General features: G+C 42.2%; 2 protein-coding genes and 1 non-coding gene across 3 annotated transcripts; 2 read left to right on the top strand and 1 right to left on the bottom strand.

Annotated features, from left to right (window-relative positions):
- Positions 1-5,381: 5,381 nt before the first annotated feature.
- On the bottom strand, positions 5,382-5,570 carry LOC144700345 (small nucleolar RNA U3). The gene has a single exon (XR_013580719.1). It is a non-coding gene; the product is annotated as a small nucleolar RNA U3 (small nucleolar RNA).
- A 9,812-nt stretch (positions 5,571-15,382) lies between these two features.
- LOC144716395 (2-Cys peroxiredoxin BAS1, chloroplastic-like) lies at positions 15,383-16,310 on the top strand (the record flags this gene model as incomplete). The annotated part of the gene is made up of 4 exons (XM_078591505.1): positions 15,383-15,470; positions 15,553-15,632; positions 15,744-15,869; positions 16,245-16,310. Coding segments are annotated over 4 exons (360 nt in total), but the record flags the coding sequence as incomplete, so codon positions are not given.
- Positions 16,311-37,922: 21,612 nt separating this feature from the next.
- Positions 37,923-58,480, top strand: PARC6 (plastid division protein). The gene is made up of 12 exons (XM_078592426.1): positions 37,923-38,328; positions 39,621-39,734; positions 39,836-39,973; positions 55,035-55,139; positions 55,238-55,360; positions 55,431-55,799; positions 55,881-55,976; positions 56,048-56,176; positions 56,947-57,012; positions 57,088-57,822; positions 57,899-58,089; positions 58,188-58,480. The coding sequence occupies exons 1-12, from the start codon at positions 38,047-38,049 to the stop codon at positions 58,279-58,281; spliced, it is 2,442 nt and encodes an 813-aa protein (XP_078448552.1). The 5' UTR covers positions 37,923-38,046; the 3' UTR covers positions 58,282-58,480.
- The last annotated feature ends 13,609 nt before the right edge of the window (positions 58,481-72,089 follow it).

Below are 72,089 nucleotides of genomic sequence, written 5' to 3'. Positions count from 1 at the left end.
TTTAAGAATGAAATGATGAATTCATGATTTATTCTCCTAATATGTATTTTACATTTTTTATTTATTTTTGATACTAACCCCACTTGACTCTTTAGCGTCAAGTGGATTTCTCACATCTTTTTTGAGTTTTATTTGATAAACAGGACTTAGGTAAATACAACAGTGAATTTGAGATACAAATGATATGAAAGTAGAAATCTAATAGATAATGAGGGGAAGGCATAATACACTAGAAATGCACTTGAGAAGCTCATTCAAATCTCCTTAAAGATTGGGCCAACTAAAGGCAAGGATTAAGGAACTAACCCACCATTTGAATTTAAAAGGTTTAGTTTCAAATCTGAGGAGGAGGGCACATGGGTCCTCGTTGGAAAACAAAAAATTGAAGCCGTCCCATCCCATGGAATTCAAACCAATGGCTGGGAGAGTTAGGGTACTTCTATTTATTCTCTTCTTCCCTGTCTTTGTATACCATTTTGGATTTCTGCTCCCAGCTTGTTTGTGGAGGCCTAGTGCATCATATTTGTTTTATCCATTCTTGTTCGACAAGAGTGTGTGAGAGATATTCCAGCAGTGATCATGACTCATGGAGGAAGATCACCACTTGGGCCTTCAATGACGTGATCAGAAGGTCCATGTTATTTCGTGAATGTTTGATTTAAACGTTTTCAGATTTTTCAAGTAAATATTCTAAAGGATATCCTACACTTAAAGCTTTCTACTGCATCAAACAGCACTAAAAAATTCCTCTACGGCAAAAGTTACAATGTTTTCAGATGCTACCTGCCCAGTAGAGTGTCACCGCCAAAAAGTCGCTGCCGAAGGTTTCTTCAATGTTAAATCTTATTTATTGCCTAAAAATTGACCAAAATCACGTTTTATTAGTAAAACATATCGAAAATAAAATAAATATGTGTTCCATTTATGTAAAACAGTTTTCACTAGTTTTCATTGATTTTTCTATTCACAAAATGCTTTAAAATCCATTAAAATATAAATCACGTAGAATATTTATTATAAAATATGTTTGAAATTCAGTATAGTTTATATTGAATGAAATCTTACTCTAAAGAGCACCATGTCTTCCTTTGGTATATCCACACAAACGGCCGTGAGGCTAGTCATACATATCATAAAAGTATGATCAGGTATAGTCATATGTATGATCAGGATAATTTGACTTTCATCTATTCTATAGTCATAATCCATGTTTAACTCCTAGTGATCTCTATAAGATGATCTTTTCATAATTCATTGGGTCATTTCACATACTCATGAACTCCTTTAAAAACATCACATGGATATAATATTTCCATGAACCCAAACAAAATATGTTGTGATTTTCTTGAGGGCCACACAGTATTTATTACCCTCTTCATCAAAGCATTTATCATCTATTCATTCTTTCATATCATGCTTTGTGGATTCTTATAGTCTTGCATCCATAGCACCATGACTGGTAGCTTGCTTCTTTCTTTCACAAACTGTGACTACCATCACCCCACTGTTGGTATAATCATAAAATTTAATATATACTAACGGTTTCATAAAAAGGTTTCTGTATTTTATCTTTATTATAAAAACAAATAAATAATATTCCATGCAGTATGAACATTGCACATGCATTATGATGAACACTATTATGAGTAGTAACCCATTCTCTCTCTTTGACTCTATTGCATTCAATATAGTATATAGTGCATGAATGATCATTAAGTGAAATAAGAAATTTTTTATTCGCTTTCCAGCCACATATTTGCATCGACAGCATGATCAATATATTCATAATTTCATGCATTCGATATGACTATAATATACCAAATAAAGTACATTATTTGAGTACTTATTAATTTTCTAAGAATATATTATGCTTCTTTCTCGCTTATCCACTAATATTGCTTGACTTCAATCTAAAGCATTTTTATTACCAATGAATGTTTTAAATTTTCATGCGTCAAGGTATTTATAGGAATTCAAATTAAATGATTATGAATGGCATAGACCATTGCATATAATCATTGGAGCTTTATGTTTCGACCCATGGGGAAAATTCAAGAATTTTAGTTTTAAACCTCAAACAATAACTTTGCAGTCCGGCGTGCCTGATCAGCGGCCCGCCCGAATCGTCGCGGCTCACAGGCGAGTAAGCAGCTTAGCAGCACGCAACCAGGAGGAGCGTCGAGTTGCCAACGGTGGTGTAGCCCTCGCTGGCGAGCAGGGGAACAGTACAGTAGCCTCGTGGCATGGTGACTCAACCGGCGACCTAGGGCAAGATGGTGCACTAGGTCTCAGTTGGCAACAGGTGGGTGCGGGGAGTCGATTGCATGGTCGTTAGTGTCTTTGCACGGTCAAACTAATGCGTGAGGGGTCCCTCGGGCGCCACGCGGTGCCATCGTTGAAGTTCGTCTTGTTGGTGATGCGAGAACCCACTCGTGCGAGAGAGCGTTGGCCGCAGAAACATGTGCCCAAAAGAGAGGTCCGCGGGAACGGGTCTTGCTATGCAACGTCGCATGACGTCGTCCACGGCGAGAAGCACCTAACTTCTGCAATGGAACCGCGTTCAGCTCTCCAAATGCCAAACGGTGGCTCTGCGGTTGAAAGCAACCGTGTCTGCTAGTGGCGTCAATTAGGCGACCAGTGGTCTGTGCGTCACGAAGGACCCGGGCTCGTTCTTGGGGTGCCTTTGACCCCCGCAAATCAGAGAACATCGAGTGAGTTTCAACGGTGCCTACGTATCACGCCCAGGCATGCGGCTCAGCCCACGGACAAGACGATATCGGGGCAAGAAAGGCGGCAGCCGGCGCGTTACTCGGATTCGTCCATCGGCGCGTCAGATTTCAAGCATGCGTTGCCTACTCAAGTGATGCACTTTCACGGGCAGTGACGCGAGGTGTTCAAGCAGCGATCAGCAGGAAAGTTGACAGGACGTCTGCCAAGGTGGAAGGCAGTGGCGAAGTGTTATCTTCCTCCTTCCTGGCTTCTTTCGCTTCCTCCCTCTTCTCCTTCTCCTTTCTTCTTCTTCTCAGTGAGACCTGGACAATGATAACTGCCAAAACGAAAATTCCAAATCTGAATCTATTGGATGTCCATCATGGCCTTATATAGGGACATGACGGGCCCTTACAAGAGGGTCTATTATCCCTTTCGAAAGGGGTCCAACATGGGGGGCCAATTAACACAAGGACCCTCCTTAGAACAACAATAAAAGAAAATGATTCAAACGATAGATTAATGGCGATGACGAAAACGAAAATGACAAAGGCAATGACGAAGATGTAAACGACAAAGATGATGACAAAGACAAAAGGTGAGATGAAATCGAAATGCGGGGAAAGATACGGGCGGGCTTATCACTCGGGGTACTTGAACCCGGGTGCCTTCACTTGCACCTTGGCATGCCGGTCAGGTGGGACACGAGCCAGCAGGGGTCGACGATGCTGATGACTTCAAAGACGTATCTGATGGAGCGGGCTGGCGCGCTCCATCAAAGACTAACCTTGGTCCAAATTTTGGTTCACGCTTCCACCATTTCATTGAATACATTGCTATCAGCACCAATCCATGCCTCAATGAAGAGGTTTTACATTTCGAAAACTGCAATTAGATGCCCATTATTCACTCCCTTGCGATGAAATTGCCAAGGGAAATCCACGAAAACACAATTTTTAATCAAAAAGAAGAAATGTGTTTCACTTATTAGAAGAACATAAAAAGGGAGACCATCCCACACCCTGGCCGTTTGATTGCTCCTCAAATGGAAAGATAACCAGGATAAGGCCAGGTAACCGCTTAAAGAGAGAGAAATATAATAGTTAACCAACAATCACTGATCATCCAATCAGTCGTGATCACCCAATAGATGGTCTGGATGGACCATGAAGAGAGAAAGAACGAAAACAATGCTGGATACCCTCTTCTGTGCCCGGTTTGTGTTGTCTGCATATCACTGCCCATGCACATGGTCCACAACGGTTTGCCACCATCAGATAATTTCTGATAACTTCAAATCGCGCGCCGATCATCACATGACACAATCCTCTCCCTACATGCATCGCAGTGATAAACTCAATTAATGGGTAAAACTTTGACACTGTTAATATTTCTAAACCTGTACTTGTAAATGATTAAGTTAAATAATGATCAATAAGGGTCATCTCCACATGGATTGGATGTTAGATACGGAATGCTCTCAATTAGGTGAAGTCACAAAGATCAGAAGAGTTAACTTATATCATCTGAGTTAGTGAATGGGTAATGATAGTGCTTACAATCATGATAGTAATAATGCCACAAAAGGTACGTATCATAGTAGTACTAGTAGTAAAAATAGAGGGATGAAGGCGAACATGAGTGGTAACGTGAAATGAGGTTGTTAGACGAGATGGCAATATACAGTAAGATAAGAGATGGATCAAGCGGGTTTTACTAGTTAGGGTTTAAGATATATGAGGATGGGGAGACAAATGGGATCGTGACGGCGGCAATGGTAGTGATGTGGACGGTCCTGGATGCAGAAATGGATGTGGTGAGACTGATGGTAGAAATGAATAGATAGTGATATATCTATTCTTAAAAGTGAAGGAGAGAGAGGTATGAGACAAGATCATCACGGTACAAGGAACATGTGAAATGAATGGTAAATGAGGATGAATAGGTAAGATTATGGGTGAGAGGATGGAGGTGGATAAGAGATAGTGATGGGTGCTGAAGATAGATGATGATCATGGATAATCTACCTAGATCCCTAAACTCCACTGTGGTCAAGGCATCTTCCTGATGCAGATGAAACTTTCCACTTTTTGTTGAACCTCCCCATGCGCCACAAACACCAAGAAACACTTGATGCACCTTCAAAACTTCACTTTCCTTTAATCTGCTTTTCTATAAGAAAGTGAGATTATAGATGCTTTTTTACCCATATTCCAGGCTCAAATTAGAAATCTGTAGATGGATGGATAGAGGACATAGGGACGAAGCTACCTTTAAAATTTCAGCTGAATCTGATTTCTGGATTGTTAGATATCAAGCCTGGAAGTTGGATGATTCCTAGATGTTAATAGAATTCAAATATTTGTACCTCCTCATCCTCATCAGTGTCATCACATCATTTGTCTAGAATTTTGTATTGTTTGAGTGTTGAATGCTATAACTGGCTGAGATTATTGTTTGTTATCTGCAATCAATAGCTCTTGTCATGCCATGTGTCACCTTGGAAAAAGGAAACATAGAGGAATAATGACTTATTATTAAAGTAGATTGTTTAAATATATAGATCACAAACGACATGGCGACACGTCAGTGTGTGCCATTTCAGCCATTTTACCTTTTATCCATTGAAAATACCACTTGTGTGTGCCACGTGTACACATTTTTTTATTTTTTTTCCGTCGGTGTGGGCAGGCAGAGGAACGATCATCTGCATCGCTGTGGCCATGGGCCACAGGGCAACGCTACTCACGCTCTGACCGTGAGATCACACCTCATCAACCAGACTTGGTGGTCTGTCTCCTTTGTGCTAAAGGATACAGTTGTACGAGCCTATAGAACAGATCCTGTTCAAGTAAGGTCATCCACGTGTACACATGGCACCATGTGTCCCTCACACATCTCGTGGCCCTCATTGTTGATCAGACAAAAGAAGAAATAAGTCATTAATTTAAACAAAATCAAGCCTCAGTCCAAGTTATTGCAAAAAAGGCATCCTTTTTCATGATTTTCCATGTCATCTGAGCTTGAAAAAAATACAAATTAAATTCATTAGCCTTAAATGTCATTATGGCATCCCTAATTCTTTTTCTTCTTCTCTTAAATTCAGTTAAATTCATTATGCGCTAGACAAATTAAAAAAGACAAATTTAATTAAATTCTTCTTCTTCTTCTCCTTCTTCTACTACTCTTGTTCTTCTTCACCTTCTTCTTCTTCTTTTTCTTCTCTTCTTCTTTTTCTCTTCTACTTCTTCTTCTTCTTTTTCTTCTTCTTCTTCTTCTTCTTCTTCTTCTCTTCTTCTTTTTCTTTTTCTCTTCTTCTTCTTCTTCTTTTTCTTTTTCTTCTCTTCTTCTTCTTCTTCTTTTTCTTCTCCTCTTCTTCTTCTCCTGCTTCTTCTCTTATTCTTTTTCTTTTTCTCTTCTTCTTCATCTTCTTCTTCTTCCATTCTTCTTCCATTCTTCTTCTTTTCTTCTTCTTCTTCTCCTTCTTTTTCTTCTCTTCTTCTTATTTTTCTTGTCTTCTTCTTCTCTTCTTCTTCTTTTTCTTCTCCTCTTCTTCTTCTTCTTCTCTTCTTCTTCATCTTCTTCTTCTTCTATTCTTCTTCTTCTTTTCTTCTTCTTCTTCTCCTTCTCCTTCTTCTTCTCTTTCTCCTTCTTCTTCTCTTCTTCTTATTTTTCTTGTCTTATTCTTCTCTTCTTCTTCTTTTTCTTCTCCTCTTCTTATTCTTCTTCTCTTCTTCTTCTTCTTCTTCTCTTTCTTCTCTTCTTCTTCTCTTCTTTTCTTTTTCTTCTCCTCTTCTTCTCTTCTTCTTCTACTTTTCTTCTTCTTCTTCTCTTCTTCTTCTTTTTCTTGTCTTCTTCTTCTCTTCCTCTCCTGCTTCTCTTATTCTTTTTTTTTTCTCTTCTTCTTCATCTTCTTCTTTTTCTTCTCTTCTTCTTCTACTCTTCTTCTTCATCTTCTCGTTCTTCTTCTTCTTCTTCTTCTTCTCTTCTTCTTCTTCTTCTTCTTCTCCTCTTCTTCTTCTTCTCTTCTCTTCTTCTTCTTCTTTTCTTCTTCTTCTTCTTCTTCTTCTTCTTCTCTTTATTCTCTTCTTCTTCTCTTCTTCTTCATCTTTTCTTCTTCTTCTTCTTTTCTTCTTCTTCTTATTTTTCTTGTCTTCTTCTTCTGTTCTTCTTCTTCTTCTCTTCTTCTTCTTCTTATTCTCTTCTTCTCTTCTTCTTCTTCTTCTTCTCTTCTTCCTCTTCTTTTTCTCTTCTTCTTCTTCTTCTTCTTCTCCTACTTCTCTTATTCTTTTTCTTTTTCTCTTCTTCTTCTTCTTCTCCTTCTTTTTCTTCTCTTCTGCTTCTCTTCTGCTTCTCTTCTTCTTCTTCTTATTCTTCTTCTTCTCTTCTTCTAATCTTTCTTCTCTTCTTCTTCTCTTCTTTTCTTTTTCTTCTCCTCTTCTTCCTCGTCTTCTTCTTCTTCTTCTTCTTCTTCTTCTTCTTCTTCTTCTTCTTCTCTTCTCTTCTCTTCTCTTCTTCTTCTTTTTCTTTTCTTGTTCTTCTCTTCTTCTTCTTTTCCTCGTCTTCTTCTTCTCTTCTTCTTCTTTTTCTTCTCCTCTTCTTTCAACATAATATAGTTTTGAACTTATTTTCCAAGCGGTCGATGTTGAATCGGATCACTAGAACATCAAACACGGAACTGTAGGATGGAAGACGATACATCCCCGCAACAGCTGACTGCTGAGGAAATGTCTGCGGAAGAAGACGCTCCCAATAGCCCCATGCCGCTCAAAATCTCCAACAGCGAATGAAGCAATTGTCATTATCAAAGCAGTGATGAGACACCTCAACGGTGTAATGTTAGGAATTAGAGAGGGAAATATTTTACGAGTGAACAGTGTTATGTCCACCGAGCAACGGACATCAGTGTACAAGGCTTGCGAGGCGATGAAAAGTAAGATGAGTAAGTATGCATCAGCTCTCACTCGCAACACAGCCTTCACTGTTGCTGCCCTCGTTGATCCGTCCATGAAGTTGCGTTTGCTAGACCGCGACCAACGGGATAAAACTATCATGTGCGTGCAACGCTTACTGGAGTCCCCCGATATCACCGACGACATCAATGCCATTCGTTCAGATTCCTCAGCCTGCTTTCGACCAAAATGGACGTCTAGCGCGTTCTTCAGTGAAGCATTTTCTCACTACTCTGGTAACAACTCGTCCAGCACTTCACTGAAGAATGCGCTAGACGTCCATTCTGGTCGAAAGCAGGCCGAGGAATCTGAACGAATGGCATTGATGTCGTCGGTGATATCTAGGGACTCCAGTAAGCGTTTCACGTACATGACAGTTTCATCCCGTTGGTCGCGGTCTAGCAAACGCAACTTCATGGACGGATCAACGAGGGCAGCAACAGTGAAGGCGGTGTTGCTAGTGAGAGCTGATGGATACTTACTCATCTTACTTTTCATCGCTTCGCAAGCCTTGTACACTAATGTCTGTTGCTCGGTGGACATAACACTGTTCACTCGTAAAATATTTCCCTCTCTAATTCCTAACATTACACCGTTGAGGTGTCTCATCACTGCTTTGATAATGACAATTGCTTCATTCGCTGTGGGAGATTTTGAGCGGCATGCTACCGAGTAGTGAGAAAATGCCAGCCATTTCCCCAGGACACGAGCTAGAGGTGTACATGAGCTCGCCTCCTCTCAAGGGTACCGAACCACTGCATTGGTGGAAAGTCACAGGTGAACATTCATACCCAAGGTTGGCAACGATTGCAAAGGAATTCTTATCGGTCTGCGCAACGAGTGCTCCATCGAAAAGATTCTTTTCCACTGGTCATGCAGTCATCACCTAGAAACGTTCAAGGTTGACAGCCGAAAGTGTTGAATTATTGATGACACTGAAGTGCTGGTGGCAAGCGGAAGAGGGAGAAGACACCGACGTGAAGCAAGGAGATGAAGACAGCGACGAAGATCCCACGGTATGCTTCACTGCTTTTTATTTAATTTTATTCTTTTAGTCGAGAAAGCTATTAAGTGGCTAATCTCATTTGATCTCATTTTTAGGTGACCTAAAACGAGGCGAAGTCGTTTTGAAGAGGAGGAGCATGATTCTGCGAGCTTCTTGGTAACCGCCTCTTCATTTTCATATTTATGAAGATGGAGTCCTTTCGCTCAATATGCAGGGGTTATGGCCATGAGAGCCATTAAATGAATTCTTTTTGATGTTTTATTACAGATGAGCAATGAAGCGGAGCGCGGAGGTGCCATCGATGTAGGGATGGAATGCTTTGACCGCTGTCTTCTCCCACGCCTCTAATGAAAGAGCCAATCCTGATTTTGGGTCATCGCTTGTCTGTGGATATTTTGGAATTGCAATCAAGGATTTTTTAAAGCAAATTTTCTAGAAGTTTAAAAGCTGTTGTTGTGAATTCAATCTTTAAAATTACTTTTCTCCTTGCTTTTGAATTAAAGCAGGATATCAGAAAAGAAGAAGGAGAAGGAGAAGGAGGAGGAGGAGAAGAAGAAGAAGAAGAAGAAGAAGAAGATTTAGAATTACATATTTAATAATGTTTAATATGAATTAAATATTTCAAAATTTAATACTATGATTTAATAATGTTTAATAAAATTCCTTAAAAAAACAGCGAATGAAATATTTAAAAATTTAATACTATGATTTAATAATGTTTAATTTAGAATTAAATATTTAATAATATTTACAACATATATTATGAATTAATTATTTAATAATATTTTATAAAATCGCTTAAAAACAGCAAAAATGTGCAATTTGGTGCGGTGTGCGGTGCGTTTATGCGCACAAAACTGCACCGCCCACCGCCCATGCCCATTTGTGCATGCGGAAATTCGCACACCCAGTGCGAATTTCCGCACCGCACCGCACACGCATGTCTACTTAGGAGTGGCAATGGGTCCACCATCAGTGGTGATTGCACTCCTGCCTTTGGGCTTTCCTGTCAGCCGACCAACTTCTCATTTGAAGAAGAAGCCAGGGGTTGTAATCCGAAGTTAAAGATGGGACACACAGGATCAACTCGGTGTTCCACACCATGCCACCAGCTTAGCTGTCCGAGCCGTTGATGCCGCTTGCCCTCACTCTCTTCCCCTCGACTGCTCCTGCGCCAACGCTAGTTGAGCCACCGTCACTCTCCAGCGTCTTTCCACTCCACCTGCTCCGAATCACCACCGACGTCGACGAAGTCCTGCAGCGCGAGCGACGCCGATGAGGTACACTATCACCTCCCGAAGCTCGTTTATTTACCTTTCGCAGTATACTTTCGTCTCGACTCCACCGCGCTCGGTCTAGGTAGGTGAGAGAGGTATTGACAGAAAACTAAGAACTATACTTGAGTGTCTTATCAGTACGGGCGTGACCGTCCGTTACGTGTGAGCCCTACGGATAGATTCCGTTCGGTCGTAAATGCCTTGTCGCTCCGATGAGGTTCGAGAGACAACCGTTGCTGCCATCCGGCGGCCCCGTCCAAGCTTGGAGCTCGGCACCTCCCTCGAGTCGGGCCGTTGACGTTCGATACCACTATCCTTTATCGGCACCAATCCATCATACTCGGTGCTGACGGGACGACGTCTAACATCAATATATTTACAAATTTTATGTCAAAAAGATCCAAAAAAATTATATTTTAATTCAAAAGGTTATATTCTTTAAAATGTTAATGTCAGAAAAATAACCAAAAATATACAAAATGCAGAACATTGAGATTATCATTATAAATTAATTTAATGATTTTAAGATTAATAACATGCATATATAACTATTTTAATGCAAATAATCATACAAAAATTGTCAAATTAAGACACTAAACTCATGTTATTGTTCGGTCGCTTGAGTGATTGGGTGGATTGGGTCCACCCAAACCAATATTCTTTGCTTATGCTGCCATGTTGCCTGAAAAATATAAAGGGAACTCATTAGTTCCACATGGATAATAAATAGGAAATAATGGTATATATAAGATAAGAGTGTTAAGCTCTTTTTAAAACCTCTTGCACACACGCTACATGTCACACGTACACACCCTACATGCCACGCGCACACTACGTGGGTGCATTACAAGCGCCCACATGGGTGCCACCTGTGCATCACTGATAACACCGTAATTTTTGTCTTTATTTCATGTTATTAGCATGATTTTATGCATTTAGAGAGCTTAAAATGGGGTTGTTATCATATATTTACATGAAAATAGTGTTTTCTAGTGATTTCTGATTTTTCCCTAATTTTCTGTTAATTCTATGAATTTTAAAGGATTTATTGAAGCTCGAAATAATTATTTTTGAATGAAAATGGCATATTTAATATTTTATTTCGACATTTATCAGCATGGGAATGAATCAGTGAAATTTCTAGAATTTTTTACGAATTTTTAGGATTTTTCTGAGATTTATTTGAAGAGGAAATGTATTTATTTCAAGGAAAAAAAGTATATTTATAATAGAAAAAGAAGTATTTTTATTATTTTCGAACTTTCAAGGGCCTTTTTGCGAACTTTCGTTGCAAAAAGACCCTGAAAACAGCTCTCGGTCGCCACTGCAGGCGTAAAGATCCAATTTAAAATTTTACAGGGTTTTATTGCAATTTTTAATTTTTGAGGAGAAATCGGAGGAGAGAGAGTGTGCCAGGGGCGTATACGCAATTACTTTTGGGCGGCGTCCAAAAGCAATTCCAGGCTTTTTAAGGACTTTTCTGCAAAAATGAGGATTCGAAATGCGCCAGCCAATGAGAGAGCGACACGTCATTGCGTGTTTAAAAACGAAACTAATAAATAAATCAATTTTAAATCCAATGGATTAAATTGGTTTAAAATTGATTTATTAATAACTTTTGATCCTGAAGTCCGATTGAGATGATTTTTTTATGGATTTGTTCGTCTTGATCCCCTCTTTCTATCTGTACGGTTGGATCATTCAGATCCAGCTTACATTGATAGATAAATATTAAGTACTAAACGGGGGTAAAATGGTGATTTTTACCATATAACCTAAGTATAAAAGCTAAATTTCGAGAGGGGGAGCTCATTCTTGATGGTTCTCTATCACAGCTGCAAGACAGAGAGGAGTCCCACCCTGGATCAAGTTATCTGGTACTTTTTCCTTGATTGTATTTGGATTTGTGCGTTTTGAATGATATTAGTTCAATTTCTTGTTTCTTCTTCTTAGTTTTGATCTGAAATTCTAAATCGCTTGGCTTGAGCGGCATGTACAAGCCCTGATTAGGATTGAGAGGAGAATTTGAGGGATTCAACTAAGCATTCAACTGCATTCCAAAGAAAAACTCTAAAAAAATTAGTTTTAATTCTTAGGAGATTAAATTACCCCCATTTTAGTGCTGAATTATCAAAGTTGCAAAAACAAACCAAACTCAAATTAAAAATTCCCTTTTAACCTCTCTAATTGACCTCTTGGATCCTTTTATTAGGATCAAAGAAGCCAATTTAGAGCTCCATATTTCTTCTATTCATCTCAACTCTTCTACCGCCCTTTCTAAATTCTCATCTAATTAGGGTGACTTGATCCTCATTGAAGATCAAATTCAGTTTAATCAGAGTGAAACGACCAATACAATCACCAAATCGAATTCCTTACTAGCTTCCCTTGGACGACACTCGTACTTATCACTATACGTCTTAAGTGGAGTTCTTATAAATTTTATTGCATAAGCCAAAATCCACAACAACAAGGGCTAAATATTGCATAGTTTTTACCCCTATTTTCGGCTTATCAATCACCTTGGCGTTCCTTTGCAACATGCAAGCACCTCCTGGCGCAGACCCCACTCTACACCAATGTGGTGTGTGGGTGCCACATGTGTCGTCATGCCTACCTCGCATCAAAAAACAATTTTAAAAAATGTATTTTTAGTAATTTTTCTTTATCCGAAATCATCAATAAATTACTAATATAATGATGTAAAAATAAAAAAAACAAAACTAAAGAAGAGAAAGTCTAAAAAATTAAGATTCAAAATTAAATCTTTGCGCATGCACGTCCTTATCAGCATCCCTGAATTGGGATAAATTTACACCCATTTCTTCTACCCTCAGAGGGCTTCGAATTCATTCATCTTTCATTTTAAACAAAAGACATTATGCATTCAAAATTGGTGACAAAATAAGCATCTCGATGTTGAAATGTTGCCCGAACCTAGCGTGCAACAACTGCTATATGTAAATTCTCTTAACCTGGCTCTTGCAATCATATTAATTTAAAGAAATTATTTATTTCAACTATGTCTTAATTTCATAAAGGAGAAATCTGTAAATTTCATCGTATTGATGTAAAACTCACAAAAAATAGGAAACATGTGATGAAATGTGATGAATAATTGATAACCTGCAAATTAATACGATTAATTAATGAATTTTACATTTTATTTATGTGTTTTAATGATTTTGTTTGCATGTTATCATGTTAAAATAAAGATAAATCACTTAAACTCTCATTTTACTATTATTTCAGATTTTTTATCATTTTTTTACATGGAATTTAACATCATTTTAGTGAATAAATATTTTTTACAGGGCTTTAAATACTTGGCTAAAGGTTGGTAAGTGTTTTCATGATTTTTCTGGAATTTTTACATATTTTTATATAATTGTTTGACCATTATATAGCCAAGAAATGATTTTTACATATTTAAATAACACATATATTATTTATTTGGCATTTATAATATATTTAAATATTTACTAAGGAGTATCCACGTCATTCGCCCGAAATTCGGGCGAATAAATGGATATATTTATTTAAATAAGAATAGAGAGAGAGAGAGAGAGAGAGAGAGAGAGAGAGAGAGAGAGAGAGAGAATGAGTGGTTATTATTATATAATAAATAGAGCGAAGAGAGAGAGAAGAATAGTCAACATAAGCGGCTATGATTTAAAATTTATAAAAGAGAGAAGAGAGAGAGAAGAATAGCGGCTTATGATTTAAAATATATAAAAGAGAGGAGAGAGAGAAGAATAGTCAACATAAGTGGCTATGATTTAAAATATTAAAAGAGAGAAGAGGGAGAAGAATAGCGGCTTATGATTTAAAATAGGACCCAGCTACACGGGCAACCGGTTGCCCCAAAGGAATCTTGGGCAACCGGGACACGTGGAAAAAACCACGTGTCGCCCAAGGATTGGGTCCTTAATCCTCTCTCTCTCTCTAAAAACCAACCGGTTGCCTCATTTTTTTTAGCGCTCTTCTTTCCCGCTCTCTCGCCCATTTCATTTTCCTATATTCTCCCTCTTCCCGGCGATTCTCCGGCGATTCTCCGGCGATTCTCCGGCTATTCTCCGGCTTTCGGAAAGCCCCGCCATCAGTCACTGCTGCTGCCACGATCGGCCTCCGCTCGTACGCGCCAGCCGTACTTGCAGCTGCCCTGTACGTGTCCGGCGGCTGCAACCCATCCCGCATCCGTGCGCGCCCGGCGCCCACCCTCGCCCAGCCGCGCGGCCCTCTCGCGCGCATGCCCTGCCGACCGGCATCCGTGCGGTCCCCTCGCGCGCATCCTGGTGTCTGGCGCCCGCGCGGCCATCTCTCGTGCCCATCTGCGCGACACAGCTGCGCCGTGTGATTTGGAGATCGCTGAAATCGCTGGTGTGCCCGTTGAGTTCAGGAATTGAAATCGCTGAAGTCCTGCTTGAGTTCAGGAATTGAAATCGCTGGTGTGCCCGTTGATCGCCGAAAAATCAAGTTTTTGAGTTCTCCTTGGCATATAGACCCTGAGATTCATGCCTCTTCAAGCAGTAGAAGATTAGTTCTCCTTGATTTTAAAGTCGTCGCAAAGCTGACTTTGAGCTATCCCATGGCCCCTGCGCAAAGAAATTGTCCCCGTGCTTAGGATCACTTGTCGATATCTTCACAATCACGGACTATCAGACATTAATTTTCACTCATTGAGATGAACAAGCACTCCAGTAAAATATTCAGCATGTTTGATTTCTTAGTAACGTGCCTTGCTCTGCTCATCCCGGTTAACTCTTATTCTTTCCGCCAGATACATTAGTGTCGTTTTCGTTTATTAATCAATTCCAAACGTTACATTTCTAGTGCTAAAATCGCATAGAATGTACACAAATGAATACGATGCACACAAAATAAATTTCTTTTCCATATTTGGAAACCATGCAACGACGAGCCGATATGCCAAGATTTCTTTTCCACCGATTAAATCATAAAGTTTGGGAAAAGAATAACGCACAAGCAATATAACCAATATTAGACCATCCTGAGCCGGAGATTAGATAATATAGTACATATTTTCATTGTTTCAAACTCGTATATAAACACATATCTAAATTTGCATAATAACACGACAAATATATGATTCGGAATCTATATGACTTATAGTGTAAACTGGTTGAACATATGCCGTTTGAAAAATGCTTGTTTAATAAAAAAATACGTGCGCAGCATCTGAAATGGGAGAAAAAAAACAGAATCTGAAATGGTTCTATGTACTTATTTGGAAAGTAAATTTATGAGGGAACTGCTATAAATTAACCAGCAATTGTTTGGTAAATTTCGAAATTTTACAAACCAGAATAGTGTGTAATTCATTTGCATTTTGTTGTTCATTCGGGGGAAAACTGATACAGGTATACTTTTATTTTTCAAGGGCCGGCCATTTGATGTGGTTTGGATGATTTGCACATTATGCTGCATTCATCTCCGACTACATCGGGAAGAAGTCCGTGATCTTATTCTTCTACCCGCTTGATTTCACCTTCGTTTGCCCCACGGGTTAGTCCATGCACAAAACATAGCAAAACAGTTAAATTAGCTAGCTTTATCTGGCTGAATCTCGTCGATTTATGCGCTGCAGAGATCACCGCCTTCAGCGACCGATACGCGGAGTTTGAGAAGCTGAACACTGAGATTCTGGGTGTCTCGATCGACAGTGTGGTAAGTTGTTTCATCTTTTTTAATTTTATGAATACAATTTTTGAAGAAGTAGCCAATTGCTCCGCTCTTAATCGTGAACTAAGTGAGACTCTGTTCGACTGAAAATTGCAGTTCTCCCATCTCGCTTGGGTCCAAACCGACAGGAAGTCCGACGGTCTCAGAGATTTGAACTACCCGTTGGTGTCGGATGTGACCAAATCGATCTCCAATGCTTTCGGAGTCTTGATTCCCAGCCAGGTTCGGTCTCCAATCTGAGGATCGCCGGAGAATCGCCGGGAAGAGGGAGAATATAGGAAAATGAAATGGGCGAGAGAGCGTGAAAGAAAAGCGCCAAAAATGATCGCCGGAGAATCGCCGCCAACCAGTTGGTTTTTAGAGAGAGAGAGAGGATTAAGGACCCAATCCTTGGGCGACACGTGGTTTTTTTCCACGTGTCCCGGTTGCCCGAGATTCCTTTGGGGCAACCGGTTGCCCGTGTAGCAGGGTCCTTTAAAATATATAAAAGAGAGAAGAGAGAGAGAAGAATGGTCAAAGATTGCGGCTAAGAGAATAAAAAAAAATTTATTTTTAAAAAAGACCTTTTGTCCTTTTCTTTTGTTTTTATTATTTCAGGCTGACGTGGAGCGTTTTGAGCCCTTCGAATTTCGGAATCACACGCCAATGATTGCGCACTTTTGACACGCACAACGATGTCTCAGGATGTGATCCGAGGAAGCAAAAAACGAGAAGTGATTATGCGGGCCAATCAAAAACCGTTTTTTCCAAGCTTCTTGGAGCAGAGATAAAACGATCCAACGGCCTAGATTTATCATCACTAAAACCTTGATATCTTGAGATCTAGATATCGGATTGGGCTGAAATTTGGAGGGTAGGTTCGTCTTTTCCTCCTCTACAATCCAGACGGTTGGATCTTTAAATGGAGGTCTAGAAAAGGGCAAAATTCACTTTTGGATGATCTCCCCCAAGCAATTGGCCAGGAAGGACACAGGAGGGATTCTTGAAGTCTACAGATCTTGCTTCTGAACTCAAATTTGTAAGTCTCTGATTTTTATTTCAATCATCTTCTTGAACGATTCTAAAACGCCAAGGCATGAGCGAAATGTACATGCCCTAGAAGTTTGTTTTGAATAAGATTAGCACTTCGTTTTGATTCCGATTCAAGATCTGGTTTTTGATTCTTAATCCTACATCAACTTAAAACATTTCTGCTTCATTATATTTTTGATTTAGGGTCGGATTTCAATTTTTTTCCCAATTTCTTCACTTTCTCTCTCCAGGTTAATTTGTTTAGTTTCTCTCTCTAGATTTCGATACTTGTTGTTTAGGAATTTAATTTAATATATAAAAAAATCTAAAAATAAAATTTGAATCGAAAATTCATCTATCTTGAACTCCAATTTAAAGATCTCTTTCTTGATTATTTAATTCCCAATTTTAATTCATAAAATTGTTTTTAAATTTATAATAATTGGGAAATTAATAATCTGAATTAATCTGAGCTTAAAATTATGAAATTCCTATCTTGAATTTTCTGACCGAAATATTAAAATCAAAATTAAGTTTTACTTAATTTTGATTAATTAAAGAATATTATTAAGGATAATTAAGATTTATTAATTGCAAAATTAATTCATTCTTGAATTAATTTATTCAAATTGGATAAAAATTCTCATTTGTTGCCTCCCTGTGGTTCGACCCCTTACTTGCTCTATATGCATATTTAGTGATTAAGGGAAATTATAAATTTTAGTGCATAAGTCTAAAAGCCCAAACAACGACATTTTTACGTGCATTTTCAGGCTTATCAATACTGAAATGAAAAAATACAATATAATATGCATCAAACTCATATGATATAGGTTTCCAGATAGGTTATAAATGATATTAATGCATATCATGATAGCACGTTATCACATCCCCAAAGTCATTGCTAGTTCCCGAGCAATGGAAGTTGATAGAAGATATACTAGAACTGCCGAAATCCAGTTACAAACCAAACGCTAGTTCAATTTTATAGAAAGATAGCCTCAGGTCTCATTCATTGGGATCTCATTGCTCCCCTATAATGCAAAAGTAAAGCTTTGAGAACAACCTACCTCCCCCCGGAGCAGATCACTACAATCCCTATCTATGAGTCGAGGAAATCAGGCATTGTCTCATCCACTAAATAAGGAAGGAGGACTAATATTGACATAGTGAAAATAAGGACCTTATTGAAGATGGACAGTATAATGAACATTTATGTTGCCTTTTTACATTTTTTGAAATGTTTTTTTTTTATATCTGTAGCTTTTTGGAGGTGGATTTTGGCTTCCACTTATTTGAATGGGAGCTTCCCATGATATATATACAAAAAGTTTGATTTTGTACACTTAATGGCTTTATAGGATGGATGTGTGTGACTTTTCTCCATTATTCAAAAAACTCAAGGAATTAAAAAGAATGGGGATTGGAGGATGTAGCCTAAAGGGATTAGAAGATGTAGATGAAAGGTAGATGATAATTTTTCATGCTCCCACATAAATGACTTTTGCCAATGCTAAGCAAACCGACCCAAGAGGACGCAAAATGAGTATGTAAAATAGATGTATTTGTGATTGTGGAATCCCACTCTAGGTTGGGATTAGAACGGGAGAGAAGATGGAAATGTAATCTCATACCCAACTGGTTACAAGAGAGAGGGTAGTTATACCCTAGGAGAGAGAGTGTGAATAAAGGGCTAATGGGCTAATAGAACAAGGCCCATTAGCCATATAAGGCCTATCTCTCTAACAGCCCCCCGCAAGCGAGGTATGGATGTCGTCCATGCCGAGCTTGGATACCGCACGCAGGAGGAGAGGATTAGACAGGCCCTTGGTCAGAACATCAGCGGCCTGGTCAGAGGAAGACACAAACTGGAGGTCGAAGATGCCCTCGTCCATCCGCTCCTTAAAGAAGTAGCAGTCGCGCTCCATGTGCTTGATCTGACCGGTCTGGCCAGGATTTTTGGCCAGCGCAATGGCTGATTTGTTGTCGCAGTAGAAGTGAATCGGACCGGAATACTTGACGCGAAGTTCGCGCAAGATCCCGTAGATCCACTGGCCTTCCGAGGCCCCATCAGCAAGAGCCCAGAATTCTGCCTCGGTGCTGGAGCGGGACACCTTGTCCTGCTTACTGCTTTTCCAGCTGACAAGGCCACCGAACACGAAGGCACAGTAACCGGTGGTGGAACGGTAGTCGACGACGGACCAGGCAAAGTCAGCATCCGTATAGACCTTCACAGTCCTGTCAGAGCTCCGGGGGAAGAGAAGGCCCTTTCCAAGGCAGCCTTTCAGGTATGCAAGAACCCGATTGGCGGCCTGGCGATGGATCTCGTGCGAAGCATGCATGAATTGGCTGAGAAGGTTGACGGCGAAACTGATGTCGGGGCGAGTGTGGGTCAAATACAGGAGCTTCCCCACCAGCTGCTGATACTGATAGGGGTTGACCGGCGGAGAATCGCCCCCATCACCCAACTTCACATTAGGATCAATGGGCGTCCGGAGTGGGGAGCAGTAGGTCATACCAGTCAATGTCAGCAAGTCAACGGTGTACTTCTGCTGGGAGACAAATATGCCACGAGACGAGTAGGCGACCTCAAGACCCAAAAAGTAACGGAGAGGGCCGAGTGCCTTAATCTCAAATTCCCAAGCAAGAGCAAGTCCGAGGCGGGAGGCTTCCACCATATCCGAACCAGTAATCAGGATATCGTCGACGTAGACCACCAGGATAGCAACCCTGGTTGGGCCATGGCGGAAGAAGATGGTAGCATCACCGTTGCTTTGGGTGTAGCCTTCAGCACGCATGACGGAGGAGAAGCGGCCAAACCACATCCGCAGGGACTGCTTCAGTCCATACAAGGACTTGCGCAATCGGCAGACGGTTCCCGGAGGACCTAGAGGGTACCCGGGAGGGTGGCTCATGTAGACCTCTTCCTCAAGATCGCCGTGAAGAAAGACGTTCTTGACATCAAATTGCCAAATCAACCACCCATGATGACCAGCGAGAGCCAAGAGTAGACGGACGAATTCCATCTTCGCTAGGGGAGAGAAGGTCTCAAAATAGTCGATCCCGTAGGACTGCGTAAAGCCCCGAGCGACAAGCCGAGAGTTGCGACGCTCAAGGGACCCATCAGCACGGTGCTCCGAGGTGTGAACCCACTTGCACCCCACGGCCTTCTTTCTCGGCGAAAGAGGAACCACATCCCACGTGTTGTTTTTGATCAAGGCATGCATTTCTTTGTCCATCGCTGCCTTCCAATGAGGACAGGCAAGAGCATCGGCAATACGGCGTGGGATGGGAACGGACGCAATGCGGGTCAAAAACAGACGGTAGGGAGGACTCAGGCGGTCGTAGGAAAGATAGTGAGATAGTGGATAAAGAGGTGTGCGAGTGCACTGGCGGACCCCTTTGCGTAGAGCAATCGGCCAATCAAGGGAGGCATCGTCAGCCCCAGGGGAAGCCGACGGAGAGGGATGGCCAGAGGGGGAGAGAGCGGAACCGGTGGAGGGAGAGGCTGTCGTAGGAGGGGCAGACAACGCGGAGGGCGGGGAGAGCAGAGGCAAGGAATCAGGAGGGATGGGCTCGGGGATAGTAGAGGAAAACTGAGGGGGAGACACCGTAGAAGGACGAGGTTCGGAGGCCACTACAGGAGGGGAGTCATGAGGAGCGAGAGGAGGATCAATGGCGACAGCCGTGGGCTCAACGATAGGGAAGGAGTCCAAGGAGGGAGCCGATGAGGCCTCGCCCGGTGAAAGGCCGGACGAGGAGGAGGAGCCAAAGAAGGGTTGGAATTCGGCAAAAGTGACATTCGCAGAGATAAAGAACCTACGAGTGGACGGGTGGTAGCATTTGTACCCTTTTTGGACAGAGGAGTAGCCGACGAAGATGCACTTGAGATCCCGGGCATCGAGCTTCGTCAAGGTGGATGCCATATCATGGACGTACGCGGTGCACTCGAAGACACGAGGAAGAAGGTTGGTACGCAATGTAACAGCAGGAAATGCAGTGGACATCCGATCAATCGGACTACAGAACTGAAGAAGATGGGAGGGCAAGCGGTTGATGAGATGCGTGGCCGTCAACACGGCTTCTCCCCAATACGTCCAGGGGACACAGTAGTTCAGCAACAGGGTAAGGGCTGTAGACGTCACATAGCCAATACGACGTTCGGCCATGCCATTTTACTCCGGGGTGGCAACACAGGACGTCTCATGCAGAACGCCCCGCTTGGCAAAGTAGGTCGCCAACTCTTGGTTGACATAGTCGCGGGCGTTGTCCGAGCGGAAACGCTGAATGGGACGACCAAACTGGGTCTGAACCATGGCACAAAACTGTCGAACCGTGGCCGCTACAGCTGACTTGGCTGGAAGCAGGTAAGTCCACGTGTAGCGGGTGGCCTCGTCGACGAAAATCAGAAACCAGCGGTGCCCCTTCAGACTGGGCTGCGGAGCCGGACCCCAGACATCACTGTGAATCCGATACAGCGGTACCGTTGTATGGGAAGCAGATGGAGGAAAAGACGAGCGTCGATGTTTGGCTAATTGGCATGCCTCACAAACAACGGTCTTAAGGTCCAAGCCCATACATAAAGACGGAAACAAACGTTGTAAAGTAGAGAACGGTGGGTGGCCGAGGCGCTGATGTGCAAGTTGGAGGCAGTCGCGGCGATGGTCAGCAGCTGGTTGAAGACTGTGCTGCACCATAAAGCATGATCGGCTCCCATCATCAAACAGCAGCAACCCCCGGTCCCGCCTAATCGGTGTAGTCTTCCGCACCTTGTTAGACAAGAAGATCCTGTCAGGTTGGATGTGAAGGAACACTGAACCGCATCGACAAGGCGCTACGGAGACATAAGCAAGGCACGGAGAGATGGAAGATGGAGAACATTGCGAATGAGACCGAGACCATCCACATGGATAGTCCCGATGCCAGCCACTCGAAGACGTCCACCCCTTGCCGTGAGGACAGCCCGAGTCCCAACATGCTGCTCGTAGGATACGAAGTGGTGGTTTAACGGGGTCATGTGTTCCGTGGCCCCCGTATCAAGCACCCAAGTGGTATCCGACAAGAGAGGGGCCGTGAGAGCCGTATGTCCACAATACCACTGATCGTAAGGAGTAAGTAACGCACCAAACGTTCCGAAGGAGGCCATAGACTGTATCTGCAGGGCGGTCAACTGCACGGACAAACAGGCAAGATCGGCTTGCAACTGCTCCATGGTCACCGCAGAGCCGCCAGGTAGAGGAGGGGATGAGGCCGGGGCAGCGGCGACATGGGCTTTAGCAGCCTTGGCCGCTTGAAGGTCAAGATGCTTCTTCTTGCATCGCTTCGCCGTGTGACGGCGCTTGCCACAATAGGTACACACCAGCTTGTCCCACGGGTCCGAGGCCGGATCGGAGGCAGGGGGTTTGGGTTGCTTCGGTGGGCGCAGCAGCAAACCAAAAGAATCCCCAGGATAGGAGATCAAGGTAGTGGAGTTAGCCGAGGTCGCCACTTCAGAACGATCACGCCGGAGACTGCTCTCCATCTCTATCAACTCCTTGACCACCGCTTCAAACTCCGGGAGAGTACCCTTGGTATGCAAAGTTCTGCGGCGAACCTCGGTGTACTTGGGGTTGAGGCGGTCAAGAAATTACAGAAAATGGAGGCAAAGGGTGTGGCGTCTATCAACGCCGTTCGGATCGCCAACGGGCATGTAGTAGTCGACCTCCCTCTATAGTGCAGTATGGGCCAAGCTATAGTCCATGATGGACATAGCCCCTTGGCGTAGGGCACCAGCGCGCTCCACGAGCGAAAAAATCCGCCAGTGATTAGCATCGTGACCACAATACTTGTGGGCATGATCCCAAATCTCCTTCGGAGTAGTCAAGTGAAGGAACTTGTCGTAGACCGAGGGAGAGAGTGTGTGGTTCAGCAGCCAGGAGTGGACAAGGTTCTGCTCGGCGTCAAAAGCAACATAGTGCCGGTCGGTCGTCGGCAGGGGCGGGCAGATCAAGTGCTTGTGGAGGAGACGACCCTTCAGCGTAGACGCCACGAACTTAATCCAGGCTAGCAGTTGCGGAGCACTCAACCGACAACAGTCGGAAGCAGGCGGGAGAGGGAGACCAATCTTGGGCGAGGGCAGATTTCTCCCGAAGTCGGCCGCCGTGAAGACGGGAGACTGCGCTGGGAGGTTCTCAGGAGTAGAAGACCCTGAGTGGACGGTAGAGTCGGTAGGCATGACGAGTGACGCCGATCGCAGCAGCTAATCCGGCGGCAACTACGGCGTTCTGTAGGCTGCGGCTTGCGGCCTGCGGCTGCGGCTTGCTGCGGGCTGCGGCTGCGGCTTGTTGCGGGCTGCAGCTTGCGGCCTGTGGCGGGCTGTGGCTGCGGGCTGCGGCTTGCGGCCTGCGGCAGACTGCGGCAACGGCCTGCGGCCTGCGGCGGGATGCGGCTGCGGCTTGCTGCGGACTGCGACTTGCGGTGTTAGTGAGAGACGAGAAGGAATCTTTTGGCTTGGCTGGTGAGTCTGGCTAGCAGACAGTGGAAGCAAGGGCCAGGGACAAGGGGGTTGGATCAAGAGCGAAGCTTTGATACCATGTGGAATCCCACTCTAGGTTGGGATTAGAACGGGAGAGAAGATGGAAATGTAATCTCATACCCAACTTGTTACAAGAGAGAGGGTAGTTATACCCTAGGAGAGAGAGTGTGAATAAAGGGCTAATGGGCTAATAGAACAAGGCCCATTAGCCATATAAGGCCTATCTCACTAACAGTGATACTTAAAAGCGTTCAGATCCCAGGGTCTTAGTTTACTAAGGTGAAGGATCACTGTACCCCATCAAACCCAAGCTTCCAAAACAGGCTCCCTCTTGCTCGGTGCAATGCAAAAAGCTACTTCTCGACAGGTCTGACTCATGGACATAAGCAAATAGGTAAGATATATTTGATTCTTTAAAATAATTATGCTTTTAGTGACATTTGCATTATGGCTTTTTCCATTTTGTAGCACAGGAATGAGAATGCATAATAGGTTGAAGAATTGTGAAAATTGTAACAATTTAAAATTTTTAGTCTATTTTAATCATATATCGTGGTATTCAACCATTAAATATTGCTTAAGAGTTTTTCAAACCCTCACCCCCCCAACTTGAATGTTTTATTGTCCTTGATAAAACCTTCACATAGATAAATTATGTTAATGATGAATACATGCCAGAATAGGAATATCAGTAATGGAGATTTTAAATGCCAGAATAGGAATATCAGTAATGGATGAATACATGCTATTCTTCATTAGGTGGGAATTGTGGTCTCATCATGTTCCTTTATATCTCGATTCCTCTTATTATGCTCCCTAAAACAAAAGTAAGACAAAAACAAGAAACATAGATTAATAAACTGCATCCAAAATGCAATATTTTTTACGTCTTTAGCCATACAAAGCTTTCACATCAGTTAGTTGGATTTCAAATAGAAAGGAATATCACTTCCTTTGCTAGTGCCTTTTGATGAATCTAGAGTAACTCAATGTGGCGGAATAGGAAATTTTGCTCCTTTATATGGTTCAAGCTGATGTCCATTAACTACGAAAGTTTGATCTGTTTTAGGGTTTGAAATAATAATAATAGAACCATTATCATGAACTTTCTCGGATTATATACGACCCATTTATATTTGGAGCATGATGCCAGACATCGTCGGGGAGGTCGTTTGGTCAGTACCGAAATGATGCTCTGATACCAAGATGACGTCGGACGTTGTAAGGGACGTTGTTTGATGGGTTCCGAGATGATTCCTTAATACCAAGACGATGTCGGACGTCTTTGGGGTCGTTGTCAGGTCGGTACCGAGATGATGCTTTGGTACCAGGTGATGTCGCACGTCATCGGGGACATCATCTGACGGGTACTGAGACGATTCTATAATAATACGAGGATGTCAAACATCATCGGTGATGTCATCCGACGGGTAATTTCCCACTGGAAATGCAGCTAAGTGATGAAGTGTCCTAGGCGGATGTATGTTCATACCCCGACTCGTGGGATTTTGCCAAACTCCGAGCTCTAGTGCGGGTGACCGCTGACAATAACAGTGACCTTCTGACCTTCATAAGAATGACGACCGCGACTAGAGTGTCAAACATAATAATTTGGTTGACACTCGCAAGTAACAGAAGGGCTCTACCCATACCAATGAACTCAATCAAGTCTTATTTTTTAATATATAAGCTCTCACCTAATCTAACCCGAGCGCGGTGGAGTGCAGTCAACAATATATTGAGGATGGTAATATAACTGACAAGCAGAGCAATGATGTAGCTTTTAGGCATGTCGATTGTCGTTAGTGTATTTGTTAGTGCAAAGGCAGGTAAGGCAGGGAGGTGACAGAGGCAAGCATATCATCGCTCGACAGGCGGCGGAGTCACGACACTAGAGTGTGACACTGGAGATTGTCGAGGACGAGGAAGAGAGTGGCGCAGTGTCACACCACTAGACGAGTGCAAGCATTCAAAGGTGATGTATGAGACCAGGTTGGATGGCACACACCGTGTTAGCGAGTCATGCACGAATGGCGAGCACCACTTGGGGCACAGCTTGAGCTGTGTAGCGGCACAAGTGAGGCATGGTTGGACCTAGCGGTGCAAGAAGCAGGTGCATCCATAGCAACGGGAGCGGCTAGCATCACACAAGACAACGTACACAGCCTGGAGGCACGATTGGGAGTGGGTGAATGGCTCTAACCAGCGTGGGCGGTTAGGGACTGTCCTATTGGAGCTCCAACATCGTCATGCTATGTGGGTGGTGGGTGCGGGTCAGCTATGTTCCACCAGGGTTATAAAGGCATTGACTATCCTAGGTAGGGCTAGTGACGGACACGTCTAGAGTGTTATGTGTGGCTGTCATTAAGTGGAGGCAGCGCGCGTCGTTCATCTGCTCAAGATGGCAGGACGACACACATGTTCGATGGTACACACCATGTTTGTTGCATGCAGACAAGAACGCACTTCAGCGTGCATAATTGGAGCATTGACGGGTTGACCCAAGATGGTGCAACACGCGCTAGTATTGCCCGCGAAAGAGTTCGTGGCTTAGCATGTTCGGTGGCACACCAGTTGAGGTGAAGCCGCGATTCATCCATCAACCCCCACGTTGTGAGTGGCAGTGTGCGTGAGTCCAAGCAGCAGCCGTCAACATTGATGCAGTGGTGCGCTGGCGTGGCCTAGGAAGCAGGCGGAGGTATGGACGGTGGCTTCTAGCACCAACGTCCTCTTCTCTTTCTCCCTTCCTCCTCCTCTCTCTTCTCCCTCTCCTTTCCTTCTTCCTTCGTGAGACCAAGAGCGGAAATAAAAAAAAGTCACGATAATGCCTGATCTAAGGAACTAGAGCACCATTGTGCCCCCTTATATAGGGACATGATGGCACTTACTAAGGGTACATGATCCCTTGGTAAGAGCCCAAGTGCCCTTACCAAGGTGGGGAAGGGATCTTATACATAGAGATCCCCCTTTAACACAAAAGAAACATATGTTTGACACATATTCAACGACACAAAAGGACAGGACACATGACGATACAAGCACGAACAGGATATGACAGACACGGACACCACGAACACAAAAAACACGAACATGGTAAAATAACGAACATAAGAACCACATGCCAACAAAAATCAAAACGGTCGGATAAGCAGACGTGCTTTACCTGGGGTATTTGAACCATGGTGTTTCACCTTCATCCTTGTGTGCTGGTCAGGTTGGACGCAAGCCAGCAGAGCCGTTGATGAAAATGATGGAGGCTCTGAAGACGTCTGATGTGGAGTGGTCTAACGTGCTCCATCAGAGCACTGCTTTCTTGGAGAGAGTTTGAGGTTTGAGTTATATGGATAGACCTCATTATTCACATTCAATGTTTTCCTATTTATGTGCATGTCATGACAAGCCTTTTTCTGGATCTATAGATTTCAGCGTTCTCTTAGACCTCATTACAAATTTCTTAGATTTTGTGGTGTTGGAGAAGTCATTTCTGTGCCGCAACATCCAAAGAAATATTGAGTTTTTGATGGGTTAATATGTTCAATGCTCAAGCTCAACCGCTAGATGGCAAGCCTTGCCAAAATAATGTAATAGGACTACATTCTGATCTAGGCATGAAGATGGAAAAAATAGACAAATTAGTGGAGTCTTAGGGCATTGGTGTAAAGATTAACACCACCTAGCACTCCTTAGGTGCTGGAAAGGCTAATTAGTCTAGAGACACCCCTTCCTTACATGGCCAATGCCAACACAGGGCATGAGAAATGCAATGCTCAAGCTGGACAAGGCATGATTGCAGTGCAAGAACAAACATTTATAATCAACACAATGGTCAAGGCCAACAATATAGGCCTTCCTATAGTAATAACAACTACAACAATAGTTACTAAGGTAGTAAGCATAGCGGCCACCGCAACAGTCCACGTGGAACTAGGAGAGGACCGGACCAAACATAGCATCAACCTCCTAGTACTCCTACATCTACTTATATTTCCACTCAAGATATTTTGAGAGAAATGATGGAGCAAAGGATGCTACTCACTCAGCGAAATGAAGCACTCATAGAACAGGTGGAGCGATTTCCGACTCCCTTCTCAACTAGAACAAAACCTTAAGATGTTAAGTTCCCCACCTAGCAAACATAAAGTAAACCAGAATCACCTAGATGGTCAAGGGGTGCAGGATTTGAATGCCATTTCACAACTCAAAAGTGGAAAAACCTTACTTAATCCTTTTAATGATTTAGCTCTCGAGGAATAATTAAATGGGAATGCAAGAGGTGACAATGTTTAGAATGGTGAAGTCGTGGATGAAAGTGAGGATACAAAACCATTAATGTACACTCCACACATTCCTTTCCCTAAAGTGCTAAATAAGCTGTCACTACAGAGCTCAGAAGCAACACAAATGTTCTTGAGAGCATCAAACATGCTATAATTATAATATCCCCAGTGGATGACATCTAACATATACAGGCATATGCAAAAGTAATGAACGGATTATGCATCCCTCAGCATAGCACATGGAAAATTCAACTTAGTGAGAGCATAAGTTCCATCCTGTTTGATTTAGTTCCAGACCAAAAAGGAGACCATAGAGCACCTTCGATTATATGTAATATTGGAGGCATGACATTTACAAGGTTATTACTTGCCAAATGAGCATCACCTAACATTGTGCCTAAAGTAGTGTATGAGCAATTTAATATATGGGAGCTCCAATTACTTTTCATAGAGTTACAGCTAGCAGATGGCTAAATCATACAACAACATGGAATTTTTTAAGATGTTATTGTGAAGGTGGAATGCTGATAGTTTCATGTCAATTTCATAGTTTCGAACATGAGGGTGACTCACAAGTGAAGTCAAGCTCCAATCATTTTGGGACGACCCTTCTTAGCAGTGGCCAAAGCCATGACAGACCAGCAGAAAGATGTAGTTGAATTGAAAGTGGAAAATGAGAAAGTAAAATGGAACATTGCACAGCTCATGAAGTACCCATCCAGATCTATGGAGAAGATAAATGTTATTGAGATTATGGATGACTTAAAGAAGGAAACATTCATAGAGGAATTAAAACAAATGGATAACTTTAAGAATCAACATCCAAAGCAACTTAATGAACCTAACGTAGAACTTACTTCACTACCACCATCACTGATATATTCTTTCTTGGACCAAGGGTGAGAGAAAACGGTGATCATATGTGTTCTACCTACCTATGATCCAGAGGATAGACTCTTCAATTTACTAAGGTAAAATTGTCGAGATTTAGGATGACCTCAAAGGTCTAGACCCAAATGTACGCATACACCAAATTTACCTTGAGTAGGATGCTTATTTAGTGAGGGAAACTCAATGATGACTACACACAAAAGTTTGGGATGGTATAAAAGAGGAGATTATGGGCTGCAAGCAAGTATCGTTTATCCTATCTCAGACAGACCTTGCGTGAGCCCTATCCATGTTTTGCCTACGATATTTGGGATTATAGAGTAAAGTTTTGAGAAAGGAGAGGATATTTAAATTAAACTCCCTACCAAGAGGATAGTTTGTGTTGATGATCAAAAATCAAACTCTTCCACAAAAAGATCATCTTCCCCTACATTTTGCTGATCAAATTCTGGAATATTTGGCAGGACAGTCATATTTCTCTTTCTTAAATGGTTAATATATAATAAAATTTCTACCCAGGAGATCAATAGAAGACCACCTTTAAAAGTCCTATAGAACCCGATTAGTGGAAAGATAAGGTAGAGAGGGACTCAAGCAAGGTGGGTAAGGTTCAAGAAGAGCTTGTCCAAAACATGAAGAAGATGATGAGCTCCTTGAAAACATTTACTGTCCCTTATACTATCCCTGAATATCATTCTCCTCTTTGATCCATTTGTGAGAGTTTTGATCACATTAATGACATTAGTCCAACTGTTGAACCGGTGAATGCATATGAGGGAAATCACCTCATGGAAGGACGTTGGAATCAGTGGGGCAATTATGGAAATCAGAGATGGGGCCGAAAAGGGAAAAGCAGCTTCAAACCACATCATCAGAAAAAACAAGTAAAATTATTAGAATTTTGCTTCTAACCTTGGTCCTAATTTTGTTTCAAATTCTCAAGATTCATCTTCTAACCCCATGATGGATATGTTGAAGCACATGACATTGAACCAAGGGGTACTCTTAAAGAATCAAAGAAAAATGGAGGCCAGAATGGAGAATTTGGAGAGGAAAATTCTGGATGAGAAGGGCAAAGTTCACAAGGGAACTTCAGGTGACAATAATAAAGGCAAAACGGATGACTTTGGCACCACTAGCCAAAATTCACGACAATTTCCAACCCGACCCGGTGTTAATCCTAGAATGTTTCTTTTAAATATCATGATTTTAATGATTCAGAACATGCTCCATGTGGTGAAACATTTAAATATCATGAACATATGCATCATAGTGGAATTTCTAGATTAAATAAGGGGAAGGAACTAGCTGGTCCATTTGAGAAAAAACCTTGTCAGGAACCTGATATGGAGGAAAATAGAGCTAATGATGAATTGACAGAAGATCCTTATGAATCTCTGGAGCAGAAAATCAAAATATAACCTAACCCAAACACTATGTACCCTTTTTCCATTCCCCAAGCTTTAAAACCCTCTAAAATTCCTCCTAGCGATAATAACTTGCAAAAAATTAAGGAAGCCACTATCACTTGGTAGATGCAATTCATAACATTCCTTCATACCCAAGGTTTTTTAAAAAGCTTTGTACTCCATCTGTGAAGCAAAAGAGGATTCAGTTATCTGAGAGTATTAGGTCTATTATATTATATCGAATACCTAGGAAGAAAAGGGATCCAGTATCTCCGTCGATTAAATGTGAAAATGTGGCACAAGGGCAATGATATTTAGTAGATCACTTTTGGACACAAGGGCAAGTGTCAATATTGTGACCGAATTTATTTATGATAAGTTTAAATTTAGAGAATTGGAGCCAATTTTGATACAATTGCATCTAGATGATGGATCAATTAGACAACCATATGGTAAGCTAGAGGATGTAATTGTGAGAGTAGAGAATTTCCGCTTTCTTGTTAATTTTATTGTAACAGACATGAAGGTTGCAGAAAATTTGAGCCATGCACTTATAATCTTAGAAACAGTCCAAGAAACTACTGATTGGGGTACAGGGAAAATTGAACTCAAAATTGGCCAAGAGATGATAGAAATTTAGATTTCTAAGCTTCAAAAACTCTCCAAAAATTCTGGCAAAGATGCATGTCGTTGTGATCTTATTGATGAAAAATATTTTGAGCTGTATGCATCACCTTTTAATTCCATTACTCCTTATGAAGATGTGAAGAAAACATATGATATAGATATTGATGTTCCACCTGATATGTGTAATACTGAATTAGAACCCAAACCTCTACGTAGCTCTCTCAAGTATGCATTTTTAGGAGCTCGTAGAACTTACCCAGTTATTATTTCTTCTCATATATCTTCCAATCAAGAAGACGCATTGTTGAAAATTTTATCTTTGCATAAATCTTCCATAGGATGATCTATTGATCATATTCATGGCATTAGTTGAGAGGTCTGTGAGCATAGAATTTTTATTTAGGAGAACATCAAACCATCTAGAGGGGTCCAAAGTCACTTAAATCCTATTATCTTAAAAGCGGTTAAAAATGCAATCATTAAAGAATTGAAAGCTGATATTATTTATGTAGCTTCTGACAGCCCATGGGTAACCCCTGTTCATGTTGTGCCTAAGAAATCCAGAATAATTGTGTATAAGAATGAACAAGGAGAAGAACTCCAAACTAGAGTCCCCAAAGGATGGAGAGTCAGTATAGATTATATAAAATTAAATTTAGCTGCAAATTTTAGAAAACTTTTCCATTTATTGATCAAATTTTAGAAAACTTTTAGGCCAAGAATATTTTTGTTTTCTTAATGGTTATTCAGGTTACGCTCAAGTTTCTATACATGAAGATGATCACGATAAGTCCCCATTTACTTGGCCTGCAGGAACTTAGGTAATAAGATAATTCAACTACTCCACCACACAAGAATAATTGTTAGAAGTTATTTTTCCTTTAAAAATTCTTATTCTTATTAATTAGGTGGTATGATAGTTGTTTTTTATGATCATGAAGCATTGGAATTTTATTGATGAGATGGATTTTATTGATGCAGGTATATGATTTAGCTATTAAACATTGGCATTGGTGTGATTTTTTACTCATTATCACCCATTTTATATCATTTTCCTGATGAGCAGATGTTGGAAATGCTTTTGACTCGTATTCGGCTTCAAGTCAACCACCTAATGGTTGGGATGTTAATGCTAGAAAGACGCTCTATAAGGAGATACAGCATTATTGCTAGGAATAACCAGAAATATTTCATCAAGGGATTGACCATATACGTAGGAGGAATGTACCCAATGAAGAATAATGGAAGATTCTGGAATCTTGCTATTCTTCTCCATATAGGGGACATTACTCTCCTAAGATAACAGCTTCCAAGATATTGCAAGTTTGTTTCTATTGGCCTACCTTATAATAGATATCATTTATAATTCTGTAAAGTTTGTTTAACATGCCAAGTTGTAATGAATTTGCGCAAGCAAGATCACATGTCCTTGCAGCCAATTATTGAGGTTAAGGTGTTTGATCTGTGGGGAATTGAATTTATGGGAACATTTAAAATTTCTAAGGGATATGAATATATCCCAATGGGAGTTGATTATGGTTCCAAATGCGTGGAAGCCATTCCCACTAGATCAAATGATCACAAAGTTGTTTTAAAATTTATTTTACATAAAACTATTAGCAGGTTTGGATGCCCAAAAGCAATCACTAGTGATGGTGGCAGTCATTTCAAAATTTTTAATGTAGGAATTTGTTAAAAAGATATGGAGTTCATCATAAGATTACTACCCCATACTACCCTCAAGCTAATGTGAAAGTAGAAGTTAGTAATAGAGACATTAAAAAGATTTTGAATAAAATTGGAAGCCTATATTAGAAATATTGGGCAAGTAGCCTCTATGATGCTATATGGGCTAATAGGACTGCTTATAAGACACCCTTATGCATCTCCCCGTATAAATTAGTGTATGGGAAAGCTTGTCACCTTCTTGTTGAAATTGAACATAAAGGCATATTGTGGTATTAAGAAACTTGATCTCTCTTTAGATGATGCAGGAAAGAAATGCCTATTGCAGCTACGTGAACTTCAAGAATGGAGGAATGAAGCCTATGAGAATTCTCTCATCTACAAGTCCAAGATAAATCACTTTCATGAAAAAGTCTTGAAGAGGAGGAATTTGTATGAGAATCAAAGAGTTTGGCTTTATAACTCTCGCTCGAAGCCATTTGTAAGGAAATTGAGACCAAGATGGCATGGAAATTATAATCTTAATAATATTTTTCATTTTGTGGCATTCATTATAACAGATCCAAAGACCAGGAAGTCATTTACAGTTAATGGCCAAAGGCTGAAACCCTACGTTGAAGCAGATCAAGTACAACAACCTTTCGCCACCATTATTGAAGACCTACCCTCTCCACCATCAACACCTGATTCTCACCCCATCTTTAAATTTTGAACTTTTACCAGCTCTCCTTTTCTTAGCTTAATTTCAACTTGAGACTTTTTAATTTTGCTTGTTTTTATTTGGACAATTAAAACCCCAATGGCCATTTGTTTTTCCTTATTGTTACATTATTTTCTTTTTTTTAAGGTTTTCCATTAATGAGGATGACAGCTGAAGCACTATCAACTAATCCAAGGTAGGCAACTCCCATCTTTTTCTTCTTTTTTGTTACTTTCCTTTTTTAGGTTTTCCATTGAGCAGAATAACAGCTGAAGCACTATCAACTAGTCCAAGGGTAGGCAACTCCCATTTTTTCTTATTTTTTTGTTATTTTCCTTTTTTTAGGTTTTCCATTGAGCAGGATAACGGCTGATGTGCTATCAACTAGTCCACGGGCAGCCAACTCCCATGGGATGGTCAACACCTACTCTTTTGTGGTTTGCATTTTTTGTTTTCCTTTCCTTGTTTTACTATTAATTTTCCAATGCATATAGAAGTTAGAGGGGCTAATATAGATGTGGAAACTGAAAATGCAATTGGTCATTATGCATGAATGGGCTATGTTTTTCATTTTTATGAATGCTTTTAATGCTATTACCCTTGAATGCAGACATCCCACATAATCAACTCCAAGTTGAGAAGTGTCAAGACCATGATCCCCAAAGGGATGAGTAGAGAAGTTAGGTTCTTTTCGTGGATCAAAAGTATCTCTTGATGATATAAAACATAAATTTAAACACTCTTGGTTAGCTCCTAAGTGGTTAGGATATCTAGTAGGGTGAGGAGCAGCCATGAAAATGAAAGGGTAGAAATACTATCATTGTGGAAAGGAATCGCAAGTGAATTATTAAACCCCATACTCCGGTGAAGGATGTGCATTATGAGAATCCATGTGGAAGGAGAAATGGCCATTTCTTCAAGTCCTAAGCACAAAATTACCTGACTTTAGCTTCTTAAGCCAAATTTGGGAACTATACGTACCATCCTCATTTCACCCACCACCCATCTTCCCCCAACTACGTACTTGTGAACCTTCATTTTACCTTCTCAGCTATCTTCCGTGTTACTTAGAATAAGCCCAACTCTGAAATTTTTCTTCTCCCCTTCCCCTTTGTGATATCATCTACTGATGACATTGTTATCCTCATCTTTGTTTCTTCTACATCTTCTTATCTTGTTTCTTCTCATTTTCTCTCTGTCGTGGCGAATCAAATCAGTAAGGGGAGGGCACTTTTGTGATCCATATCCTATACACTTGTTGCACATGCTTCCCTGCAAATCAAGAGCACCTAACTAGACCAACTTTTCATTGTTTTCATGTAGAACATGATTTCATATGTATTTTTCTGGGTTGGTTTGTTGTTTGCTTCTTTCTTCTTTCTTCATTCCAATTTCTCCTTTTCAATGATTTGTTGGTCATCGTGAATATCATTTATTTATGTGGATACATGCCTATCTCATCCACACTCTTAATGAATTCAACATTCTCATATTCTGTTTTTACTCTTTTTGTTTGTTCTGCTCTTTCGTCTATTATTGGGAATGGGCTAGTTTAACTAACATCCACCCATCTGCTCTTTTTCTGTGAGTGTGCCAGCGAGCACAGCCGCCAGTTGTGTCTGCATCGCAGCTGCGCCCGATAGGCACACTGAGGCCCCTCTTCAAGGCTTATCCAATTTTTGGCTAAGTCCAAAAAAGGTCGACTAGTTCGAATCAGTCCGAACCAGGTCAAACTGCCTTATATATATACATATTGGTGTTTTAAAAATCTTAAAAAAATCTCACTCCATCATCGCTTTGCCGCTTCTGTCGCCTGCAATCACTGAATAAAATTACCTTTCGCATTTTAACATCAGTAAAATTAGAAAGAAATATTTTCTGCATTTAAAAGTCCCAAAAAATCAGTAAAAATCCTGAAAATTCACATAATCAATTTCCAATGATTGAAAATCTAAAAAAAATCTTAGAAATCTCTAACTCTCGTTTTCAATATTTCTTGTGGTATTTGTTGGAAATTAAATTCGATAAAATTCTTAAAATATTTATTTTTGATTTATGTTGTTACTCAAAATTAGGAAAAATAGTTTTCATTTTTAGTTTTTTTCCTTGTTTTGCTGCTTCAATTTAAATCATTTAACAATATATTAAGTCACTAAAAATCAAGAAAAGTTCCAAAGTTTATGTCTCTCATTTGTGAACTCATTTTCTTCATTTCAAGCTTAAGAAAATTTCTGAAATTAAAGTTTTGCCTCTCTATGGATCGATCCATTCGTTGCCCTTTATTAATCATAGTAGTTAAGTGTAAATTTCATAAATTTTCTAGGGTTAAGTATGAATTAAAACACCTACATAAAACCCCTAAATGTCCTAATCTTTTGCCACATTTATTGCTCCTTTCTTAGGAATTAAGTGCGCAAGACTCACCCAGAGACTTTCAAATAAATCCTGACTCATTCTATTTTATTTTTTGTTTTCAAACTACGTCACACATGATAGGGTTTAATTTTCTCGGGAATTCTTTCATGGTTTTAGTATCTTCATGAGTAAACATTATATGAACACAAATATATGATGTAGCTCCTTCAATATCACAAATATACCAACCCAAAGTATATGTATAGTTTATAATATATCAAGTTATTTAATCTCCCAGCACATATATAAATAAGGAGAAAGTGCAATATGATAATCATGCTTTGAAATCTTCAGATATCTGAAAATTTAATGTTCCAAATCAATCTTCACATAAAGATTATCTTTTCAATAAAAGTGAAATCATCTTTAAAATTATGAGAAGATGAACATAAGCATCGGAATCAAATATTTCAGACAAATCTATTGAAAACAAATATTTAGAATATTTCTCGACATATTTTATTAACTAATATGTAATAATTTCAATTTTCGCCTTCCTGAGTTTTAGTTTTTATAATTCAAACTTTATGTGGAGTATACATGCCCTTATGCATCTCATTAATGTTGCTTATCAGGGTACTGCTCCTAAGAGTTAGAAGCATACTTGTGATGTTGGGAGCAAGCTAGAATGTGGAAGGATGATGTGAACAAAGGTGGAAGAAAGAGTGGAGATGCAGATTGATGATGACAACTAACTCACAATGGATTGGGCGAACTTGGGAATAGCTAGGCATGAGTATGATTTCTTATTGGGTATTGGAAGAAGAGAATGGAGATTTCAACTGAGATTAAATGCATAAACATCAATCTGATGCTTGCCTTTGGGCTATTAGAGGTGGAACTCCATAATTCATTGTTCAGCCTTTAAAAATAACGTTTTTGTACACTCATAAACAAATGGATCTCTGGGAATTTTAGTTTCATAATATCCATTCTGATGGAAAGTCTGGATGATAGGTTTGATAGGGAAAAGAGAATGGATAAATACTTGTTTCTCTTCCTTATCATCTAGTGTGCATGAATGGATGGTGATGATTCAAACTGAGGAAAGATAAATGGACCTCCATACACTTACTTCGCTGTCCAAATTCAAATGGTTGGTGCTCTAAGAAGTGGACATCAATTTAAAGTAATTTAGATCCACAATTCAAGGAACCTATTGATGTGCCTTGGGTGCCCGTTGACTGCATCTAATGGGCCTTTGATATCTTTTAATCATAGATCTGGATTCCATCTAGGTCTTGGATGTCCTCTACACTCTCTAACCCTCCAAAATTACAAATTATGGTCTGAGTAAACCTCCTCATATTCCTCGCATTCAATAATTTGTAAGAGAGTGTGAGATACATAGGACTTGAGTTGAAGGAAATTAAATAGGGTTGAGTTAGACAAAGATAATAATAACTCTAATATTATGTAAAATCGTTTAAAGGCATTATAATAACAAAATTTTATACAAGAGTGCCTAAAGTCATCAATCTATTTATGTGATCATTCCTAACTTATATAAAAATATTAACTTTATTTTCTAATCCTTACTTATGTAAAATCTTTGAAACATTCGATCCATTGCATCCTTTGATTTTAATTTATGTAAAACCTTGAAAGTATTAATATAATTTTTTTTTATACAATATCACATAAATTCATCAATCTATTTATGGTCATCATTCTTAACTTATATAAAATATTGACTTCATTTTCTAAACCTTGGGCTTCAACATTTTGTTACACATATACTGTTTATTAGTCTTAAAATGAAGAACTCAGTTGGCGCAGTTTCATTTGTTTAAATGATTCAATTTATTTTTGAAGCATACTCTCTTATAGATTCCTCAAAATAAAGCTAACATGTAACATAACATGGTGTAAAACAAGCTCACCTAAATGGTTAATCATTTAACCAAAGTCAAATATTTTATATAAGTTAAGTTAACCATGTAACATAGCATGGCTAATCATTTAAATCCTGTGGAATTGTTAGATATATATCTATTTATTTTCTATCAAATTAGTGGCTCAAAAAGTTTTCAGATTTAGTTTTTGAACTCATTTTCTCCTTTTTTTGGTTGCAGATTCCTAAGATAAATTGTGTCTGAATTCCTCATCTATTTATTTTACTCTGGTTAGGGACTAGTCTCTCTGTATGTTGGAAAGAAAGGTCAAAGGATGAATTGGCTCTGAAACCCACTAAATCAATCTGTTTGCCCCGTTCTGTTACACCTCGTTTTGTTCCGTCACGCCTCCTGTTTAGGGAATGGCAGCCGTCATCCGTCAAGTCACACGTCATGGTGACGGCAACGTGACGGATGACGTGACGGTGATGGTGATAAAATTAGGGGCCCATGACGGTGATGGTGACGGGTGACGAAATCCTAGGACGTGTGACGGGACGGTGACATGACGAAACTTTTGTCATGTCACTGTCCGTCACGGATCGTCATCCGTCCCGTAACGTTCTGTCATGCCTCTTTCCGTCACGTTTCGTTCCGTCGCGTCTCTTCTGTCACGTTTCGTTCCGTTGCATCTCTTTTTTCTACGTTTCGTTCCGTTGAATGTCTTTTTTCTACGTTTCGTTCCGTCACGTTTCTTTCCATCCGCGTCCGGTTCGTCATCCGTTCCGGACAATCTGCAGGGAACGTGACGGATGACATATCGATTCGAAGTTACGTCCCGTTCCGTTAGTCCAACGCCGAAGAAATTAAGTTGTCCTTGCTCGATTACCTATTTACTCCCGCAAAGACAACTTCAACTCGTCCAACCTTGCTATTGTCGAACTTCCGGGAGCTCGCCGAGGGCAATGCTCGTTGCGGTGAAGGCGGAACGACGGCTCAGAGGAGCGGATTGAATACCTCGCAAGGTGCCTCTCATGGCGTCGACCGCCCCGGCGATCTGTCGGCCATGGCATTGCGACGTTGGCGGTGAATTGGACTGGTCAGATGCGCGGTCGAAGGCCGTCTTGTTTGCCTCTTCAACTGCTTCCGTGCTCTCCACGGGCGCCGTTAGAGTGGAATGCTATCCTAAGAGGGTTTCTAGAGGCAGTATATCGCCTGCGGTCGCGGTTCGTGGAGGTTATGAGCTTTCGAACTCCTCTGTGGTGGAGAATAGTCCGGCTGACGCCACTGTGGAGATTCCTGTCAGCTGTTATCAGGTTGTACGCTCTTTTTCATCTGCGTGTTATTTTTGAATCGATTTTTATTAATTTTTCGTGTTTTCTCCATACGAGATATGATAATCTTTGTATTTAACTTAGGGTTTGGACTTGAATTATTCGATATTGGCATTGGTTTTACGTGACTGCTCATTTCGTGGCCGCCGTTATCGCACCTGATGGGTCCTATTGATTTCTACTCATTTCTTCTACTTTTCTCCAAATGGAGTAAGTGATCTTCTTTGTATTATGTTAGTGTTAGGACTTGTATTCTTCTATAATATTACCTATTTCTACCAGACTGCTCCTTTCATGCCCTTTGTTTTCGCTCTTGGTTTGTCTAATTAAGTGCTACCAAGGGTCTTCTACCTCCCAAATTCTTTATCCATAAGGTTGGGTATGTCTGCAAGTATGTGTCTAGCAGTGTTGACTGTATTGAACGAATGGGTGACGAAGGATTTGACTAAGATAACCCACGTAGCAAACATTTACAGAAATTCTTCATGTGTACTGTAAGGATACAGAACATTATTGTTAATGAGCATACTTTTTCTTGTTTTACTCCTTTAGCACAGTGTTACTCCGAAAGTAGTATCACCTATGTGATGTTAAAGATGTTGCTTCAGGCGGGTCGCCAAACTGTTGAACCTGTTGTTTTCATTCAGTTTAGTGTACTGCGAAGGAAACACTTCATGGCAGTCAATTTGATATCTTTTGAGTTCTAAAACGTGTTTGGCGCCAACAGTCTTCTGTGTTATCGGGATCTCTGTACTTGGTTTTCCTCCGACAAACTCCTCTATCTTATCCTAAAATATTTATCTTTTTTTTTGAAACAAATCCTAAAATATTTATTTTAACTCAGCTTCAATGGCATCCAAGTGAGGGTTACTTCCTCAGAGTCGTTCGAACAAGAGAGGAACAAAACAAGACAGTTTTGCAAGTGCGTATATAACTTATATTGGATGGATATAGTCTTCTTGACGGTATAGGACTTTGGGTCTTGTTGATAGGCAAGAATCTGAACCATAAGTTTCATTAATGTTTTATTGCTTGAGAAAATTATAGGCGGTAGGGAGTTTCACTAGCGTCTCTTCACTTAAAAGTGATGACGACTTTGAACTGTTAATTTAGAATAGTAACGAATAACTAAAATAAAAAGGAATACAAAGGCGGACTAACATTCAACTTATATCTTCATTCTCTACGATATTTCGTGGCTGAATATTTTTTCCAGAATATCCGGCAGAAAAAGGTCATTGATATGTATTGAAACAAAAGTTATCTGCATGCAGATCATAGGAGTATCTGAAAAAGCTGAGAAAGATGAAGTTGTCAAGGCAGTTATGGAGTTGAAGGCCTGTGAGATTGAAGATGGATATACAATAGATGTCATTCGTTCCCGTCAGGTCAGAAAATTCATTTGTTATGGTTATATAATGGTGTGCTGGATCGCAATGGCATCTCAGTGGAAGTTCAAGATAATAGTACTTGCTTCTTGTGTATCTAGGAGCTTTTGATGGATGTGCGAGATAAGCTTCTTTTTGAGCCAGAGTACGCTGGCAGTGTCAAAGACAAAGTACCCCCAAAGGCGTCTCTTTGTATTCCTTGGGGATGGTTGCCTGCTGCTCTATGTCTTTTGCTTGAGGTTCGTTTCTAATTTATTCTTTAGTTTCCTTTCATTCAAAGGTTCAATGTTTGGTAATGCTTGTCATTATTCGAGACAGATGTGATAAAATTGAGTATAAAAAGAACACTTCACTTCTCTTTCTCCTCCTTGATTCATCCTCTTGTAGGTAGGCCACCTACTGTCGGTGGGTCAGCTACTTTAAGTGGCCCACTCCCTTCTTTATTCTATTTCTTTTACTTCTGGTAGCGAGACACATATTACAAATCGCTCGTGTGTATTTTCTCTCTTTAAGGCACTTATTCTACTTGGAGTTTGTGACTTATGGGGCCTCATAACTGAAGTGGCGTATGTGAATTGATGTTTACTTAAAACTAAGTGGGCCTTGGGCCACTAATATGTAAGACTGGTACTCAAGATCAGTTATGATGTCCCTTACTCTAAACCGTTATCTCTGTTAGGTGGTCTGGCCGTGCTGGAGAGGATTGACTCATCACCATCGGTGGTTCTTGATAGTTATGAAGTGATGTATAAAAGTAAAATTCTGCAATAGTGAACAGATTACAGCTAGTTATCATTGCTTAAAAGTACCTCAGTATTTCTTTTAAATTTTAGTGGTTATTTGGTTGACGAATGCCTTTTTGGGGTTATCTTATTGGGCTGCTATAAACTTCATCATCACATACACTTTCTGCAGCTTTTAAATGGTATCTGATAGGGACCCTAGCGAACCAAGAATCTGATGAAATAAAAACTGAAAAAGACATCAACACAGCCAAAATAGTCACCACACCTCTTCAACATGACCGGCACAGTTATCAGCAGTCACTCTTTCCTTTTTATATTCTCTTCTTTCTTGCTAAATCCTGTACTTCATCTTATTGTATAACTACCCTTATGAGGTTCGTTTAGATCGGGTCCTCAGAAATCCGAATCAATGTAACCCAGTATAAGTAGTGGGTAACTCTCGTTAATCACTAAGAAGTCATCTTTTTCATTCTCTTGTTGTGTCTTTCCCTTGATGGCTATGGTTATGACAGGTAGAGAAAGGAACAGGGAGAACAAGAAGTCTCACCCCCTCCTTCTTACTCTCAATGATCAGCCAAAGGCTGTCATGGTAACAGAGCTCCGTGCAGAGTGGCTCCAGAAGCACCGCATGGACGTGCATTCTACCATTGCAATCCCTATCTTAGTCGCCATTTCCTTCCACTCTGACCGTGTCACAGAGTAGGGTTTGCCTAAGGAGAAGGGTGAAGGACCGATGCCCCTCGTATGGCCAACCATGAAGATCAAGCTAATTCAGGGATGACACAGGGAACCAGACGAAACCAAGAATCAATTCATGAATACGACCGATCTACTCAAATCATTCTCTGTGGCATTCTGGAACAGCTGTGGTAGGATGGACTCAATACATTGCATTGGAGTCAATACATTGAACTTATCCTAGAAGGTATGGATCTCTCCGGACACCTGTTAGTCTCCACGAATCCTACAGATCCAGGATACAAAATTTGGAAACAAAAGGATTCTCTGATTCGGGCATGGCTCCTAGAAAACATGGCTGGAGAGGAGTATAAGAATTCTCTGCTGCTGAATATGGCTAAAGCAATATGGGATCACTCAATTAAAGGAAGCGCCGAAGGCAGAGATTGAAGATCACATTGCCTGGTGTACTTGGGGGCTAATCCAGTCCAGGGGGAGAGTAACATGATGTCTTATGTCAATGATAGACAATCTATATGGTGAGAGATTGACCACTATTGCCTATCAAGAAATTGATACGATCTGTATTGAATTGGTCAAATATATCAAGAGAAGTACTTACAGATGGAAATCGCAATTTCCACCCCCAAATCAGTCTTCAGAAGTTCCTGTTGATGTCGATCCTCCAGTAGCTAGCCCCCTTGTTGGTATGAACGCCCTCAGAAGACTCTTGCCGCATACAGCTGGTCTGTCCAAGACTCTCCCACGCCCTTCAAGAACTCTAACTGACCATCGGTGCCTTTCTTGGAGGTCTCCCCCTCTTATTTATAGGCATCCTTTATTCTCTTATCACTCCCAGTCAAGACTGGGAGCTAGTAGCCACATCAGCATCACGTGGACCACCAGGTCCTCTGGTGCCTGTTGACTGGTCAACAGGCTTTATTTGGCTTCCTCTTCTTTTCCTTCTCTCATATATTCTAATGGGAACCGTATCAGAAATCTAAATTCCACGGAATGGGTGTATGTATTGAAGGATAGATTTTATACATTTCTCATGGGTCTGGAGAGGATTATGAAGCTGTGGTAATCCTGATTCCTTTTTTCTTGAACAAAATAAGGAAGCCCCCCCAGAACGGTGGTCAACCTGATTCTATTAAAGTATAAAGACATGGACAATCCATATTCAAAGTGACCAAAATGGTCTTCCTTACACCTCCCACAAAGCCAAAAAAATATTAGCGTTTTAATGTCTTCAATGACATTCTCCATGGAAGCCGTCCTCCCTTTGAATACCACCTTGTTACAATACTGCCATTATCGGCTAGAGCACTGCTAGGAATCTCTCCCGAACCAGCTTGGTCCTGTATCTACCGTCGCTAACTAAGGCCCAGAACGCCTTGTCGGAGGGCACATTCACCCCTGGCATCTGCTGCAATGCCCAAATGCCTTTGGTGAAGTGAGATGTGAAGAATAGGTTCTGAACTGAGATTCTGATCTGAGAAAAGGTTCGGAATCTAGAGGAAGCTATTCAACTAGTTCAGGACGAAGAGAGGTTCCGGAGTGGCTTTGGAACCACTTGCCCAAGATAGTGGCACTAGCCCTATGTCCAAGTCTGTCATTAAAATCTCAGGATACCCAGAACAAGCAGAAGAATAAAATATTCCAGTCAAAGGATAGATAATTCTGCAAATACTGTAATAAGAGAAGCTATTAATCAGTGTCAGAAACTTAACGGGAGACGATCTTTCTCAAGCCAAGCATATACTACTGGCCAGGAAGACATCAATGACGATTTTGAAGAAGCATATCCAGAAGAACACAAGCCATCTCAGGCTACTCCTGGAAGGAGATTTAGCAACCCAAAAGAAGTTGAGAGGCTTTAGATTATGCTCGGCTCTACTTTGATGGTGAAATCTTGTGACCATCTAATTTCAACTGGTTTGCTATCATCCCATTGAAGTTAAACTGGGTAGTTGACTCTGGGGCAACAGACCACATGTCTTGAAGTTGACTTATCTGCATTCGTTATGTTATACTCCATGAAAAATGATCAATGCCAGAGAGGAAATACCTCTGGTGACTGGGATTGGCACTGTCTCTATTTACCACTTGGGGCTCCTCAACGAAGTACTTCATATACTTGGACTGAGAGCACAATTTAGTTCTTCACAAAGACTAGTGAAAGATATCGAGTTCTGATCCTGAGCTCTGATGAATGTTTTTGTTTCATAAGGTACTCAGCTGAAGGATGGGATCTATTAAAATGAAGAACGGGTTTATTCAATTAGAAGATGATCCTGGAGATGCTCGGGTGGTGGGGAGTTCAGAGTCTATGCCAAGAGAAGAGTTAGAGCAACCAGATAGTCTGGAAAAATCATTATTTTGTATTGCAGATCTGGGCACCCATCTTTTGATATTTCGCAAAGTCTGTTCCCAGTTTTTGTTAAAAATAGTGTTGTATTGAATTTCTTTTGTGATGTTTGTCAGTGTGTAAAAGACAAAAAAACCTTTTTTTCTGGTACTATTGACAGACATCGTCCATTTCACATGATACATAATTATCATGGAAACACAAAAAAAGCTGGAATAAATCAATTCTGGGACTGTGAGAGTTACATGGATACACTTCTTTAAACATAAGTCTGAAGTATCCAAGACCCTTCAGGACTTCTGTACTTTGACTATTTTAATAGCACATTGGCCATGTTATTTTGTGATCGAAGAATTATTCACGAGTCATCCTGTTTAAATACTCCCAACAAAATGGAATTCCAGAGACGAAGATTGGGCATGTGTTTGCCACTACCACGACACTACTTTTCCAGGGCCAGGTTCCTTTTCAATTCTCGGTGGATGCACTTCTGATGGCTGTATTTGAACCAGAAGCTATCCGATTAACTAGAATATATAAGTCACTTAGAGTTGATGTCAAGGTAGTTTCCAGAACCCATGGTATACTCTTTTATTCCATTGAGAATATTTGGATATACAACCTTCGTACACGTGCACAATCCTGATAGTAAACTCACTCCACGGGAAATTAAGCGTCTATTCCAGGGATACTCCCCTACTCACAAGGGTTACAAGGACTGCAATCTAATCGTGAAGAAGCTCTTTATTTCATCTTATATGACCTTTAATGAAGGAGGACGTATGGCAATGATAAGTTCTATTCTAAGAAGTACAGTCGGAGGCACAAATACAGACAGAGTCGCAGGAATAACTACCAGAGCGTTGACTAAGCCAAGACCCCATGAAGGGGAAGTACTATAAATAAAGTGTCCCGGACACTAACTAACCACTTTTGGTATTTTCTCGAGAAGAAGGGAGAGCGGGAGATTCGCACTCCTTCGGGGTCCGTCACAGCGGGAGAGCACTGCTGTCATCGGAAGGTCATTCAACCAAGAAGAGGGAGGATCAGATCTACGGAAGGAGCTTCGCATTCAAGGGAGCCGTCTTGACCTGATCTACGGAAGGAGCTCATCCGCTGCGAGGAGGGCCGTCCGATCCGTCTATTCTTCTTGATCTCTATCGTTTCGCAAAACACTATTGCTGGATTGTTGTTTTCATCGGATTTCAAATCCAAGTTCTTCAATTGATATCACGAGAGTATCAGACAATTCATCAGGTGACACTAATGAAGAGAAGACAAAGTTTATCCATGGCATCCCACAGTTTACTATGACCAGATATAATGAAGAGGAAGACAGTGGCTGCTCTGCACGCAAACTGATTGAGGATGGTCAGAAGCCAAATGAAGCACAATCATCAACAAAGGAGCCCAGTCATGATCTCAGAGAAGATGAGAGTATAGAAATTCCCGCTGCAGAATCCCCTGAAACAGAAGCAGAGACCTCAGTAACTGAAGAAGAAAGATCGGCAAGACTACAAGATGAAAAACTGGGACGGTCGATTATCCTGAGATAGAGGAAGAAGACATGTACTCAGCAGGGATGATTCCCGTTATCACATGTTAATTATGAAAAAATATATCCCAGCCTTTTGTGCACTCCTAACAAAAACAAACGGTGAAGTTGTACCAACAGTGTGGAAGAGGAAATACAAATACCAAGATGGAAGGAGGCAATGGAAATAGAAATGGAAGACTAACTATGAATAACACATGGGAGGTTGTATTGGCTCCTAGAGACTGGAAAATAATCAAGGCAAAATTGGTTTATAAGATCGAGTACAATTCATATGGTTCAATTGAGAGCTTTATGGCTAGACTTGTAGCCGGAGGATATACCCAATCTTACGAAATTCACTAAAAAAATACGTTTACCCCTGTGGCAAAGTTGAATACCTGTAAAAATACCTGATAGCAGTAACCGCAGAATTGGGGTGGCAGTTGCATCATTTGATGTAAAGAATGTGTTTCTACATGGACTATGAGGAGGAAGTATCTATGGATATAATATTGAAGAGGCAGAAGGCTTTGTATGGTTTGGTAGGTTTTATCTCTCTATGAAGGACTGGGATATAAATGGAGTAGTGGGATCATACTCTTGTCATCAAACATTTTCCCTTGGGAAGTTGTGGCACTCTTGGTTTGTGTTGATGATATTATCATCTCAGGTGATGAAAGTCCCAGGAACAAATTCACCACATTATGGCTGACACATGATTGCTACTGATTCTGGCCTCATGCAGGCGAGTTGCAGCCTGTAATCTGAACTGATGAGGGGTTTTTTGGGTTAGGACAACAAACTGAGTTGGTGAAGCCTTTCTCAGTGGAAGAAGAGTGAACAGCGAGCAAAGGTTTAAATGAAGAAGGTGCACCGGGTCCGGATGGATTCCCTGTTTTTTTTTCTTCAATGAATTCTGAGAGGTGGTTGGGCCAGAGGTGATGGGTACACTAAACAAGTTCCGGTGAGGAAATTATGGCCTGGAGCGACTCAACCGATCCCACCTATTTCTACAGCCCAAAAGACCTGGCGCCATCAACGTGGGGGATTTCAGGCCCATTACATTGTCAAACTCTATATACCTTCTCATTGCCAAGGTGTTGGCGAACTGGCCAAGGGTGGTAATTGAGGGACCTAGTTGGGCCGTTTCAATCGGCCTTCATTCCTGGAAGACAATTGGTGGACAGTGTGGTGGTGGCGGGGGAGATTGTATCATTATCGAAGACGAATGAAACTAAGGGTTTCATGTGGAAGGTTGACTTTGCTAAAGCATACGACTCACGCGACTGGAGATTCTTATGGTCGGTTATGCACAAACGCGGGTTCCCCGAGGAATGGGTGAGATGGGTGAAGCAATGTGTTACATCTCACTCATTCTCGATTCTGTTCAACGGTCGAGCTGAGGGAGGGTGGATCAACCCACAAAGAGGAGTCAGGGAGGGATGTCCGTTAGCACCGTTGCTTTTTGTTCTTGCAGTGGACACCTTGGCCACCTGCACACTTAAAGCTTGCGAGCAGGGCCTACTACGGGGTTTTCAGACGGCGAGCTACTCGGAGGGAATTCCGCTCCTGCAATATGCGGATGACACCACTTTCTTCATTTAGGGCTCGTTGAGAGAAGCTCGTATTTTATCCGCATTGCTTGAACTATTTGCGGACTTCTCGGGGCTACAACTTAATCGAGCCAAGTCGGCCTTTGTGGGTTTCAGACTTTCTTTGGAGGAGAAGGCACAGTGTGCAAGAGCTTTAGGCACACCTCAAGGCTCGCTCCCGATGGGCTATTTAGGTCTTCCGTTGACCGGGAGATGGATCCTAGCAGAGGAGTGGCATATGGTGGTCGAAAAGTGGAAAGGAGGCTCGAAGGTTGGCAGAACAAGACATTGTCAAAAGGGGGTCATTTGGTGCTACTACGGTCGGTCTTGTCAGCAATCCCGTTATTCTACTTGTCAGTATTCAAAATGCCAGCAGTAGTGGTAAACAGATTGGAGGGGGCTATGAGAAGATTCTTTTGGGGAGGCACTGGAGAGGAAGGGTGCAAGGGAGTGCCTCTTGTGGCGTGGGAGATATTGTGTAGACCTATGAAGCAGGGAGGGCTGAGGATCCTTCATCTGGAATCGATGAATCTGGCATTGTTGGCCAAATGGGTGGAACGGATTATGAAGTCAACAGAGGGCCTAGTTTTCAATGTCCTGAGAGATAGATGTTAGTGATAGACTATCCCTCATGGGCTAATGGGCCCTATTCTATAAGCCCATTAGCCCTATTATCCTCTCTCCCTCTTAGGGTACATATACCCTTACATGTACTCTGTTCAAGTTATGTCATTATCTTCTTCTTCTCTTCCCCAACATGGTATCAGAGCTCCAGAGCTCCTTCCCTAGGGTTTGACATCGCCCACCTACAGCCGCCGCGCACGCACAGCAGCCGCAGCCTGCAGCCGCCAGCAAGACGCACAGCAGCCGCAGCCGCAGCCGCAAGACGCACGGCAGCCGCAGCCCGCAGCCGCCGCGCGCGCACGGCAGCCGCAGCCCGCAGCCGCCGCGCGACGCACGGCAGCCGCAGCCCGCAGCCGCGCAAGACGCACAGCAGCCGCAGCCCGCAGCCGCGCGCGCACAGCAGCCGCAGCCGAAGCCGTCGGCGCCGCAGACGCACAGCAGCCGCAGCCGCAGCCGCAGCACTACTGTAGCAGCACCGTAACAGCACCATGCCGTTCACCGAGACCGACTTCCTGGAGAAGCCACCGTCCTACAAGGTGGCTTATCCGCTTCCGTCGGTCCCCGAGACGACACTCTTACGGGGCCTGAATCTACTCCCGTGGATGCGCTTCGTAGAGACCACCTTGAAGGCGCGCCAGCTCTTCAAGCATTGCACTGAAGACCCCCTTACCATCGACCACCCACATTATGCAGCGTGGGACGTTGAGGACCAGTTCATCCTCGGCTGGATGTATGCGTACACCCTGGCTCCAGATTTCCGCGACCGTCTTCCGCATCAGAAAACGGTGAAAGGCTTCTGGGATCAGGTGCGCTCTTTCTGTGGCCGGGAAAGCGACTGGTGGCGTCTTTATTCCCTTGCAAGTCAGGCCAGCAATCTCCGTCAGGGGTCGTTGACGATCTCTGAATATGCACTTGCCCACAAGAAGATGTGGGATGAAGTGGATTACTACCTACCGCCCGACGATCCGACGTCCAAGACGTTCCAGAATGTGCTTCTTCTGCGGATCATGGGCTTCCTCAATGGCCTGAACCGCGAGTATGATGACGTACGTCGTCGTGCCTTGCACCGCAAGGAAGGTCCTCCTGCCCTCGAGGAGTTGGTGAAGGAGCTTCAAGAAGAGGAAAGCCACTTCCTCCTCCATGGGACTCCCTCCTCCGGCCCCCCGGGTGAGTCGACCGCACTACTTTCTGCCCTCCCTTCAGGCGGCAAGGCACCGTCGATCCTCCCTACGCCCACCTCCGCCGCTCCTCCAGCTGGGACGACGATTTGCTCGTGTGCGGCAAACCGGGCCACGGGAAGAACAAGTGCAAGAAGCGCCTGAATGACTGGCGAAAGAAGAAAGAGGCCGCAGAAGGCAAGGCCATGGTGGCCCATTCTGATTCCTCCTCCGCCAGCCCCTCCGCAGTGACTATGGACCAGCTTCAGGCAGATTTGGCCCGCCTCCGTGACCAGATGGCTGCCCTGCAGAATCCGTCCACGGCCTACTTCGGCGGCTTTGGTGCGTCTTCCCTTCCTTCATCTTCAGATGCATGGTACTGTGGCCATACGGCCTTCCACTCACCTGTCGTCTCCGATACGACTTGGGTCCTTGATTCAGGGGCTACCGAACACATGACCCCGAGCAATGCCCGGTTTGTATCATATGAGCGGCATCGTGGTGGCCGCAATGTCCTCACGGCCGGGGGTGGACGTCTCCGTGTGGCCGGAATCGGGGCAGTCTATGTGGACGGCCTCGGTGTGGTCCACAACGTTCTCCATGTCCCTGACCTACGGGCCGTGCTTATGTCTCCGCAGCGCTTAGTTGATGCTATCTCCTGCTCCTTCCACCTACAACCTGACAGCATGTTTCTGTCTGACAAGGTGGGTCGGACTACACCGATTAGGCGGGAGAACGGACTGCTGATGCTGGACAATGGAGGCCGCTCCCAGTGCTTCATGGTGCACCGGACTCTTCTCTCGGTGGCTGAGCAGCGTCGGGGACGCCTTCTGATGGAGCATCAGCGACTTGGACACCCACCTTTCTCCACTTTACAGCGTCTTTTTCCCTCGTTGTGTTCGGGCATGGACCTTAAGACTATGCTTTGTGAACCTTGTCAGTTAGCCAAGCACCGCAGATCCTCCTTTACTTCATCCTCGTCTCACACATCGACCCCGCTGTTCCGAGTCCACAGTGATGTTTGGGGGCCGGCACCGCAGATTAGTCTGAAAGGGCACCGCTACTTTCTACTCTTTGTGGACGAAGCTACCCGCTATACGTGGGTCTACCTCCTGACTGTGAAGTCGGAGGTTGCGCAGAATGTTCGACACTTTTGCGCCATGGTACAGACACAGTTTGGTCGAGGCATCCAGCGTTTTCGTTCCGACAATGCTCGGGACTTCTTCAACGCTGACCTCGCCTCCTTCTTTGCCGACCGGGGCATCCTCCACGAGTCCTCTTGTGTGGCCACGCCCGAGCAGAATGGCATGGCTGAACGTCGCATCGGCTATGTTACCTCGACGGCGCGGACATTGCTGTTGGACTCCAAGGCGCCGGGGCGTTATTGGGGAGAGGCGGTTTTGACGAGTACTCACCTCGTTAACCGTATCCCCACCCCACTCCTGGAGTTCTCCAGCCCCTTGGACCGGATGACTGTGGCATTCCCGAATGCTTCTTTGCGGACGGGACTCTTGCCTCGTATCTTCGGCTGCACCACCTACGTCCATGATACTTCTCCCACACGCACGAAGTTTGATGCACGCGCACTCCGGTGTGTGTTTGTGGGTTACTCTTCCCTCCAAAAAGGGTACCGGTGCTATCATCCGCCTTCTCGGCGGTTCTTCATCTCGGCAAACGTCACCTTTGCCGAGCATGAACCCTATTTTGGGGACTACTCTACCTCATCACGCCTTCCGCTGGATGAGGCTCCCTCGGCCCCCCCCTTGGGGCCAAGTCCGATCGTGGAGTCCACCACTCCCACTCCACCCTCCTCACTTCCGGATCTTTCTCCCCTTGATTCCTCTTCCTCACTTCCTCCTGCGGGGTCCTTGGACGTGTCCTCTACCTCTTCTTCGTTACCTGCCCTTCCCCTTTCGGCAGCTCTCCCTCTCCCATTGGTCTCCGTTCCTCCTTCCGGCCCCCCATCCTTGTCAAACCCCGGTGCGTCACCCTCCTCCTCTCTCGGTGACCAACCCTCGTCACCCCCCCCTCCCGGTCTACCCTCGCCCTCCGGTGAGTCTCCTACGACTCCCGGTGTGTCGTCTACTGCTCCTCCCGGGGAGTCCCCCATTGCTTCCGCTCCTTCTCCTGTCGATGGTGACGATCAGTTGGGGTGGCCTATTGCTCTACGGAAAGGGGTCCGTCAGTGCACTAAGGCCCCCCTCTACCCTCTCTCTCATTACCTCTCCTTTGACCGGCTGAGTCCTCCCTACCGGTTGTTCCTCACCCGCATCGAGTCGGATCCGTTCCTCGACGCTAGCCGATGCTATCGCTTCTCACCATTGAAGCGGCGATGGGCGAGGAGATGCAGTCTCTCCTCAAGAACCACACATGGACGCCGTTCCACTACCTCCGGGCAAGAGGGTAGTGGAATGCAAGTGAATTCACGCAAAGAAGCATCATGCGGAAGGTACTCCCGAACGCCTCGAGTCTCGGCTTGTGGCTAGGGGGTTCACTCAGTCCTATGGCGTGACTACTGCCAGACGTTCTCTCCGTGGCGAAGATGGAGACAGTCCGGCTTCTTCTGGCGCTTGCAGCGCACTTCCACTGGGCCATCCGCCAGTTCGACGTCCAAGAACGCCTTCTTGCACGGCAGCGACTTGGAGGTGTACATGCAGCAACCCCCGGGCTACTCACTCTGCCCCCCCGGTCACGGGTGCCGACTGCGGAAGTCCCTCTATGGACTCAAGCAGTCCCCGCGCATGTGGTTTGGGGGGGTCTCCTCTGTTCTGAGGACCGAGTGGTGCGCTCGGAGCAATGGAGATGCGTCGCTTTTCTTCCGTCACCGCCCGACGGTGTCTCCATTCTTGCCGTGTCGTCGGCGACATCCTTATCACAGGATCTGATGCTGCCGAAGCTGTCCGCCTCAGCACTGCCTTGGCTAAGGAGTTTGAGATCAAGGCCCTAGGCCTTCTTCGCTACTTCCTTGGTCTTGAGGTAGCCTACTCCCCCCGTGGGATCTTCGTCTCGCAGCAGAAATACGCCGTCGACTTACTGGCACTGACAGGGATGACCGATTGTGCGCCGGTGAGCACTCCCATTGATCCCAACGTGAAGTTGGGCAAAGGGGAGGATTCGCCGCTGACGAATTCCCACCGGTATCAGCAGCTGGTGGGGAAGCTCCTCTACTTGACGCACACTCGGCCCGACATCGCCTTCGCCGTCAACCTGCTCAGTCAGTTTATGCACTCCCCACGGGAGATTCACCATCAGGCTGCCCACCGGGTCCTTGCGTACCTGAAGGGCTGCCCCGGAAAGGGCCTGCTCTTCCCTCGCAGCACTGACCAGACAGTGAAAGTCTACACTGATGCTGACTTTGCCGGCTCCGTTGTGGATCATCGGTCTACCACGGGCTACTGCACGTTTGTTTTTGGCAGTCTCGTCAGCTGGAAAAGTAGCAAGCAGGACAAAGTCTCCCGCTCTAGCGCCGAAGCTGAGTACCGCGCACTCGCCGATGGGGCCTCTGAGGGCAAGTGGATTTACGGCATCCTTCACAATCTTCGCGTGGAGTATGCTGGCCCGATTCACTTCTTCTGCGACAACAAGTCGACGATCGCGTTGGCCAAGAACCCTGGACAACAGGGCCGCATCAAGCACATGGAGCGCAACCGCTACTTCTTCAATGAGCGAGTTGACGAAGGGATCTTTGACCTGGACTTTGTTGCATCCACCGACCAGGCAGCGGACGTCCTTACCAAGGGACTCTCCCGCCCTCTTCTTCAACGTGCCGTCTCCAAGCTCAGTATGGAAGATATCCATACTTCGCTTGCGGGGGGGTGTTAGTGATAGACTATCCCTCATGGGCTAATGGGCCCTATTCTATAAGCCCATTAGCCCTATTATCCTCTCTCCCTCTTAGGGTACATATACCCTTACATGTACTCTGTTCAAGTTATGTCATTATCTTCTTCTTCTCTTCCCCAACAATAGATATGGCTTTGAGATAAGTTGGGAGAGGCGTTGGGCTCGTGTCAGGGGAGAATCCCCCTTTTGGAGCGGTCTACGCCAAGCGATACCTCACGTGCAAGAGTTCTTTGAGCCCAAATTGGGGGATGGGCCAAGGTTCCATTTTTGGACTGATAATTGGTCTAACCAAGGCACCATGAAGTTGAAGTTCCCAAGACTATTTGCACTAGCGAGACACCCAGAGGCCAAAGTCAGTGAGTGTTGGGACGAGGCTTGGGTCCCTATATTGACAAGAGCCTTATTAGAGAGCCACGTTTTGAGGAGTTTTTGCGGATGCAAGAGTCACTTCTACCACTCAGCCCCTCAACTGGAAGTGGAGACGGTTGGACATGGCAGGGGTCGTCTTTCTCAGTGAAAGAAGCATATTTGAAGATTAGAGGAGAAACGAGGGACGACGTGACCATCAATAGGGCATGCCACGCGTTGATGAAGCTCAAAGTTCCACTGAAAGTGCGACTTTTCAGCTGGTTATTGTGGAGGCAGAGGCTGATCATACGGGTCTATCGGCAGAGATGGGCCCCCATGGATCCCGTTGACTGTCCTATGTGCGCTGGGGGAGAGGAGGCCTGCTCACACGTATTCTTCACGTGTCACTTCGCCCAGAGAGTCTGGGCATCGCAACAGGTACCGGAGGTGAATGTCTCCTCGGATGAGGCCTTTTGGACTTCAGTCATAGTAGGACGACACAGAAGCGGAGTGGAATGGGGGCGGCTACTCGCAGTGCTCTGGGCGATATGGCGACATCGGAATGAAGTGGTGTTTAAAGGAAAGGCAGCTTCGGTAGTGGACTTTATTCATGCCGTAGAGGCACTCGTGTATTTTTGGGTTGGAAGGGGAGGATAGTCCTTTTTTGGTCTGGTTTGTACATTGTTTTTATAAAACATTTACAATTTAATGATAGCGGGTTGGCCACCGGTTCAGGGTGGCCTTCCATATTTTCTTCAAAAAATAAAAAGCTCACCCTTGTGGCATTGCGACCTTTTTTACAGGCACTTGAGTGGCCAGTTGGGCAAGCTCTTTGATTTTAAATCACTGGGTCTTCTATGATACTTCATTGAAATTGAAATAGCCTCTGCTGAAGAAGGGGTCTTCATTTCAGAAAGGAAGTATACACTAGATCTCGTAAAGGAGACGAGGTGGTTGAATGCAAGCCATCCACTATTCCTATTGTGCTGAATGGTAAACTTGGTGTGTGAGGATGATGTCCCAGTCAACAAAGATCAGTATCTATGGTTAGTTGGCAAGCTTATATAACTGAATGATACAAAGCCAAATATTGCATTTGCAGTGGAAACTCTAAGTCAGTTCATGCATAGCCCAAAGGAACCTCATGTGAGTACTGCACACAGAGTTCTCGCATATCTGTAAGGGACAGCTGAACTAGGTCCACCGTTTAGAAGGGAGGGAAACATTTTCTAAGAAATGTAAACTGTCGCATCCACGAAGTGGCAATTATTGACCAAAAGTCGAGATGGGGATACTGGTCCTTTATTGGAGGAAGCCTTGTTACCTGGAGAAGCAATAAAAACGATGTAGAGACAAGCTTGAGTTTTTAAGCCTAGTTCAGGGAATTGGCTCAGGGAATAAGTGAAGCTATTTAGGTGACAGGGTTCGTTGAAGGCTTGAAAGTGTCTCAAAACAAACCAGTAGTACTGTATTGCTACAACAATTCAGCCATTGACATTGCACATAATTTGGTTTGACATGACCCATACATTTCACAGCTTGTGAAACGTACAAAGTATTTTGAAACTGACCGAAACTTTATCAAGGAAAAATTAACGGAAGCAATTTTAAGATGAAGTATGTCCAATCTGCAAATCAAGCAGCAGAGAATGTCACCAAAGGCCTACCGGGAAGTACATTTCACAGGCTGACGAGTGAGTTGCGCCTGAAGAACATATATCTCACAGCTTGAGGGTGGCGGTATCAGTAGGCACTCTTCCTTTTTTATATATTTTTCTTTCATGCCTATGCCCGTAATTCATCTTATTGTATAACTACCCTTATGAGATACATTTGGATTGGATTCAATTTAGTGGGTCCTCAGAGAACCGAATCAATGTAACCCAGTATAAGTAGTGGGTAACTCTCGTTAATCACTAAGAAGCCATCTTTTTCATTCTCTTGTTGTGTCTTTCCCTTGATGGCTATGGTTATGACAGTTAGAGAAAGGAACAGGGAGACCAAAAAGTCTCACCCCCTCCTTCTTACTCTCAATGATCAGCCAAAGGCTGACAACAGTGAAGCCAAAATAATAAAGATGCCCCATCTCTCCATCTCCCAGCCCAAGAACTTCGAGCACTGTTGCCAGCTCAGGGTTCCTCGACCTCCTTCCCCATGACACAACACGACGACCCCTTCTCTATCCCAATGACCTTCCTTCATGTGCATCCTCGTCCCATGCTCATGCATGTTTCTTACAGTGCTTATAGCATGACTCTAAGGAAATTAACAGTATCCAATTCTAATATAAAAACTAAAGTGAAGTGAAAATTTCAATACTAATTTCCCGTTTCTCATTTGGTCCATTGAGTCTGTATTCAATTTCTATATTTTTAGGTTCATCTAATATGTACTTCTGATGCAGGTTGGGGAGGACAAGCTGGCAATTGACATAGGCCGAGCAGCTTTGGAGCACCAGGGCTCCAAGTTATTTGCTCATGATCTGCTTCTTTCCATGGCGCTTGCTGAAGTAAGAAAGATCAGTTAGAGGCAGGTCAATCAAGTAACTGTTTCATCTCCTTCCATGAGCCCTTTGGTAACACTTTTTTTGTATATTCTTTATGGAAGTGCTCAATTGCTAAAGCTGCTTTTGAGAAAAACCAAGTAGCCCAAGGATTTGAAGCCCTCGCGAGATCTCAGTACTTTCTGAGAAGTAGAAGTTCCTCAGAAGATATGTCTCTATTATCACAGGCAAGTACCTGCAATTTGCCTTGCATTTCTCTTGGGGATTGTAACCATCTCCATGTCATGATGATTACAGATTGAGGATTCATTAGAGGAACTTGCTCCGGCTTGCACTCTGGAGCTGCTTGGCATGCCTCAGACATCTGGGAATGTAGAACGTAGGAAAGGAGCGCTTTCTGCTTTGCAAGAACTACTTAGACAGGGACTTGAAGTTGAAACTTCATGCCAAGTCCAAGATTGGCCTTCTTTTCTGCTTAAGGCATTAAGTCGGCTGACAGCTACGGAAACTGTGGATCTTATCTCTTGGATTGACTTGGCAACAACACGAAAGAATAAGAAATCAATTGAGTCTCAGAACCAAAGAATTATAATCGATTTTAATTGCTTTTACATGGTTATGATCGCTCATGTTGCACTTGGTTTTTCCACAAGGCAAAAAGATTTGGTAAACATACAGCATGTTGGCTATTCATCTTACGATTCTTGTTTCTTTATATGTATTTATACTACCGTTAATGACATACAGATTAACACAGCAAAAGATATTTGTGAATGCTTGGTTGCTTCAGAGGGTGTAGATTTGAAGTTCGAAGAAGCATTCTGTTCCTTACTTCTGGGACAGGTGACACATGATAATTGATTCATTATTTTTTTCATAAAAAAGTTTGTGAATACTGAACTAAAGGTTGTCAGGCCCTTGATAAAGAAGCCATTACAAAGCTTGTTCAACTTCAATTGAGTGCGGCTCCTGCATCTTGTAATGGTAAAATGGAAACATTTACAAAAGAGACTAAAGCAACAAGTAGCGTGAGTCTGCCAGTGGTATGCTCTTTTCTCGTTTTTTTTCTTCTACATTCGATGAATAGTTTGAGCTTTAAAGGTTCAAGCCGTCCAATATGGTGTTTCAAGGTGCTTTTGGATTTTCGTCTTCCAAATCTGCTGAGGATTCAGCTGATACATTTTTTCCAACTATCTTTGTGATCAATTTTCTGTCTTGAATTATGATATCCAGGATATTTTAATGCTTAGTGTATATGCGGCCTCATTGGGGCTAGTACTTTAGGCAGAATCATTACAACACATCGTGAAAAAGATTTACAGGCAAGGTTCAAATTTTATGTCCTGGTGTTATTACTTAACCTGATAGGAGTCTGTGAATAGAGAGGCTTTCCTACCTTTCTTTAACTTACGTCTTAAAATTTTGTCTAATTTTGAATAATTTTACTGTAAATCTGATGAATTAGCCACGAATTTGGTTATGTCCGACGGGAATTGAATTTTTGCCCGGGAACAGGGTGCTGCAATCTTTAAGTTTAAGTCTGCATATCGGTTGTGAAACCCAGAGACAAACTCTTTAATTTTTTTTTCAAGGACGAATGAAAGTTTCTAATCCAATGAGTGATGAATATAACAACAAAAAAGATATGCGTGGCCACTGTGCTTTCGTGCTGTTATAATTATTATCACGACTCCACTTTCATATTGATTATTAGCTATAAAAGGACTTATCTCATGTTCACAAGCAAAGCTCTTTTGGTTCTTTTGTGTACCATATATTGTCTTATCCCAGATGGCGCAATAAAATTGACCAGGAAACTTGGCTGAAGGAATCTGTCCTCAGTGTTTTCCCAGACACGCGAGACTGCCATGCATCTCTCGTAAGTATGGCTTAAGTTCATTAATATACTTATTTTCTCGTAAAAAGAGAAGCTCAAGCTTGTTCTGCTTCATAGGCAAACTTTTTCGGGTCTCAGAAGCGGATTCTCGGAGGAAGCAATCCCCCAAAAAGACCATCTAGATCAACAAGCCCAGAAGCGAGGCAAAGGTCCTTAAATTACTTATCTCTTGATAAAAAATCACTCGGAGACACCACCATGCAGCCTAACTCAATGAGACAAGTGGGAGAGGCTGTGAAGCAACTGGCTCCTCCTTACATTGGTAAATATCATCATGATGATAATCCAGGGAACGACTCTGAAAATCCTTCGACCCAAGGAAATTCGAGCCTTCAATTTCAACACAGAAGACTCTTGGCAGGTTTTCGGGACTTGGAAAAATCAGGCGGCATTATTGCCTATGTGGCTGTTCTGGGCTGCATTACGTTTTCCACACTAAAGCTATTCGGTGGGAAAGTTTGGGGGTCGAGACCTTTTATGAAGGGGACTTGTACAGTTGAAGAACTAAGAAATCCAAAGACCAGTGCTGAGAGTAGTGCTCCTAGAAGTTTACTCCTCAAATTGGGGAAACTCTTGAAAAAGTCTGAAGATCAACGTCCAGCTGTCAGTACAAATGTTGATATCCCAGTAGCATCTGATGTAGGTAATGGTACTATCTGCTGCAGAGAGATGCCGATGCAAGAGGCAGAAACTCTGATCAGAAAATGGCAATATGTGAAAGCTGAAGCGCTGGGACCCACCCACCGGGTTGGACTTCTCCCTGATATTCTCGCTGAAGCCATGCTCTCAGAGGTTAGTCACTAAAGATTATAATACATTTGGTGATGTTTCAAAATGTCATAAATTGACGTTCATTATCTTGGAACAGTGGAAAGGTCTTGCGAATTCGGCTAAGGCAAGATCTTGTTTTTGGAGGTTTGTTCTATTAAAGCTCTCCATCTTGCGTGCTGATATTTTGTCTGACGGAGCTGGTGGGGAAGTAGCTGAGATAGAAGTTGTGATTGAAGAAGCTGCAGAGCTTGTTGATGAAAGCCAGCCCAAGAATCCGAATTACTACAGGTCAGGTGTTGTCAACATAAGTAATGAATAATCGTGTGATTAGATGTTAAGAGTGCCTGATTGACAGTGTTTTGATTTATTTTTAATTTCCAATGCAGCTTGTATAAGATTCGTTATATCCTAAAGAAGGATCAAGTTGATTCCTGGAGATTGTGTGAAGGCTTAATCCTGGAAGATTCTCCCTCCTTGTGAACACTTCTTTCTGGATATATGGGTAATTTCCTGCAAACTCTCTTGTTGCTTCGTCTTCCATGGGAGCACCTTTTCCTCATGTCTCATGTTCTTTTTAATTCTGATTCTACCATCCTGTCTATTCTGTCAGATCGACTCTATCTGTAGCTCTTACAGTTTGGAATGCTAACGAGTGTTAGGCATTTTACAACTGCTCAAACATCTGTTGATGTTTTCTATCCAGTGATCATCATTGAAAAATTATTGCATTTTTCTCGAAATTCTTGTTGCTGGATAGTAGAGACCATCATCATGGAGATGCAGATGCTGAGTATCACACAGCCATAAATAGGAACACTGTTCTTCTTGTGTAGCATCGTGAGAACTAGGGTTTGATGGTCCCAGCCTGGTCTGTACTTTTAGCGAGGACCTAAGGATCGGTCCGGTTCTGGTCCGGTCTCGTCCGGTCCCGGTCCAGTCGTGTTGACTAGTCAATGTCGAAGAACAAAAATTCAGGATAAAAAAATGGTATGGACTTCTCATCAAAGGGAAAGTTTGTTTCAAAGTCACTTATGAAGTCCATCTTGAAAAATGAAAAGAACAAATAAAAATAGAAGAAGAAAAGAAGGTTGAAATAAGAATAGTTGAACAATAAAATAAGAATTAAAGAAGAAAAAAGGAAGATCAAAAGGAAGAAGGTAAAGAAACATATTTAGAAACAAGAAAATCAGGGGAAAGAGGAAGAAGGAAATAGTAGGAAAAAGGTAACAAAGAAGAAAATATAGAAGAAGACTTGAAAAGGAGAAGAATTAGAAGAATAAAATAAGAAGAAAAAAAGATGTAAAGAAGAAGAAAGCAGAATAAAATAAGAAGACAGGAATAATAAATATGAGTAGAAAAAGAAAGCAAAAGAAGAAGGGATGATGAAAAGAAGAATAAAATAGAACGAGAAGAAGCCTAAAAGAAATGAAGAAAACTTGACAGAGTAGAGTGTAGAGTGGACAAGCCTAACATAGCTTGAAATACAATGAAACAAACTTGACAGGGTTGGAGGAGAGTAAAAAAAAACAAGGTTAAACTAAACATTGTCAAGATTGAGAGCAAGAAATAGGGAACGTGAGAGAGAACGTGAGAGGGAGAGCGCGAGCGCGCGAGAGAGAACGGGAGAGAGAGAGAGAAGAGAAACGGGAGAGAAAGAGAGAGAGAGAGAGAGAAGAGAAACGGGAGAGAAAGAGAGAGAGAGAGAAGAGAAACGGGAGAGAGAGAGAGAAGAGAAACGGGAGAGAAAGAGAGAGAGAGAGAGAGAAGAGAAACGGGAGAGAAAGAGAGAGAGAGAGAAGAGAAACGGGAGAGAGAGAGAGAGAGAGAGAGAGAGAGAGAGAGAGAGAGAGAGAGAGAGAGAGAGAGAGAGAGAGAGAGAGAGAGAGAGAGAGAGAGAGAGAGAGAGAGAGAGAGAGAGAGAGAGAGAGAGAGAGAGAGAGAGAGAGAGAGAGAGAGAGAGAGAGAGAGAAAGAACGGGAGAGAGAGCCGACGAGAAAGAGCACGAGAGAGAAAGCGAGGGACGGAGGGAGAGGGGGGGGGACGCCACAAGGCAGGGGACCACGATCGTGGAGGGGGAAGCAGAGATTTTTCATTTATTTATTTTAATCCGGTCCCGGTCCGGTTTGACCATCGACCGGATCCGGCCCGAACGGCCGGTCCACCCTAAAATGGTGGACCGGCGGTCCCTGTTCGGTCCAGTACGACCGGTCCCCCGTCCAAAATCTCAAACCCTAGCGAGAACTATCTTCTTCTAGAACTTAGTCTATTTTGGAGAAAAAAGGAATGTGAGCAATAAAAAGGAATGTGAACTAAAAAAATGGACGGCCTCCCCACTGTCTCGAATAACCAATGGAGTTGTATCTAGGACTATAATAATATGTGGTAAAATTATAGGAAGAGAAGAAATTTAATCCTCTTTACTGTCTTAAGTTATCCAATCATTATAATTAAGATAAACTTAGCCTCCCCACTCGATTTTAATAATGATAGTTATTTATAAGTGACTGAATGCAATAATTAACACAAGTGAATCACATTAATTTGGATTTGTAAATGATATTGTAACTGTCCCTAGATTAGTAAATTAACCTAACAGTAGAGAAAGTGTATATATATATTAGTTTAAAAGTCCTGATGGGGGAATTAACGCCTGTTGTAAATTCCATGATGCCATCCATTTTTCTTTTCTGGACAGACATCTGTGATCATTCTTTTAGGAACCATTCAATCTATAAAATTGACAGGCAGCAGTTATCAAAATTTGAAAAACCTGCTCCCTACAATATTCAATGATTATGAGTTGATGAATCATATGAATTCGATCTCCCAGCAGTATAATAATCGGCTGCAATTGAAAATTTGATAAAAAACTAATAATATATGATCTAATAGAAAGTTTTACATACTCACTTTCTGAATTTGTTGTATACTGTTGTTCAAGACAGAAGGTAGGGAGATAGTTTTTTTTTTTTGAAATTTTGAACTGTGATCACATGCCCATGCTGTGGTCACGGAGATAGTTATTAAAGGGCTTCTCATCTTGTGCATAATCGAGAATCATGGAACTTCATAGGTAACTTCAAAGTAAAATAAAGATACAATGAAAATAAATGATTAGGCTAACATTATTTCAAAACACAGGTGATGAACTGTCCAGGATATCCTGTAGATGAATGTTCTTTGATATTTTCATTCGTTCGACAGCCTCATACCAAGTATACATCCTCTTTTATAAGTACCAATGCACACCTCAATGGTCTACTGGAAATCTCATGATGCATCTCTGCCGTACCTTCAAAATGAGCAGAATAGATATACCTGAAAATGCAGAGGAAATGATAGAAATGAGGGGCGTTTTGGGCCTGGCAGAGGGAGGCCTAAAGGAGCTGATCACACTTCAGATCTGCTCTTGAATTTGGCTTAAGACCCAAGAGTTGAGAGAAAACTATAGTGTTTTACAGGAGTACAACATCAGGAAATGCTTCAATAATATTTGATGGGAAAATAATTTGTCTCGAACCAAAAGTGACTCCATATATCTGGAAGCACTGGAGCGCACCACAATTCCAGATCCTAGTGTGATAAATCATCCAACATCTTATCATGACATATATAAGATTTATCTGGATAATGTGACGGATATGAAAACTATATCCACTGATTCATATAGAATTGATTAATCTTCTGTTTTTCACATTTAAAAAAGGGATTGTAGATAATTGCAAGTGCTAAAATATGCCTCTATTGATAGTTTAAAGAATTCACAATAATATAAATGTAGAATCTTATTCTTTGAATTTCTTGTACAGGATAAGAGAACTACCAAAATTCTCTTACACAGAATACTAAAAGCTGAACCCTACCTCCTGGACCCTATCTATGTAACCCAGATACATGCCTTAGAAAAAATGACATCAACTTCTACCTGGAATAATATGTTAAAAGATCACTTGTTCAAAGTTAGTAAGTATCTCACATAAAGTTATTTGGATAACCTTTGAAAAAATTATTCTTGTGATTCGTGCTGTATTTCAAATTTTCATAAATTTTATTTTTTCTGATGAAACCATATTAACTAAATTACACTGATCATTAAACCGAACACCTATTTCTGGTTTCCTCAATTATTTTTCAGATCACTGATTTGGGAAACTAAATATGGTTATATCCTTTAAATTGTATTAATTGGTGTGGATGCCTAATATTTTAATGAAAATTCAACTGAGGATTGAAAAAAATCTCTGTAAGAAAAGGTTATCAATCCAAAAAAATGGGAGGCCAACAGCTTGAAACTGTAGGAATTCAACAGATACTTTCACAAAAAAATACACAAGATGAAAGTGGAACCACAGAATGAAATGACACTTTAAAAACATTATTTCTTTTAACCATCAAGAATCCATGTGTCACAAAATTTTGCGATGATACTAGCAAAAAATATTATATTATAATTTAAATGATTACTCCTGTATTGAATATAAAGCACCTTCTGAAATTAGGTTTTAAAATTACACTTGAATAAATATTTGCAAAAGATTTTGGGAATTTGAGTTATCCACTTTTGTACATATGCACAAAAGAAACTAACTTGGAAGCAAAATTGTGTATCTTTATGGATTGCATACCATTTAAAATGATCATTGATGCTTTACCACTACATAAAACAAGGTTATTTAATTATCACAATGTAGTTTTTGTGAATATATTTTCCTTTTTGTTTAGAATTTTCAGTTTTTAATACATCTCAATGAAAACAAGGGATTGACAAACGCTACCAAAATTGGCATGGGATATTTGTATCCATTATATACATATGAAATCTGCAACCAATTCTGATGATATTATATGATACAGATGGGATTACAGATGACAATGGTAATGGATATTAGACGGTTAGAAAAATAATTGATATCTTCTCCATTATCAGTTTTTTAATGAATTACAGTATTCTTATCAATAATAGATATACCTTGAAGTTTTATCACATGGAAAAATCTGTAACTTATAGTATAATTACAACTAATGGTATGGTGTGTAAAAGTGAAATTTATTTGTAAGTTTATGGTCTCAAACAGCTCTTTGTTTATTAAGCTTCAATTTGTTTACTTCACCCCTTTAAAAAATGAAAGAGAAAAAAGAAGACAAATAAAAATGGGGTTCCCTGTTCTGGAAGCATATGTGCTCATTAGTAAGAGGAATTATTGATCATTACATGTATCATCTGATGTTTAGGTGGACATGCACTTATGTAGTCCACCATTATGAAATTTATCCTTCATCATCATTGTCCTCTACACCATTCTGGTGTATTCTGCTCATTCTTTGATTATAAGGAGTAAGTTATCTATCGACTAGAGATCCCTTACCTACCCATACCCATTTTTTTGATCCATCCAGCATTCAATTCTTTATTTTTTGATAACATGCATTTTTAGCACCTTAATCTTACCATATTTACATGTTATTTGCATTAATTCAATTATATATTCATGTTATCAAGCTTAAAATGAATAAATCATTTGTGAATGATATTATGAAAATTTGATATTTTTATGTATTTTTGGGAATTTTTCTAACAATAGATTCTGAAAGATATGATTTTTCTGTGTCAGAATATGATTTTTTTGGAATTTTTTGACATACAGTCTGGAAAGATATGATTTTTCTAAGTCAAAAAATATATTTATATGTATTATTTGGACCTTTATTTTATTAAATATTGATTTTAAAATTATTTAAAATATCTAAATTTGCGTCTCCACATGTGGTCGTTCGATTCGTCGAATGACGGCAAATCATAGTTAGCGATAATGATTGGAAACAGCGAGTCATTAACTCTATTAATGATTGCCTAATGCCAATCATTTTGATAAGCAGTCATGGCATCACGATTAATGATGCCATGATTGCATTTAATGGTTAACAAATCATTTTTTGACATTTTCGGGCGAGGGATAAAGTGGATGAGTAAAAAAAAGTAAAGCTTTTTTTTACGATAAATGCTCGTGTGGATCGAGACACAAAAAGACAAAAATCACTTTTTTCTATTTTGGATTAGTCAACAAAGGCGGCCAAGCGATGTGGCCGCATGACACGGTGTCGCATGTACACATGGCACACAGTTGCTGGCCTCTGGTTAGATGAAAATTAAAAAAAGTGCTAACGTGGCGCACGCTGGCGAGCCACCACATCAGCTTCGGGATAGTACATTATTAAATATAGAGTCTTATTATTGTTTTTTGTTTTTTCCCCTACAGGTACACGTGGCAGCTCTGAAAAATGTGAGCATGAAAGACGAGAGGATGAGGAATCTAAAGGATTTGGCAGTTCAAGCAAAAATGGGAATAGCAGAGGCGACACAGCTGATGACGAGAAGAGAGATAAAATCAGGCTATGATTGCTCCAACTTCAAACTGCGATATCTGACAATCTATAGGTCCAATTGAGCTGAAATTATCAGCATTGCTTTCCCTCTCCTCTTTCCATCCATACCCTCTTATCTATAAATAGAGGCCTGGATCACTTTAAAATTCATCTTGAACTTGCTTCCTACTTGTCTGGGCTGGTTGAAAGATAGTGAGTGTTGAGATCCATCAAGTGTGTTCATGGTGTCTTGGGTGTGAGGAAGAAGCATTAGAGAAGGGGGGGCGGTAACCGGCACTCGTAAATTGCTGCGATCCTGGAGGGATGTAAGGATCTAAGGTAAGTGTCTTCGCCTTACAATGTTTCTTTTTCCGATATTGTATTTAGCTTAATTAGGGTTTATTATCATCTTTCCACTTCCTTACGTACCCACTGTCTCGTCTCTCGCTCTATCATCACACTGTTCACACACTCAACCACTATCGTATTCATCATGTTCTCTACTCCATTCGATATCACTATTTTGCCTATTATATTCTCATCTTTACTTTCACATATCGATAATCAATATATTAAGAAAATTAAATCCTTAATCATCGTTTCTTGTGGAGACTATCCAAACATATCACTAGCAAAATATTTTTAAGTATGGGTAAAAAAATTTTATTGAATAATTTGAATTACGAGTAATTAAAACCCTAAATTTGAGGTTATCTTTTCCCTTAGGTAGAAATTTTACCATCCATGTTTAAATGATACACACTTGATATTTTTTGCTTAGACAAGAGGAGAAGAATTTTCACCTTTTACTTCCACATAGGAGAAAGGTCAGTAGTGAATTCTGGAGGTTAACATAGCCATTAAAAGTGAGATAGGGCCCTAGATTGGAAGGAAAGAGAGGTCATCACCTTGATTATAGTAACATACCCCGCGAGAAGTAAGCTTCACTCATGACCACCAGCTCTTTTAAAAACCATGTGAGAGTTCATCTTTGTAGTCCCAAAATTCATGGATATATTCTTACTTAAAGGTGTACTTGATATCATCAACACTTCATACTCAAGTTTCTTAAATTCTAATGTGATTAACGATCCAAAGAAACTTCAAAGCCATTCCTAAGGGACTAGAAATGAATTAAGTTGAGGGGTATGATACACCACAAGATAGTGGATAAATTCTATGATATTTTCATCTTTGTATACGTTAAAATAATTTAATATATGTGTTTTCATTTTTAAGATGATTAAATCTAGTTTTACGTTGATATTCTGATTTTTGTGTCTTAATTGAATTTTTAAGGATTTTTCTGATAGTGTATCCTTAAAGAACTTGATTTTTATAACTTATATTTAAGAAAATATGAAATTTATAAGTCTAAATATATATTTATTATATTTTTATGTCTTAGGATTTATTTTATAATAATTCATTAATCAGATTTTTTTTTTAAATGTGTCCACCACGTGTTGCCATTCAATTCATCAAATTTCAACCAATCAATCCTTTCAGCAATGATCAGCACATCTAATCATTGCAAAAAATAATAAATACATAGATATTTATTATAAAAATATGATAAATAAAATTTTTAATGATCGCGATGCCATAATGTGCTAATCATTATGTGACATGCTGACACGTTTTTTTGTAGAGGTGATGTGGACCAATGAAAAAAATCCATTTTAATCGTAATAAATGCGATCAAGAGTCAAGAAAAGAAAAATATATAAAAAATAAAGAATAAAAGTCAAACATTGCGGCAGTACATGCAACACGTAGAAAATTCATTTTCAAAAAAAAACAAGAAAAGAAAAAGTGGTGACGTGGCATGCGAAAACACGTGCTGCGTCATATACTGACAAGGGAATATTCCCTTTTTCTCTGACTTGAATGATGCGCATCATGCACTTAAAAAGGGAAAAAGGAGAATATTCCATGACGCGGTGCATGGTGACTCGACGCCACGTCATGGAATATTTATTAACAAACAAAAATTATTTTTATGTCCTTCTTTCCCTAGAAGTACATGTGGAAGCTTTGAAGCACATGAACGTGGAAGATGAGGCCATGCCGAATATTGATGAATTGACAGCTCAACTGAAACAGAAAAAGATGAAGTGTCAGCACCAATGACAAGGAGAGAGAAAAAGCAAGGGCTAGGATTTCTCCAGATTCAAATCACGATATCTGATGATCCACAGGTTTGATTGAGCTGAAATGTTGAGGTTTGCTTCATCTACCCCTCCTGTTTCCATCCATACCTTCTGATCTATAAATAGAGGCCATGATAAGTATTAAAGTGATCCTTAAACTTGCTTCCTACTCATGTGGGCTGATTGAAATATAATGAGTTTTTTCAGATCCATGAAGTGTGTTCTTGGTGCCGTGGGTGTAAGAGAAGAAGGATTAGAGAAGCGGGGGAGCTCCCTAGCACTCGTAAATGGCCAGGATCCTGGCAGATTATAAGGATTTATGATGTATTCTCCTTATATTGGTCTTTTGGGACATCATTGAGAGCATAATTCGATTCTGCGATCATCTTTCACCCTCACACCGCCTCCATACATCCGCATAATCTTGTTTCTCCATCATCATATGGTTCACCTACTCACTCATTATTGTATCAGCCGCATTCTCTTTCTACTTTCATTTCCAATTTTCTTTGTTCATTTCAAGTTTGAATTATAACTATCTACAATATATGACTTGATATCACTATCTCACCTAGTATATTCTCGTCATTTCACTTCATTAGGAATCGACTCTTCTCATCTTGATAATCATCAAAGCAAGAATATTAAATCCTTAATCATCAGACAATCCGTACTCATCACTATCTAAATGTTACTTAGTACTGGTTTATATATTTATTGGATGATCTCAGTTACCGATGACAAGTTAAAACCTACAATTTGAGATTATCAGGCATGCAGCATGATGTGTGTTTGTGGCCCTAGAGCAAGGTAAATCCCAAATTGTGATTAAACCACATGGTTAATCACATGATAAAATTTTTAGGAATTATTTTAATTAGTATCTAAAGCATCTTTAGGTGTTCATCTGATAATATTTGAGGTCAATGGGCTTCTGGATCACTGTTACTTCAAGATCATATAATTTAAAATAATTTTATTTTTTACGTTATTGGCATTATGAAGTAATAGTTCACTCTCATGAGCTCACTAGTTTCTTTCATCAATGTTTTTTAATGATTCATTCTCTATAGAAATTTCCAGAATAATGTTTGAGATATAAAAACGTTAGATAGTTAGCAACATTTGAGATTAAAAATTCCATAATATCTTAAAAGCTAGGGAGTTTATGAGGCTTTTTTGGTCTTCTTCATGTTTTAATGGTTTTCAGTTCTTATTTTAATCTGAAATAAATTCCATAAAAAATTTAGCCTACTATTGGCAGAACTAGTAGCTTAGGCTTGATATACACATTCATTTGCAGTATTGGCTATAAATTGATGTGGAAATTTGTGTTAAAGATGGTATAATTTAATGTTTGGAGTTACTCAAATATTACCCAGCATTTCTCCATAAATCATAACACATGCACGAAGTTCCATCACAGAATCGTCTGACACCATTGACTGCCTTATTCTTTCCAAGAACATGAAATGTATGATAAAGGTCACCTCTAAGCTAGGTTGAAAAAGTTAACATCCAAAGTGTGATCATGCTACAGATAGGCTTGAAAATCTGTCTAGCCAGGCATAAAATAAAAAAAAACACCAAGAAGTATGAAAGCATCAGATTCTCTTTGCTCGAGTTGCTGAATGGATAAAAAAATCATTTTTTTTAAATGATTCTCTAGTTTTTAGATATGTTTTGAGAATAAGTGGTTATAAATGGTTCCAAATGAGAAATGTGATTCAACCTGTAAAGTGTTGAACTGATTTGTTGAGTTAGAAATGAAAAATGTTTGGGCCTTTGTCCTCTCCTTAGCTCTGTTATCAATAAAAGCTAAAGGATGGTGATTGGTGTTAGTCTTTCTGGTGTAGGAGTGAAGCTCTTTGAATTTTAAAAAAATTAATTCCAAATAGAAAGACTTTTCCTTACTTTAACACCAATGATGAAATATTTGGGTTTAAAAATTCAATATTTTCCTAAATCATAATAAGAGAGGCGTGTAGATAAGGAACTATTTGTAAATAGTAATGACAGATAAATATATTCTATGAGAGGGTTTTTAAACTTCGTGTACCTATTGGGACAAAAAAATTATCTTCACACCTCATGTAACAAAAACTTCACCTATCAGATGAAATAAGTCTTTCTAGGATTAAGTGATTAATTGGTGTACTTGAGATATCTAGTAAAGAGTTATTATTGCGCTAGTATAGTCATTATAGTATTTGGAGATTGGCCTTGGTGATGTCGGACGTCGTCGCGACGTCGTTCGGTCATCACCGAGGGTACGGGCTCGGTGTCGTATCGCTAAATAATCAGACTACGTCGAATGACATCGTCCGATGGATGCGAGTGAGCAGGTATAAATGACGAGATGAATGAATGAAAGTCCTAATATCGTACGTGCGTGTGCCGACGAGTAGTGATTGCCGTTCCAGAGAAATGACGGGTCGCCTGAGTGAAGCCTGACGGGCCTCCTGAACCTCGCCCGAGGGGGGGGTCGAGGGCGAGTACGTCGCCGAACGGGGGAATCCCCGCTGAAGTGCTCACACGCGTCGGGGTCTCCCGACTCGTACCGGACGGGTAAAGACTCTCGTGAAATTCTCGTCGTTGTCTCAACCTGTCTCAGGCTCACGTCGTTGTCTCAACCTGTCCCGTCCACTGCACTAGGAACCTCCTCGATATCCCCTCGCCTGCATGGTCAATTACCTCCTGCAGTACACAATCAATTGCCTCGTGCCTATCGGGTGAAACAATCGGGGGAGTGGTCGCGGCAAACTCACTCACGCTGAAGGGGTCTAGAGAGGCTAGGGCTGGGGGGAGAGAAGGGGCCTGGTACGGAGCTAGGTCCGCCACATTGAATGTGGGGCCTATTCCCCAAGTAGGGGGAATCTCGATGACATACGCGTTGTCGCCCACTCTTCGGAGGATCGGGAACGGGCTGGCACTACGAGCCTGCAGCTTCGTAGCCATCCCGGGAGAGTACCTCTCCGGCCTGAGTCTGACCATCACTAAGTCTCCCACGTCAAATGCTCTGGGTCGGCGATGCAAGCCGGCGGCTTGCTTGTATAGTGCGTTCTGCTGCGTGATCCTATCATGAATGCGATGATGCAATGCAGAGACATGCTGGGCAAATGCAAGTGCGTCCTCGGAAACCCTAACATGCGGATCAATGGGAGCTAGGTCTAAGGGTCGACGGGGTGCTTGGCCGTAGGCGATCTCGAATGGGCTCAACCCGGTGGTTCTGTTCACCGAGGAGTTGTATGCGAACTCAGCGCGTGGTATGATGAGATCCCACGACGCGAGATGTTCGCCAACCAGGGAACGTAATAGGTTGCCCAAGCTCCGATTGACTACCTCCGTCTGACCATCGGTCTGTGGATGATAGGCAGTCGAGAACTTGAGCTTCGTGCCCAAGAGGCTCCACAAGGTCCTCCAGAAGTAACTTGTGAAGCACACATCACGATCGGACACGATCGAGAATGGCAGGCCGTGAAGGCGCACGATCTCCCGAAAGAAGAGATGGGTGACCTTCACGGCGTCCGACGTCTTCGCGCAAGGCACGAAGTGGGCCATCTTTGAAAACCTATCCACGACTACCATGATGGAGTCATGGTGCCTCGCCGTGCGAGGCAATCCCAAGACGAAGTCCATGCTCACGTCATCCCACAAACGCTTCGGCGTCGGTAGTGGGGTATACAATCCTGCGCTCTTCTTGACCTGCTTGGCCAAGGCACAAACACGGCACTTGGCAACTATGTTGCCAACATCGTGCTTCAAGAAAGGCTAGTAGAACTGACATTCTACAGCTGCGATCGTCTTGTCGCGGCCCAAGTGACCGCTAAGGCCTCCGGCGTGACACTCCCATGTGAGGAAGTCACGCAATGATGTGCAGGGCACGCATAATCTGTTCTCAAAGAACATATATCCATCAGTGAGGACGTAGTCCTTGTAGTCCGGGGATGGTCCTCGTCGAACCTCGGCGATGATGGAGCTGAAATCTGGGCAGCTGTCGTACCCGTCTCGGACGGTCTCAAACCCTAAGACCGTCACCTTCATGACGTTCAGCATGTGGGCTCTCCTGCTGAGGGCGTCGGCAATGACGTTATCCTTTCCCTTCTTGTGCTTGATGACGAAGGTGTAATCTTGTAGGTACTCGACCCACCTAGTGTGTCGATCGCTCAGTTTCTTCTGCGAGTGCAGATACTTGAGCGCCTCGTGGTCCGAGAAGAGTACGAACTCCGAAGATAGGAGGTAGTGCCGCCAATGCCGTAAGGCCTGTATAACGGCGTAGAACTCCTTGTTGTATGTGGAGTATCGCAGCTTCGCATCATTCAGCTTTTCGCTGAAGAACTCGACTGGGCGACCTTCCTGGCTGAGGACACCTCCGATCCTAATGCCCGAGGCATCGCATTTAACCTCGAATACCTTCACGAAGTCGGGAAGGCGTAGTACCAACGCCTATGTCATCATGAGCTTTATCTGCTAGAAAGCTCTCTCTACTGCCGGTGTCCAAGCGAACGACTCCTCCTTGAGGCAGTCGGTGATGGGTGCCGTAACGGAACTAAAGTTCCGTATGAATCGCCTATAGAAGGTCGCAAGACCTATGAAACTCCTAACGTCGTGCATATTTGCCGGTATCGGCCACGACGTGATGACCCGGACCTTCTCCGGGTCGGCGGTAACGCCTTGGGCTGAGACGATGAAGCCGAGGAAGGCAACCTCCGAGGTGAGGAAGCTGCACTTATTCGGGTGGGCGTAGAGCTGCTCGTGCCATAGGACTGTGCATACCTGCCAGAGGTGGTCTAGGTGCTCGTCTCTGGATCGACTATAGACGAGGATGTCGTCAAAGTAGACGACTACGAACTTCCCTATGAACGCGCGCAGTACCTCATTCATGAGGCGCTGGAAGGTACTAGGCGCGTTGGAGAGGCCGAATGGCATGACTCTCCACTCATATAAACCATCCTTTATCTTAAAGGCGGTCTTCCATTCGTCACCGGGACGAATCCGTACCTCATGGTATCCGCTCCTCAAATCTATCTTGGAGAAGATAGTGGATCCTGCCATCATGTCGAATAAGTCCTGGACCCGGGGAATGGGAAAATGGTACTTGACCGTTATCTTGTTGATGGCACGACTATCGCAGCACATCCGCCACGTGCCATCCTTCTTCGGCGCTAAGAGAGCGCGTACCGCGCAGGGACTCAGGCTCTCCTGAATGAGGCCCTTCTCCAAGAGCTCCCTGACCTGCCGTAGTAGCTCCTCGTACTTCGGCGACTTCATGCGATAATGCGGGAGGTTCGGTAGCGAGGCACCGAGTACCAAGTCAATTGCGTGCTGTATGTTCCGCATCGGGGGCAATCCACTTGGTAGCTCATCCGGGAATACGTCTCCGAACTCCGATATGAGAGCCTCTACCTCGGGTGAACGAGGGGAAACTGGGGTGTTGGCGGGGACGTCGAGGGTGACGGCTAAACACAAAGGTGTGTCGTCTCCCTCGCGACCTATGTCACGAGCGAACAAGGGCCCTCTAACGACCACCAACCCTACGGGTCTGGTCGTAGCCGGCCTGTTCGCCGGCTTCATGGTATAGGGGTGCCATGTAACCCGTCGTCCCTGATACATGAACGAACAGGTGTTTGCACATCCGGCCAAGGTGACGTCGTGATCATACAACCATGGGCGGCCGAGGATGATGCTACCCACCTTCATGGGTAGTACATCGCAGAGGACGTCCTCGGCGTAAGTGTTCACCTTCAGCGGACCGTGACATTGACGCTTCAC

The sequence above is a fragment of the Wolffia australiana genome, chromosome 2, assembly GCF_029677425.1.
Source record: "Wolffia australiana isolate 7733 chromosome 2, ASM2967742v1".
In the NCBI taxonomy this organism is placed as follows: Eukaryota; Viridiplantae; Streptophyta; class Magnoliopsida; order Alismatales; family Araceae; genus Wolffia; species Wolffia australiana.
The sequence above is the reverse complement of the archived record's forward strand: the minus strand, read 5'-3'. Positions and strand labels throughout refer to the sequence as shown.

Excerpts from the sequence above, each read along its gene's own strand:
- PARC6 (XM_078592426.1), top strand. The coding sequence starts at position 38,047 with ATGGCGTCGACCGCCCCGGCGATCTGTCGGCCATGGCATTGCGACGTT. Across the intron at positions 39,974-55,034 it reads CTCTATGTCTTTTGCTTGAG|GTTGGGGAGGACAAGCTGGC; the intron begins GTTCGTTTCTAA and ends CTTCTGATGCAG. Across the intron at positions 57,823-57,898 it reads CTGAAGCCATGCTCTCAGAG|TGGAAAGGTCTTGCGAATTC; the intron begins GTTAGTCACTAA and ends ATCTTGGAACAG.